The following is a 72089-nucleotide window of genomic DNA, read 5'->3' as shown; positions in this document are numbered from 1 at the left end:
CACTGTGAACGTCGTCTGGGTGGGGCTGATCGACACCTGACAGGAGAGAGCCGATACCGTCCTCCAACTCATTCCAGTCCTCGTCGAGGTCGAAACCTCTCAGGAGGACCGAAGGAGTATTCAAATACGGTGTCCGAAGACACTAGAAACGCCGCTGTCGCAGTAGAGGAGTGGAAGTAGCTTGATCGACCGGCCAGAACTGAGAGAGAGCCTTCTTGTCCCGGAGACCAAGAGAGACTCTGGTTCGAGACAGAATCGGCAAGTTCCGATCGCGGCAGACCCACCGTCGGTTTGGGTCCCTCTCGGCCCCAAAACAAAACGACTCGAGCAGAGACGTGGGCTCTGCTGGTGGGAGCGGCAATCCTTCCGCAAGGTCATTATGCTGACGAATCAGCTTAATGACTTCTGCAAATTCCTCTGTATCTCGGGAGTAACCGTGTCTTGCGGAGTAGGACCGTCCAGTCCCTCCAACAAGAACAGATCCCGAGATACTCCTCCTTCAGAAGGAGGAACAGCGGCAGACCCCTGACGGTCGCCTCCAGCTACTTGCGCGTATGTCCTGGTCGGTCCTGGACCGTGCCTGGTCCATACGGCGTCATAGCAGGGTCACGAGCGGCGCACCTCTCGTGATCGCTCCTCGGTACCTCGCTCCTCCCGGTATAGCCCGAGGAGGTTGAAGGTACGGGAGAGGCAGACCTGACGCTCCCCCCCGTCGCTCGCTGGCAGGACCAGCGTGCGTGGAGGGCTGCTGCTGATCGTCAAACCCGCGGTGACGGTCGAGCAGCAGGCCTAGCCTTACCGCTCGCCTGGGGCGATTGCTCGGCTGAGACGTCGAGACCGATCTCTAGCGTCAGGCGAGCTGCCGCTGGTCACCGTCTCCGCCCGGTCCCATCGGAGCGGCGGACGGGTGACCTGCTAGGCTCTCTGTCGCGTCGAGACCGGCCAGCGTCCTCTCGGCGCGTCGAGTCGCTGGTACCCAGCCGTGGCTGGTACCGGGCGGCCGCGGGGACTCCTTCCTCGCCTATCAACCCGTGGCTGATCAGCGACCGTCACGTCAGCCCGAGCAGCCAGTTGATCGCTGCGAGAGCGTCCACTGGCCTGGCGAGAGTCGTGTGCACGACTCTCGCCAGTCTTCTGCTCCGCGCCGCTGTCTTGACGGCGAGCGAGCTCGGGCGTCAAAACTTTTGGCTGGACGGTCTTCTTTGGAAGAGCGTCCACTCGGTGCTTCTCGCGAACGAGAAGCGGCCTGAGACGGAACCTGGTTTAGCGCAGAACCGCTAGCACCAGGTGAGGACGCACCGCCGAGGCTGGTGCACCTCTGGTCCCCGTCGACTTCTTCTTTGCAGAAGAAGCGCGGGACGGGCCCCGTTCCCGAAGGAACAGGAGGACCCGCAGAAGAGCTCCCAGCTCGCCTGAGCGAGCCGGGCCCTTAGAAGATCCCGAAGGAGTCTTCTTAGGGGGGGAGGAGGCAACCTTCTTCTTCTTCGGCTGTTTTGGTCTTAGAAGTCGAAGGGGAAGGAGAGGCAGCAGACGACGAAGAAGACGACGAAGACGACGACGACACCTTCGTCCTCTTCCTCTTCTTCTTCGCCAGGCTCCGCAGGACAGACGTCGGTCTTCCATCCAGGAGGGAGCCGGGGCAGTTGCCGAAGCAACAGGGCCCGTCCCACTGCACCTGTCCGAAAGACCTGAGACTGTGACAGCATCACCAACAGCAGGAACACCAGGAACAGGTCCAGGAACAGCAGGAACATCTGAAAGTGAATTGAGCAGCAGGCACCTGATCTGAAAAGGGAATATGAGCGGCTGGGACAGCAACAGGTACGGCAGGCACGGCAGGTACCACAGGAGAGCCAGGCGTCCTGTCGGCAGCTACCGTCATCCTCGGCACTGGCGGCAGGTCCAGGGGGGTACTCTTTGGGCAGCGGAAGTCGGGGTCGGCAATACAAAGAACCCAGGTGGCGTGGCACCGTCCTCTTGGCACGGCAGGAATTGGTTCTGGATTGCAGCCGTGGGTGTTTACCGACATGACATTGTGGTGTGTACACCAGGGCTGCGGTGGCATCTCATATGCGGTGTCGAGATTGTGGTTGTTGTAGTGGTTACCGTACCATGAGTGACCACTGCCGACCCCGCCAACCGCTGAATCAAGCCCTGTATGCTCGGCACTCCCTGCAGTCCAGCGACTCCCACACCTGTCCCAGGTCGTCCTTCGCTGATGGCACACCTGCGGAAGCAACAGTCGGTTAGTTGAGAGGGGCTTCCTCGCGCCTGGGGGGTGAGAAGAACCCCACCCAGAGCGGACGGAAGACCCCGAGTACAACTGGACGTCCGGGTAGCGGGCGCCCTCCTCCACACACTCGACGGATCGAGAGAGAGGAAGACTCCGCTACCCCCCGCAGGGGAAGGCGCGAAATGTGGGGGCTGGCCGGGGGGCAGGAAAGAGGACGAAGGTCCGTTACCAAAGGAGTCACTGGACTTTCCGATGACTTCTTGTGCCCAGCTGTACAGCACCCACTGCGCCTCTGACCAATGCATACACGTTACACAGGGATCGTTGCGGGAGCACTCTCGCCCCCGACAACGAGTACAAACCTCGTGAGGATCTACATCTACATCCAAGGTCGTCTCCCACGGATGTAGCACCTGCGGTAACATAGATAGATTAGTAAGAGGGGGGGGTTCCCTCACGCACGGGGGGAAGACATGCCCCACCCGAACGCAAGGAAGACCCCAAATACAAAATACAATGAAGAAGCTGAGCGGGGGGCAGGAAGGAAGACGAAGAATCGGCTACCAAGGGAGTTCGCGAGAGCTTTCCGACGACTTCCTGGCAGCAGACCTTCGCTTCTCCCCTACCCCGCACAGCAGTGAAAACAGTAATATGAAAATGAAAACAGAATACTGCACCCTTGCGATTCACTTCATAGAACTTAAAGGAGAAAAGATCAATTCCCGGGTAAGAACGGAAACTTTGATCCAATAATATTGATGCTATCATAAAATATATATGAAATGAAACAGAATACTGCAACTTGCGATTTCATTTTCACATAAAAAAATCGTAAGGATCAATTCCCGGGTAAGAACGAAAATTGATCCAATTTAAAGATTTCATGCAATAAATAAATGAAAATGAAAAGAATATTGCAATTGCGAATCCACTTTCATTGCATTCTATTATACAAAATTAAAAGGCTCGTGCCAAGCGCAATCACACTCTCAGTAACGAACGCACAGGGCAAAATATAATGACAAGAGTACTTAACATTTTTCAATTACACACTTTCGCCCAAATACCATGACTCGGCGCCGAGCGCGCGCCCGCCCTCGCGGCACCGAGACATAATTCAAGGGTTCAATTCATGAAAAGAGAGGAAATCGCCGCATCTACGGCGATAACTCCATGTTTGGTTCATAATTAAGTAATGAAAATGAAAACAGTGTACTTACAGTTTCATTTCAAGTCAAACAAACCATTAGTAGAAAACACAATATAAACAAAGCAAACGACGATGAAGCGGGCAGAGAGCGATGACGAACACGTCCTTCACACCCGCGGCCGAAAGCAAAAGTGATTTGTTTACCTCCCAGTCGCGCGGCGCGCGACGATCGGACAAGCAGTTAACTCCCGTTCTCATTGTTCGAAGCTTACGACGTTCCAGCTGCCGCTAGCTACTTCCTATTGTTAAAGGACCGAGGGTTTGTATTACGTATCGGAACAAATCCGTTTTCAGCGAAAACTGACGTATTAGCTATTACACAGTTCACGTTGCTAGATCGTCATTTTTATGCTGTCAGTGATATGCCAGAGGCGGTAAACAAGGATTTGTGCATGCGCAATTCACAGCCGTACCAATGTCTATCGCAATCAGGGATACGGATGCCGTACCAATATCCAGTTCGTAGGTAATAAAAAATACAAAGAAGTTTCAACTTGTAGGTAGGTAAATCAGTTTGTGGTAAAACATCCTACCTCGACCACAGTAAGAATTCACCGATTAGGATAGGTAGGTAGGCTATGGCAGGGGAACCTAAACTCCCTCGCCCACTTCCAATAACAAGTAACAAGCTTCAACAAACATTTCCAGCTCGTGATGATTAGCATCTAATACTCCTACACATGTAAGGCTCTGGTTTGCGATTTCGTAAGAGCAAATGATAAAAGAATACCTAGCCTAAAATTGGGCTAAACAAGGGACTGGGATAACTCAGCGATTGCCTACCTTTACTTGCCACTAGTAACAATTTAGCTATCACTAGGCTTGGCAATGTTTTGCAATGACGAAGGTACGGCCAAGTCTCAGTAGGAGGTCCACCCTGGAAGATGCATGTATGATCAAGGGTACGGTTGGGGCATAGGCTACGTTAGCCGAGGGTTTCGTCACTTCTGCTGGATGACGTCTGTTTTTCCTAGTAAGAAAAGGGATAGGCTAGGCCATGTTTGACTTGAAAAAAATCCCGCTTCAGTTGTACCACTAAAATGATTTTGATAGCACAGTTTCTAAATATTGTTCTTGTGCGATCTGGAGAGATTCGTAACTTATTGTTGTCCATAAAATTGAGATAATTTCCTTCGTCAAACAGGTTCTCTTATAGGAACTTGTTGTTGGTGATCAGTTGTCTCACAGTAATAAAATTGTCGTAGGCAGACGTCTATGCAACGGCTCCCTCATTCGTTTGGATTTACTTGTGCGTGTTCAATAGGCGGGTGCGTGAAAATTGTTTCTTTTCTTGCAGTTCCAAACTTATCTCTGAAATAGTGCCATTATTCAGTTTCTTATTTATTCCTTTCTCAAAAGAAAAGGAAAAGCCTGTAGTCCGTGAGTCTGTATTCCCGGTAGAGTTCGTAAATAATTCTACTTTAGCTTTCTATTTCCATATGATTTACATGTGAATTGGAAAGTGTGAGAAATATCAATTATCACCATTGCATAGTGAACATTTGTTTAAACTTCGTTCCATCATTCACAATAATTAAGCTTGAATGTATTAAATCCAGTTGCGCTATTTTTCCTTTTTGTTTTTGCAGCTTAGAGCGACTCGTTCGAAAATTAGTTACTGCGACTAAATGAAGCAATGATGGAAATTTGGATCTAATGTATTATTGGTGACCTGCGGTACAAGGAAAACTGTGATACAAGTGCAAATTGGATAATTAAAATGTTGCTAAAGAATTAAACAAATTTGTCGGTTTGTTTCCTTGTAAATGACGGAACCTCTACAGGACTCTATGCCGCTAAAACAAATCATATGAATAACAGAATACCCGAGTTCATTAAAATGAAAAGAACACATGAACATAAAAATACAAATAAAAGAGAATAAATCCCAAATCAGACATGATTGGTGGGGGAAATTTTACTCAAAACAGTCCCTCAATTAACGTCTGCGTTGCCATAGTTTCTCGTGTTCACCCATTGCCTAGTGTAGGTTATATTAGATCTTATTTGCTTGTATTATGATGTTGTTGGTCTATCGAATTAATCATCATTTAGTAACAGATATAAGAACTATATTTACTGTATTTATGATTTAAATTATTTTTTCCAATGTCATCAACACGTTCTGATATGTTTATGACTATCATGCATTGAGATGTATGTATATACATAAATTTGTGTATACACACACACACACACACACAGATATATATATATATATATATATATATATATATATATATATATATATCTGACCAACCTCGCACTGCCCATAAAAAACCGGAATGATATCTGATAAATCTCTCTCCCCTCCTCTCCCCTCCCCTCCCCTCCCCAAGTGGCGGATTTAAGTGGGCCACCTGTTCACGTGTCCTCCCCCCCCCCCCCCTCCCATGGATAGATTCATGAGTAAATCTCAAAAACTATAATTAAATTTTGATAATGTGTACCCCCTGCACACAAGTAAAATAATGATAGAAATACTGAAAACCAAATTATATAATTTGTTTTTTTATGCGTGTATTTAATGCTTGTATTTGCCAAAGAAACTTCCCCTGCTGCCTCTTTGTAAACTACGGGTGTTGCAAAAAATGTAACAATCTTCATAGTTATACTCTCTCTCTCTCTCTCTCTCTCTCTCTCTCTCTCTCTCTCTCTCTCTCACGCACACACACATTGTTAGAGCACGGTCCCAGACAGAGTTTTGTCATAACATGCTTGGTATTTTCGACAGTAGTAGAGTAACAGATATACTCTACTTAGATTTCTAAAAGACCTTTGACAAAGTTCCACACGAGAAACTAATGACAAAAGTTAGAGCGTTAGGAACTGTAGGAGAGTAGCAGACTAGATCGAAGACTGTCCTTACTAATAGAAAAACACATCGCAATAAATGAGAATGAATCAGAAAAATGGGCAGATGTGACAAGCGGAGTTCCTCAGGGTTCTGTCCTTGGTCCCGCTCTTGCTTTTGATTTAAATTAATGACATTGATGTAAGCTTAACTAGCAGGATAGCCAAATTTGCAGATAACACCAAAGTTTAAGTTTAAGAAATGATCTAAGGAAAATAGAATAGTAAAAAATATGGCAAATGCCTCCTTAACCTGGATAAATGCAAAGTGTTACAAATAGGAACAAACAGCCCTCATGCCAACTACATGCTGCTTGGGAATGACGTAGTGTATAGAACAAGAAGGGGACCTTGGAGTTAATATTACAAAGGACTTAAAATCCACAAAACAATGCATAAAAGCTGAAAAGAAGGCACAGAAGCTAGTGGAATACATAAAGAGGCAGTTCAGATACAGAAATAAGGAAATTGCTGCAGTTCTACACATCAATAGCTAGACCACATCTTGAATAAGCAGTACAGTTTTGGTCACCAACACCAAGAAAAGACATAAATAGACTAGAAGTGGTACTAAAAAGAGCCACAAAATTAGGCAAATATGTTACCAAAGCAACTAGAGAGACCTGAACATTTATGACCTGAGAAACGACGATTGCGAGGACAACTAAGAGAGACATTTAAAATACTGAAAGGCATAACAAAAGTAGATGGTAATCTCTTCACATAAAACGGAAGCCAGACAAGAAATAATGGATGGAAACTAGAACTGAAGTGATACAACACATTGCATTGTGGGACCTCCTTCACACACGAGATATATGACACATGGAATAAACTGTCACTAGAAGTTGTAAACAGCAACAATGTGGAAGAGTGAAAAGAAAGCTAGACCGAATCATCAGGTCAATGTGATTGAACATTAAAACTACTCCTAAAGTTAAGTGACTACATGATGTCTGCTCAGATGGAATACCAAGTCTTTGAGACATCCTAATCCTTGTAACTCCTTTTAATTCAGTACATACAATATATATGTAAAATATGATGTAAATGATGTCTGTAAATATAGTGTGTGCATACATATATGAATATTGATAAATGTACCGTATGTGTACACATACACACACGTATATATATATATATATATATATATATATATATATATATATATATGTGTGTGTGTGTGTGTGTGTGTGTGTGTGTGTGTGTGTGTGTGTGTGTGTGTGTGTTTGATGTTCCAGCATAACTCTGGAACACATAGAGCAATACCAACCAAATTGCCGTTATACATGTAACTTACTATCTAGATACTGTAATGTAAGACATCACTATAGCTGGTTCACTTAAGGGTCCTATATATATATATATATATATATATATATATATATATATATATATATATCTATATTATATATATAGACCCTTCAGTCAGCAAGATAACAATACATCTAGTAGAAATCTCGGTGCATCATCAGTCTATGAACAATAAAAGTAATTACATTATAAAAGGAATTCCCAAAATTACGAGCATATTAAAAAATTAATGGTTTAAAAAGCAAAGTAGAAGTTAAAAGTTCAAAATTTTTGAACACTGTAAGAAGAGAGAGAACAAGACAAAGACACCAACTATCCAAGGCTAAAGACGAAGAAGGAATGGCAAAACTTGACGTCCCAAACAAATGGAGGTGCATGTGTATGTATGTGTATGTTCTAGCATAACCTTTGAAATGCATTGAGCAATTTCAACCAAACTTGGTTTGTATATATATATATATATATATGTATATATATATATATATATATATATATATATATATATATTCTATATATATATTTGTAAGTGATTAGACATAAATAAAAATATGGAATGTTATTCCATATATAATAAAAGACTAAAACTAAAGAAGGTCTGTCCAGCCAGTTGCTTGCATGGAATGTGATCAGACCAGAGACGATAAAGTATGTAGGCTGAGATGACGTGCCGTCATTCCTGTGTACATTCATTTGTTTTGAAACATTAGTCCAAGCTCCCTGCTTGAGACAACTACCGCGACCTATAATTCAAATGGCCTACGTGATTAGTAATGTGTCTCATTTGGTATGTATGTTCGTATGTTCGAGCTACTGTCTGCTTCCTTTATGATTTGTAACCAAGATGGTAGTCAGAATAGAGTTAGCCATCATCATTGGCAGACCTGTACCTCTTTACCTAAGCTTTATCATGTAGAACAGAATAGAATTAGCCATCATCGTTGGCAGAAGCAATCAAGCTATCGTCATTAGAAGACCTGTACAATCCTACTTGATCTTCACCATGTAATCTCAGAGAATATAAGTATTTTTTTGTACTTCGTGGTTTCTACTAGAACCTCACATCATTGCCGAATCATCATGAGTTTAACACATCGTCGTCATAACCAAAGAAGATAATACCGACTTCGTAAGTGATCTACAAACCCCAAGACAATCCAATGAATATGGAAGTGCAATACCAACCGACTTAGCGTAGGATTATCGCAAGTCTAACATTACCTCATAGGGCACCTTATTATACGAGGCAACAGCCCTAATATTGGTGGCAGACTACCAGAAGAACTCTACAACGTCTTCCAAAGAAAAACCAGAATAATGAATAAATGTATCATCAGAATTCAACGACGACGAAAGCAAGTGATTCTTCAAGCAAACTTATTATCAATCGTTTAGTGAGCAATTTCAGTAGTGAATAACTTCAAGAAACAAACCCGACGTGTCTTTTCCTACGGCAACGGAAGCTTCGTCTCTCATTAGAATAATTCAAAAAAACATCATTATTGAGCGTTTCCGGCATTTCAAGAAACAAACCGAACGCGTCTGCAGCATCGGATCTTCAAGGGCTCGAATCATCCAAACAACGCGCACGGGGAAAACTGAAGCCAAACCAGGTCATCCGCTAAAAACAGAAGGAGGACCAAGGCCGTGTGTCGTTATCGGAACACCGTGACTTCCCACAAAAGCAAGCTAAGTACAATTTTGTATTCATTTGGAGTAACTGAGTGTTTCCTTTGCAGGTCGAATTTCGTTATTCCTGTGGCTGAAGTTACGAGACATTCTTAATCTTACTTTTTACAGAAATTATCTACATCATTGGGATGTCGCTACTGCGAGTTTTTATCTTTGAGTTTCTGTTTCCAGAAGTTCTCCTGAAATATCATAATCATATACTGTGTTAATTTTATCATTTTGGGTGATTATTAATCCCTTACGTAACAAATCATATTAAACAGTGAATATGCGTTTACGCAGTGGACGTCTTTACTTATATAGAGATGGATAGGGTCGTTAGGCACCGCAGTGATTAGAAAACAAAACACAAAAACAAGTGGAAACACCCGTACAAATCTAGATAAATTAGAGGTAACACTATTTCGGGTCATGACAATAAATGCTCCTTTGCAAAGTCCCGATCGCAGTTTCAGCTTTTAGTTATGCGTAAAATATCGAACCTCAGTGACTCAACTTAACTTTTAAAATACGGCTGGATTGCAAGGAATAACATGTCTATAAAAAACTTTCATTAGGCTAAATGCGCTGACCAGGATCCCTCACTATTTCAAATTTTAGCAAAGAATGAAGTAAACAACAGCAAGTACAAACAGTTAATATTGAATGCAGTAGAGATAACTTGTCTTAATAGTAATTGCTCAATTTCCTAATAGTTCGTCATTCATACGTTCGTTGCTTTATACGTAACCAACAACAGAATGCTAAAAAACACACAATACGTTGCTGATGGTAATAAAGAGAAGAATCCTAATTATTATACCAAGAAATAGGTAAACAGTAGCCCTAAAATACAGAAACAAACAAATTGTGCTTGAGCAAACGTGGTTACTGTGTCATCTAGTCAGACGGTCAGGGTCAGGTAAATCTGCCGAGTTTTCAAAGCAAAGCACATTCCACACAATAAGCGACTCTAGCAGAGCGGGAAAAGCGATGTTGGATCATTCATGCCAATATCTTTTTGAATTAAAAAGGATTTTTCCTATGAATCACACGACCGTATCAAGTAATCAGAGCAGGTTCTCGTTTTTTTTTAATACATCAGTTTATTATAAGTAGTGGGGTGGATTAGCCCTACTTGTAAACCGCCGTGTAAAAACTTAGAATATCTTGTTTTTATTCCTTTAGTACACGTAATATCCTGTGTTTACGGACTCACCGTCTGTTGTTCGAACTTCCCTAATGAGAAGTCCGGATAAGCGAGCGCTTACAGATACCTCTATAGTTATAAAAAAACATTGATCTGTATCTAGTGTAATTGTAAGATATCCAATCTAGGGTGGGTATACAAAATATTATCTTACCTCCTGCAAAATAAGGCGTGTTTATCAAAGGAAAATTCTATAAACCTTCAAACATATTAAAATCCGTTTTGAACAAAAAAAGAGACAGTTAATCAAATAATAACTTATATAGAGGAACTACACATTTGTCTCATAAATCGTAACATCGTTCAAATGACCCAACAGAATTCTCCCACAACCGCAGTCGCAGTTTGCACGCAAAATCTCGAGACGCATGCACCCTCGAATGTCTTAGTGCGTGTAAAAAGACTTTGCTGGGAAATGAAATTTTAATCCTTCCCGACACTCTGAAATATAACGATTTCTGCGAACAAAGTCCTATACACAGTTGACTCGCAGCAACAAGTTAATCTAGTAATCCACAAAACCTATACATATAAGTATCGCATTTTTTTATTGTTGCTAATTTTTAATCCCGCCCAACCGGTCGTAGATGAATCTCTCTTATACTCTATCTAAAGTAATATCAGTAAAGTCATTCAAGCAGAGATGATTCAGCAGAAATTTTTTTTTTTTACTTTTAATCTGCTATCAGGAAGTTTCTCCACTAGCGAGACTGATCTCTGGGAGAAAAACGGATGTCATTGAAAACAAAATACGGTCTAAGGACAAACATAAAGCTATATATGTACCTTCGCATAGACTCCAATGAAATTTCAAAATAGAGATAAAGGACGAAGTTGAAAAATGTTAGTAATAGGAGTCATTAGGAAATCAAATAAGCCCATATAATTTTTCCCTCAAACGTCATGCCATAAAAGATCGGACTTGGCGTATCTGCATAGATTTCTGTCGCTTAAACAAGGAAACGACTCCCGATAGTTTCCAGTGCAGTACCGACGACATCTTATCTCTGTTAGGGTTAGAATAAATTTTTCCAACCAGCTTGGACTTACTTAAAGGCTTTTACCAGATACAATTACCAAAGTGATTGTATCTCATACACCACGTTTTCAGCACACTCAGGGGGACATTATCAATTTTTACGTATGCCTCCGGCTTACGTTGCACCCAATTACAAATATAGTGTTTGGAGACTTTTGGGGGATACCCAACATGCCTATTGGTTGGTCTTGTAATCTTTTCTAATACCTTAGAAGTACATTCACATAAACTAGAGTTAGTGCTACAGAGACAAAGACAAATAATCTCAGAGCAAAATATCTAAATGTGAGTTTTTAAAAACCGAACATGTTTATCTAGGTTTTATGTGTCTAGTCAAGGTCTTAAAGTAGTCCATGGTAAGGTGTCGGCTATTCATAACTTCCGGTACCTATTAACGTAAAAAGGGGATACAGCACTTTTACGCTGTAGTGAGTATTACAATCGTATGTAAATATGTAACTCTTCAATCATGACAGCTCCTTTAACAGATCTTACGAAGAAGGGCGTAGATTTATTATGGTCTAAAAAGCATCAACAGGCGTTCGATATCTTAAAAGCGGAATAATGCAGCTCACCTAACTTAAAAAATCCCTGATTTAAATAAGGAATTTTTTTTTATTGCAACAGACGCCTCAGACCAAGGGGTAAGAGGGGTACTACGTCAGCAATATGATAAACAGTTCTTCCCTACAGTTTTTTTATTCATGTAAACTAAAGCCCTCTGAAAGTAAATATGCAGTAATAGGCAAGGAAGGGCTAGGTATCATTAACTCACTAGTGCATTTTAAGTTCATAATCTACGGCTATCCTATTAAAGTCCTTACTGACCATAAGTCACTTACCGAGTTTTTTCAAAGGCTTTAATCACAGTCCCAAAGGAACTCGTTGGCATATGATCATTCAGGTCTTTGGAGCCAAGTTAAGATATCTACCTGGGAAAGCAAATATCATAGCTGACGCATTATCCCGCAATCCCGCACCATACTGCAAAGAACCATTAATTGGACTAAAAGATATAGAAACATCCGTGCCTATTGTTAAAACCGTATCTAAAAAAAAAATTAATTAACCCAAGAGATCGCGAACATTGAATATCTGGGTCGGAGCGTAGAACTGTTACAAACTGAACAAAGCAAGAGTCAACAGCAATAAGCAAAACAATAAACACTTCGAACGGAAACAGGGTCAGCGGCTAAGCAAAACAATAAACACTTCGAGCAGAAACCCTAAAGCAAAAGTATATTTAAAATAATCTCTTCTATACCAATCGTCCTAAATTGGTTGCATTCCGTCATCCAGGGTTCTCTATTATGTCACAGAAAGCCAAATCACTGTTTTACTGGCCTACAATGCTTACAGATATAAAAAGCACATAACTGATTGTAACACGTGTCATGAAAACAAGGGACACCTGTCAGTTTAAGGGCCTATCACGTGCCAAATCAGTCCTTGAAAGAATACATGTAGAATCATTAACAGAGTTACGAGTCTGACAGAGGAAATAAACACCTCTTAGTGTTAATAGTCGCCTTGACACGTTATATAGAATTAATAGCACTAAAAAAAAAAAAAAAAAAAAACCTCACGCAATTGAGTGCGCTAGGAATATTTATGAGTGCTAAATCAGTAAACATGGAATTCAACACATGATAATCTGACTCGGGTGGTGTAAATCAATAATCTCCTTAACTCGTTGTGTGAATTCCTTTCCATTAAGAAAAACAATAATATATTTTATCACCCAGAGTCAATCGGTTTGGTAGAATAAGAGATAAATAAGAAAGTGTCAATGTCTTACGAGTTACAACTCGTGATATTGGATCCGAACTGGATTATAGCGGTTCTCGCGGTTTTAAATACCTTTATCATTCATATCTTGTATCTATAGAAATGATACCGCAAGTAGCCTTATACGGTACGCCACTAGAACATTTTTCCACATATTTCAAAGCCAAACCATTAATCTATCAAATACTATTAATTTATCAAATATATATATAAAAAAATATATATATAATAAATATGGATACAAGTGGAGTCAAAATAATACACTCCGTAAGAAGTCGGAAGGGTTACAAATTATAACAAAAAAGGAATCATGAGAAAATCAATAAGCAAAACGTAACCATAGGTTAATTAAATATCCAAATATATATATGCATAAAGATTTGAACTCTAACTTAACGCTTTAGTAACGACAAATAAGCTAAAAGTTCAAACACATATCAAAACCTACTGACATATTGTCTGTCCCGGTGATTTATATTCGTAGTCAATGAAAAAAAAATAAATAAATAAAATAAAGTAAAATAAAAGAGATTTTAAAGTCAGGAAGTCTAGAAGTGAAAATGTATATCTATGCGAATAATCTTATACAGGGCAAATAGTATATATAAAATTTGTATGGAAACCCTTTTCATTAATTTGAATAAGGAATATCTAATTTAACATAATTACATTTATTTACAATCATGCAGATTTCCAACATGAAACTAATATTATATTGTTCAATTTTGGTACTGTTTTTTTTTTCAGACATTCTTCTCATGTGGGTGGAGAATTAAAACAAAAAAAATATCATTTGAAAATACTAAAGTCGTATCTTTTACAGCAAGTAACGTAACTCTGAAGCTGGTGACGACGTCATCAGTTCTAGAAGGTCTGTCGCGTTTGCCGTATCAGCATTGTTCCCTTTATACCGCAAATATCTGCTTACACAGGCTTCATCTGTGTGTGTCGTCTCGCGCTTGCAAAGCAGGTTGACTGGAGAGAGGAATGCTTAGCTCGTGAACTTCACATGGTGTTCATGGGTCACGATGACATACATAGCCATAACCTATTCTTATCCGCATTGCAATGCAAGCTTGGTTAAAGAATCGAAATCGTTTTAAAATTAATAAACAAAATAAGCAAATAGAATTTCTATAACAACAAAATGAATTAATTTTTTTCTGAACCTCATAGACAATTAGAGTCAACAAATCAAGTTTATGATATTGGTAAACGGATATTTAGAAGTATCAGGTCATGTATATGAAATATTTACTTGCAACATTAGCCTATTACAATTCAGGTAAAACATTCATGGGAAAATGTCACATTTTCTTGAAAAACCCAAAGTTTATATAAAAATTAGTTACATAGTGGGTTCTTGCGTTGCATCTCCTACCTATTAATAAAGTTTTAAAAAATTAACCTCAGAGGATGCGCGCGAGAAATTTGAATATGAAACCTTTGTTAGGGGCACATAGGATTGGATTGTATCACAGCTTAATTTCAGTTAGCATAGAGAAATACAGAATCATGATTAATATTCTCTTTGACTCTTATGTTGCCTGACAATCTTAAAAACAGTTCCGTTTTCCACTTCTTTGTCTAGTAACTTACTACCAGTAATATCGAATTTTCTTTGGGATTCGTATTGATATCTGTTTATTTTTTATAATTATGGGTATTTTTACGGTCATCATAGACCTGGATAGGTTCACTCATTGTTAATGCCATGGATAAAAAAGTTTGTACAGCTGACTCTTTTGAATTCCATAAAATATCAGCGAATTCATGTGGGTTAAGTCTGGTCTTAATGGCTCTCTCCCTCCCGTATTTGATGTCTGAATTCACTTTGCCCTTGTGACAAGTATAATTTCACTTGCAGGCTGATTAATGGAACCTGGTTACAGTATCCTGCAGTACGAGAGTTCCACATCGCAACTTCAAAAAAATCGTTCGTCGCTGCGGACGACTGCAGTCAAGTAACAACCTCCTACAATGTGAAAGGAATAAGCACCATCATAAGTGAACAACCTTATTTCTTGGACTTCTTCGACCGACACCCATATCCCGTCGTTAATCTCGTTTTAATGTGGAACGCTCCAGCGGCTGTCGGAAATCGACTACAAAAGGGACAAACTTCCGACAATTACGACCAGAAGGATATTCAACTCTACGTTGCTGGTGAAGGACTCGTGCTGGGGATGATTTTATTCATCGCGAATGTATTCGTGTGGCTTAGGATGCAGAGAACAAGTATGAGCGCAAAATAGAACGTTGGACCCCGCCCAGGCAAATTTTTCCCTTGTTTTAACCATTTGGAATTGGCCATTTCATTTGGCTATAGGTGGTTGTCTGGAACTGTGTATGGACGAAAAGTTGTTCGAACGCTAGTTAAATGTGTAGTAGTATAACCTCGGTCATGTATCCTATATATAAAGCATCATGTATCCTATATATAAATGATCATAAATAACAGAGTCGAAATATATCTTTGCGTGTACGCACTAGGAATCTATTTAAAGTGCACATATATTAATCATAGTTATATGAATCCATATACATATGTATAAATAAATCAGGTAGCCTATAATCAATCTGTTACCTTTTATCTTACCAATAACTGCAGATATATAACAGTTAGCATAAAAATCAACGAATCAATCAGCATAAACATTGATAATTTTTATCAATTCATATATGAAATTTTTATCAGTTAAAATATGATTTTTATCATGTTAATCTTTATTTTATGCGATTATCAGAGTACATTAGTATTTTCTGTAGCATATGTATCTTAAAGAGATGAAGTGAAAAACTGTATCAGTATATATCACGTGATCACTATTATTTACCAATATCATTATGTTTTATATCTTATTACTTGAATCTGTATTTGTGTACACCATGAATTTTTTTTTTTACTTATAAGTATTTTCTATATATCTATATATATTCACATAGTGTCTGTATCACACTCCTATAAGTCAAATGCAAGTCAAGCTTGAGTAATATTCTGTGGTTGGTTTTGGTAGCTGACCGAGCTTTTATGTAAGTGATTACATAATAAAAATATGGAATGTTATTCCATATATATAAAAGACTAAAACTAAAGAGGTCAACCAGATTGCTTGCAGGAATGTGATCAGACCAGAGACGATAAAGTATGTAGGCTAAGATGACGTGCCGTCACCCTGTGTTCATTCATTTGTTTTGAAACATTAGTCCAAGCTCCCTGCTTGAGACAACTACCGCGACCTATAATTCAAATGGCCTACGTGATTAGTAATGTGTCTCATTTGGTATGTATGTTCGTATGTTCGAGCTACTGTCTGCTTCCTTTATGATTTGTAACCAAGATGGTAGTCAGAATAGAGTTAGCCATCATCATTGGCAGACCTGTACCTCTTTACCTAAGCTTTATCATGTAGAACAGAATAGAATTAGCCATCATCGTTGGCAGAAGCGATCAAGCTATCGTCATTAGAAGACCTGTACAGTCCTACTTGATCTTCACCATGTAATCTCAGAGAATATAAGTATTTTTTGTACTTCGTGGTTTCTACTAGAACCTCACATCATTGCCGAATCATCATGAGTTTAACACATCGTCGTCATAACCAAAGAAGATAATACCGACTTCGTAAGTGATCTACAAACCCCAAGATACTCCAATGAGTATGGAAGTGCATAACCAACCGACTTAGCGTAAGATTATCGCAAGTCTAACATTACCTCATAGGGCGCCTTATTATACGAGGCAACAGCCCTAATATATATATATATATATATATATATATATATATATATATAAAATATATATATATATATATATATATATATATATATATATATATTATATATATATATATATATATATATATCACAAGGTGGAGAGGTAAAGGCATGTCTCAGCGTAGTACATAATTTATTGCCGACGTTTCACATCACTTCGATGCATTTTCAAGGCTGGGAATGATAAAAAAATATAAACAAATACAAGACTCGTCACTGATAAAACACCGTATAATATTTAAAATTTAAAATTGAACACTAAAACATTTAAAATGTAAAAATTATTGTACAACAACACTAGGTTGGAGAGACAACCTACCAGAGTAAAAAATAGAAGGTGACTGAAGGACAGAGTGGGGAGAAAAAAAATAATAAAGTAAAAAAAACACCCACACACTTTATTATTTTTTTTTCTCCCCACTCTGTCCTTCAGTCACCTTCTATTTTTTACTCTGGTAGGTTGTCTCTCCAACCTAGTGTTGTTTGTACAATAATTTTTACATTTTAAATGTTTTAGTGTTCAATTTTAAATTTTAAATATTAATACGGTGTTTTATCAGTGACGAGTCTTGTATGTTTATATTTTTTTATCATTCCCAGCCTTGAAAATGCATCGAAGTGATGTGAAACGTCGGCAATAAATTATGTACTACGCTGAGACATGCCTTTACACTCCCACCTTGTGGATAGTCTGTAGGGCTTGAGCCTCCTTACTTAGTCTTCTATATATATATATATATATATATATATATTATATATATATATATATATATACATATATATATATATATATATATATATATATAAATATATATATATATATATCTATATATATAGATATATATATATATATATATAATATATTATATATATAATATGACTCTCTATCTTGAAAAGAATACTGTGGAGTGTGGGGGTAAGACATCACTAACACCAAAGGGGATGGGGCTGGGAGGGGCTTCCTTGAAATCGGGCTGATTCTGTCTATAGACTTAGTAACTAAATAAACTTTACAGGTTTGTCATACCTCGTTTGGTATGCATTGGAAAAGAATGCGGTTGGGTGGGTAAGACATCAGTGGCACCAAAGAGGGTGGGGGTGAGAAGGGGTGGAATGTAAAAATAACCAAAAATGACTGATAGTGTCTAATCCAGTTCTCAAAGTCACTAAGATGAATAGTGACGCTTCCAATGCCCTTCAAGTCCAAGTTCAGCCCTGATACGATTCGGGGTTGAGAAAGGGTGAAAAATAAATTGTCAAAAATGACAGATATTAGTGTCTAATCTGTAGTTTTCGAGATTGTTGAGATGAGCAGTGAGTCTCCTGATGCCCTTTAAGTTCAAGTTCAGCCCCATAGGAATGGGGGTCGAGAGGGGGTGGAATATAAAATGTCAAAAATTTTGGACAATGTAATTCAAGCAACTACATATCTTAACAGGAATGGACAGAGTAAGAGAGAGAGAGCAGAGGAATTGTTTGGGAGGAGAGAGAGAGAGAGAGAGAGAGAGAGAGGAGAATAGAGGGGGTGTTAGGGAGGAGGGAGAGACACAGAGACAGAGAGTTTACAGGTTGTCATTCAGCTTTCCCGGGCAGCAGTGGGTTGGTAGCTAGTATATATAATAAAAACTACCGTCCCCTCATTAAACAACCAGACAGCCTTCACATATCTATCCATAGCATGATTAGTCGTTTGTCATTCTTTTGTATAAGTTTTTATTTATAGCTTGCTCTTTTCTTTTTTTTCCCCGTTTGTCTGGGTCAAATATTGATTAATCAATCCAAGTGACAATGCAACCTTACGATATCAGTAGGTCCGTTGTAATTGCTGTCAAAACTAAAAAGTATAAAAAAAAATTTAAACGCCGTTTTATCAAAATGCATTAAAAAAAATTGAGACACCAAGATTTTCTTACAATCAGTCTTGTCTACAAAAATAAAAGCGTGGGCGCCAAACATGGAAGGAAATGCCATAAGAAATAAGAAAAAAAATATATGTATAATTTCTTTTCTTGTAACATTTAGCTCCATGTTTAGCGCCCACTTTTTTATTTTTATTTCTATAGACATGATTAATTGTAAGAAAATCCTGGTGTACCAAAAAACTTATCTTTTTTTACTTTTTGTACATTTAATTAAAAGCTTGTTTCAGATTTTTTATACATATTTTTTATGTTTTAGTTTCTTTTTGTACGACTCACTTTAAGAAGTTATTCTTTGTAATGATTTTTACAGTGTTATTTTACCTTTTCAAGCTTTTCTTTTATAAGATTTTAAGTGATTTTTTAAATTGCAGCCTTGAAGATGTAATGAGATATTGCGAAATGCAGTCGGAAAACTAAATTGTTGGTTTAATATACGTACGGCCTTTTCCTGGGTGCCCCCTTGATAGCTACAGACGTATGATCTCTTTATATATATATAATATATATATATATTATATATATATATATATATATATATATATATAAGGATAGAGGAAGACGTCCACAGTAACGACATTTCTTTATTGCTGACGTTTCAAGACATCTGTCTCATTATCAAAGCTGGAATAATACATTAAAATATAATCATAAAAAAACAGACTCATAACTAAAATTACAACCAAAATGTGAAACAAAGAGGAAAAAATGTACAAAAACGTTACCAGTTGGACGAAGTACGAAAGCATATTGACATAAACAAAGAATTCCAGGCAGAGTAAACTCATGTCAGATAAAGAGTTGTTGAGGTAGTTTGGTTATTCAATCTTGGTACTGGTAGTTCAATAAAAAAAAAAAAAAGTGATTCAACGATAGGAGGCAAAGAATTGGGAACTTTGAAAAGTATTTTCAAATCTTTATAAACAACTTCAGTCTCACACCTTTTGACATGTTCTCTAATATTTGGGAAGTCCGGATTAGACCATTTGAATCCAGCTCTATAACTGACCACCATAGGACAATCGATTCGAACTTTCAGCTGCGGTGTGAGGCGCCAACGTATATCCCTTGACTACATCGGGGGTAAGAAAATAAATAGACGATGCTAGACGTCATCAGAGGGCTAATTTTGTCTTTGTACTGGAATAGCGATTAACTGGAATCAATTTACAGTTTATGGCAGGTGCATTCTGTGGAATTAAGTTATTCAAGGTGCTGTAAAAAAAACTTATCACGAATCTCAGGGAGTCTGGCAAAAAACGTCATCCTAGGAACAGTGGTTATCTGTAATTTGGGTATATATTTATTATTCAGAAATTTGTTTATACATGTATAAAAAAAATCTGGAAGGGTAACGGTTTTCTAAAAAGTACTTGTATACAAAAGTTATTTCATTATTGAATCCAAACCAGCCGGAAGTTACAATAGAAGTCCTGTGGAAGTCGGTAACCAATGAGTTTAATTTAAAGTTGAGACAACAATGACTATCAAAATTCAAACCTTGACCGGCAAAAGTCTTTTTTCTAAATACTGAAGAATTAAAACTGTCGTTTCTCGAGTGACTAAAAGGTTTAGAAAGGGCACCTTAACGTTTTCTTGCTCCAGAGTGAACTTAATATTTGGATGTGCTGTGTTAGCATACTGGAGAAACATATCAGTCATTTCTTTGTATCTAAAAAGCGCAAAAGTGTCATCTGCATATCTACAGTAAAGAGGGGAAGGAAAGCCGACGGACAATTGTCCACCAATTGCTCCTCTACTGAACACATAAGAATATTGACAAAGGGCGGGCCGAGTGGAGACCCCATTGCCGTTCCTTCAACTTGGCAGTATGAAACTCCATTGAAAATAAAGGCAGCATCCCACACTACCTATTGTAAGAGTTTCTACGAATTATTTCGGTTTAAACCCCTAAATACAGGGTTCGTTTCAGTGAAGATTTTTTTTTTTTATGATCTCAATTGTCTCTTTCACAGGGATATTTGTGAATAAAGATTACACATCCAGACTAACCATGTACAAATCAGAGACTTGTATTAAAATTCTCTCCCTAAATTGCTCTGTATTCTGTATAGAGTAATTATCATTGGTTAAATTAGATAATAGAAGAACCACAAATTATGCCGGTCAATAATCTGGAGTATCGTATGAAGCCAAAATGTGTCGTACAGGTAAGCCAACTTTACGTACTTCAGGTAAGCCAGATTTTATTTGGTCTTGATTTCTGTTTAGCTTCTTTTCAACCTTCGTACTAGAGCTTTTTCGGTTCTTTGAAATGGTTGCTTTATAGGCTTGCAAACTCAGCTGGTTTCCAAAATAGAAGAATCTCGTTCTCACCTTTATCAACTTGCACATAAAACGTTTAATAATATTAATACAGGTTGGACTCCATTCTTTAAGAAAGAGGATTTGCTAATTCTGGAAAATCTGAGTAAAATTGAAACTATGATTATAACGAAACCTGGCAGGGTGAAGGTGTGATGTCGATGAACAGAAATGAGTACATACAAAAGGTTGAAACTATTCAAAGTGATGAATCTAAATTTAAGAAATTGTGTGACCCTAATTTCTCCACAGTCTTTCGAAGTGAGGATCAGGTTAATAGATTCTTAAAATAATTAGCTGATCAGAAGGGTATTGATAATGATACTAGCCAATCTTTAACCTGATCCTCACCTCGAAAGACTGTGGAGAAATTAGGGTCACACAATTTCTTAAATTTAGATTCATCACTTTGAATAGTTTCAACCTTTTGTATGTACTCAGTTCTGTTCATCGACATCACACCTTTACCCTGCCAGGTTTCGTTATAATCATAGTTTCAATTTTACTCAGATTTTCCAGAATTAGCAAATCCTCTTTCTTAAAGAATGGAGTCCAACCTGTATTAATATTATTAAACGTTTTATGTGCAAGTTGATATAAGAGAGAACGAGATTCTTCTATTTTGGAAACCAGCTGAGTTTGCAAGCCTATAAAACAACCATTTCAAAGAACCGAAAAAGCTGTAGTACGAAGGTTTAAAAGAAGCTAAACAGAAATCAAGACCAAATAAAATCTTGATAGGTTCATTTTTATTGAACAGTTTAACCAGGCTATTCAAGATTTTTACCGAAACGCTAAACAGACACCATAGGAAACTATCTAATTTAGGTATTATTTTAACCAAATTCTGTAAAAAGCGTAAGACTGTTTTTAACTTTTCCAATTATGTGCTTTCCGAACGTGAAGAGTTTCCCCTGTCCCTTGGGTTGAATTTCTCTCTCCCAAATTACAAACCTAATTACTGTCAGTTTTTTCTCTCTTGAGAGTATTTTTCAGCGATTAAAAAGTATTCCATTGGACGGCAATGTCAGCCGTTTACAAAATGAGCTAGCAGGTTTAACGAGTGCTTTCCTTGAAACTCAGAACTCAATGGGCACTTTTTTTAAAGAAAGCAGATCTTGATCTCCTAAAAACTCTCTCAAAAAGAGGAGATATTATTATTTTCAGGCCAGATAAGGGAAGGGGAACTGTTATCCTCAATAGAAAAGACTATGTTAATAAAATGGAAGAGATTGTAAATGATCATACTAAAATCTCTTCCATTTTATTAACATAGTCTTTTCTATTCAGGATGACAGGTCCCCTTCTTTTATCTGGTCATACTAAATTTCATAGCTCCTCAGTGGCGTGGTTGGTATGCTGTTGGCAGCGACGTCGATTCTCGGGCATTTCACTAGGGGCTGATAGATGTGTATTTCTGGTGATAGAAGTTGACTCTCGACGTGGTTCGGAAGTCACGTAAAGCCGTTGGTTTCGTTGCTGAATAACCACTGGTTCCGTGCAACGTAAAAACACCATACAAACAAACAAAAACAAACGCTAAATTTCATGAGATAGGTACTCGTGATTACCAGAATATCTTCAAGACTGAGGATAAGATAAATAGGTTTCTTCGTAACCTAAAGAACGATTGCGTCTTCAGTGAAGACACTTTTATTAATAAATTACGAAGAGCTGTATTGCTCAGGGTCGTCTGATGGTATTCTGTATGGGCTTCCAAAAATTCATAAGCCCAATGTTCCCCTTCGGCTTATCTTGGCTTCATATAAAACTCCTAATTACAAACTAGCTAAGTACCTTCTCCCATTATTGGAACCTCTCACAAAGACTCAATATACTCTGCTAAACTCTATAACAAATTTAAAGATTTAATATTACCTCAAGACTCCGAGTTATTCATGGCCAGCCTTGATGTTGAGTCCCCATTCACTAACGTAGCTGTTAAAGAAACTATTGATATAATTTTGAATAAGTTAGTTCCTGATCCCGAATCTAAGTTTTGTCATTTCAATCGTGTTTCTTTTAACGGGAAATTGTATAAGCAAGTAGAAGGGATGGCCATGGGTTCCCCTCTTGGGCCAACAATCGCTAATAGCTTCATGTGCTTCCTGGAGGAATCCATGTTTGATGATTGTCCATTATCTTTCCACCCTTTATTTTATGCTCGATACGTGGACGACACTTTTGCCCTTTCCGGGAGAGAGTTCCACACTGATTCTTCCCTTGAATTTGCTAACTCACGCCACCCTAATATAACGTTTACTATTGAAAAGGAGCAGAAGTGTCGTTTGCCATTTTTAGACGTTTTGGTATCTAGGGATAATAGCTGTCTCAACGCCACTGTTTTTAGGAAAAAAAACATTTACAGGTTTGGGCTCCAATTTTTATAATTTTTGTTTTTATAACTTCAAGTTGAATTCTGTTTATACCCTTATCCATCGGACACTACTACTCACTTCAGACTGGCAACTTTTTCACAACGAAATGACCTTCCTATACAAATATTTTAATGATAACTGTTTCCCTACCAAGATCATTAACAAGGTCATACAGAAATTACTCAGCAAAAAAATTTCTAACATCCCTTTGTATTTTAACGTTCCAAAGAAAAATTTCTGTTTCTTTTCTGTACATAAACTCTGACAACTTCCGTACAGGCTTTACTAAAATAATCAATGAATATTTCAATGCCCTTGATGTCAATTTGATTCCGAAGAACCCCCTCACAATTGACTCCCTTTTCAGAGTAAAGGACCGACTCTGCCCTTTGATGACGTCTAATGTGGTTTATAAGTATACTTGTCCTAGATGTGATATGGGAAATGATGTGGGATCCACGAAGAAGCGTCTTCTTAGGGTAAGAGTCGATTCTCATAGGGGGGATAGTCACAGAACGAAATGTCGCCTGTCCAACCCAGAAGCATCTAATATAAGAAGTCATTCTTTAAAATGTAAAACTCGCATCGAATAGAAAGATTTCTCTATAATTGGATAGGTGAACAACTCTAAAGACTTATTTATTTTAGAAACTTTGAAAATAAAAACAACTTGTTCCTGTTTGAAATACCCAGTCCTCAGCTGTTCATTTTTTTTTTTATCTTGACTTTGTTGCTGTTCTCAACGCTTGTTATTGTTTACTTTTAGTTTCTGCTTTTAGTTTTACTCTAGTCCTCGCTCTGGCAGGGCAGCCCCTTTCTTCCTTGAGTTAGTTATTTTTTTAAATAAAGCCTTGTCAATAATCCTTGCTTAGTGTAGATTAATGTTCAGTTTTATTATATGTTTATTTTGTGTATCTTGTATTTTAACGTAACTTGCTGTGTGTTTTAAGTATGGTCTCCTATTAAGTTGACTTGTAGATAACTATTAATTTTAATTTTATATTTTAAAAGCGGTTAAATATTATTTTATTTATATCTATTGTAGAGTTTCTTGAGGATGCTAAAATGTATTGCTAAACGTCGGAATAAATCTGTCATAATGTCAAATTCCTGTGTGTTCCTACTTGCATTCATCTACTTAGTGTATATATATATATATAATATATTATATATAAAATATATATATATATAGATATATATATATATAATATCCTTAAATCAATCCACGGTAGAAAGGTGAGTGAAAAACTGGGGAAGTGGAACAGGTACTTTCGCAGTTTATTCTACATTTTCTAGTTCATACTGAAAATAATAGAAGTTGACAGACCTTTATATACAAAAACTGAAAGGGGGTTGGGGAGCGGGTTACAGTTTGTTAATCTGGGTGGCGTGTTCTTTAAGCCAAAGAGACAAAGAAAGAGTATCAAGGGACAATCCTATTTACCAGAGATAAATAAGAACATGATCTAACAAATTCATACATTTGTTGCCGTATGTAAGGTATCATCAGCATCACACACACACACATGCACATGGATGAGTTCACATGTGTTAATTATCATTTTGGTTTATCTTAAGGCTAAACCTTCCGACGATTTGACAGTGAGCATTTTCGAACGTCACAGCTGAGGCTAATCAAAAAATCAAAGTGACATTGGTAACGACGCAGGACTTACGGCGTTTAACTAGATGAAATGCGCTAGTTCCTCTAGAAAACTCACTCTTGAGGAAGAAAGAGATTCAATTTCACTCATTTTAGGTGTAAGTGTGCATAGACACGGTTAACAGATTTAAATTTCCAGTTTTTAGGAAACCTACAAATGTACGTATGTTCTTACATTCACTTTTACTCCATTTATCATATGAGTTGAATTCTGATTTCTTCAGTGTTTTTAAGAGCATCAAGAACTTGTTGTCCCGAACTTTTAGAAGAGAATATCAAGATCCGTGATATTGCTTTCAAACTGAAGTAAGCAACATTTTCAGTTGACGTTGCTTAAAAAAACAAAAAAACAAAAAAAATTGTATGCACATGACCGTGTACAAACTTTTGATCTGTGTCATTTGCTAGTTTTACCTTTTGACTGCAGGTTTCTTTCTTTGATAAGGAACTCTCCCCACTGACAAACAGGTTGCATAAACGGAATTCAGTGTAGAGATTACAATAAAGAAATATATTGGTCAAAGCGGTTAACTGTTGACATCAAAATTAAATCAATGTTATTTCGTGTAGGAAATACACTTCTGTTTACATATGAACAATTTTGATCGTACAATTGACTGGAAAATTCGAAGGAAAATTGATATTGTAGAGATATCACTAAAAGAAACATTATAGAATCTAGCATAATAAGACATGTCAAATATAGTGTTTTGAATATTAGCGACGGACAATATTAAACTAGATAACTGCCTTACGAAGTGTATTGTTGCCAACTTAGTAATTGTGTAATAGACTGCTTAGTGGTTTCATATCCCTTTGCAATATTGATTTTTTAAGTGCAATTCTTGGCTGTGGACCATTTGTTTCTTAGTAAGGCTGTTTGGTTGTTCTATATTCTACTTTTCTTTCCGTTTTTAGGTGTATCAAGAAATCACGAAAGCGCTAGGTATTGCTGCGTTTACTTATGTCCTGCTGGCTCTTATATACATACATACAAACATACATATATATATATATATATATATATATATATATATATATATATATATACATACATACATACATACTACATACATACATACATACATACATACATACATACATATATATGTATATAGATATATATATATATATATATATATATATATATATTATAGTTATACATGCGGTTTTTTTCATGAAAATACTAACCCTCTTTTCATATATTCAGTGTCTACTGCCTAGTAATAGCTATTGTCCACTGATAACCTAATGAACTTTTAAAACAAGTTTTCACTTACCTTTATAAATTACTGGACGATTATTTTAATTCTATTTTAATAGACCAGAAATTTGTTTTAATCAAGAATATCTTGTGCAGTATTTCATCTCAACATGATAAGTAATTCTCATGTTATGTAATTGGCAATTTAAAGGTGCCTGTTTTACGTGGGAAAACACATGTGAATTCTAATTATAACCCACAGCCGCTATGAGGCGCCACTGTCCACGATCCGAAATGATTTACAATGGCAGCCTTGTGAAGTGCACAGTCTCGGTGTATGAGGTCTATGGTTTTATGAAATATGGCATATTTCAATCTTCAAAGCTCTGGTGTTCCTAGTAAATGTCTAGTAGCTGTGGATAAAGCCCTTTGTCAGACACTATGACTAGGGTGTGAGAGAGAGAGATTACATAATTGCGGCTTGATATGAGATTTATTCTTCAAAAAATTTCATATTTTATATGTATATATAATAATAATAATAATATAATAATAATAATAATAATAATAATAAAATGAGCCCATAAAAGCACCAAAATATAGTGAGAAAAGTACTATATTTCAGAGACTGCTGTCTCCCTCTTCAGGTAGATGAATGAGAAAAGTTTACAGAAAAGGTGGTATTTATACCAAGAGGTCCATCCACAGGCAAGCCAGCTTAGGTCACCCCTGCTGATAATCTTCCTTTAATCTTCTTAAGCGTTGGTTCAATGAAAACCTTGTCGATCGTATCTGAATCCCATGCTCCTTTTGAGATGTTCATTACCTGCCTCTCTTTTATTAAGGCCGATTCCATCATTTGACTCTTGTACCGGCAGTTGCTGCTATAAATTATACGTGACAAATTCCAGTTTATTCTATGGTTATGGGATTCAGATACGATCGACAAGATTTTCATTCAACCAACGCTTAAGAAGATTTAAGGAAGATTATCAGCGGGGGTGACCTAAACTGGCTTGCCTGTGGATGGACCTCTTGGTATAAATACCACCTTTTCTGTAAACTTTTCTCATTCATCTACCTGAAGAGGGAGACAGCAGTCTCTGAAATATAGTACTTTTCTCTCTATATTTTGGTGTTTTTATGGGCTCCTTTTATTAGATGGAATTCTGCTGTAACAGAACATTTTTACCAGTCATATATATATATATATATATATATATATATATATATATATATATATATATATATATATATATATAGAAAGAGTATGATTCACTCAGCATTTATTCAGAGTGGCACTTTCAATAGTGAAATATATGCTTTGATAGGATAAAAGGGAAACTTCTAGACATGATTCTATGAAAAGTAAAAGAAAACAAAAATATTTTTACATTGACCAATACTCGTAAGTGTATTTCTGGCATGATTTTACTTTCCTAAAGAGTGAGGGTTGAGTTTTAAGGTAATCATAAAAGTCAGTGCAACACAAGTCGAAATTGCATTTCACTATTAGTGCAGAGCTCAGTGTACGATTTGTATAATGCAATGGTGGGCACATAAGCGGCATATTCCGAAGGTAGTGATTTTTTGGGGGACAGAGATTCGAAATGGGGGACTGTACTCCACAAAGGGGAACGTCTGGTCACCCTAACTATGACCTAAGCAGAGTTTTTTTTCTTTTTTTATGGGGAGGGGTTCGTTTTTCCCAAAACTGGACCTTTTCTTCTATAAATGTCATTGCATATATAGGTATATACAAGATGAAATACTTGAAAATGTTATTTTAGTTATTAAGAAGAAAAATTGGGTATGTGGTCCATGGACATCTATTAGATGTTATTTAAAGTACTGACTTTCGTTAACAGAAAATATGGACTTCCAGAATTTTGTATGGTGGGTGGTTGTCGTTCGACCCCCGAAGCCCCCATCCCTCGGTAAAGGCCTTCTAAGCACACTAGAACAAGCTTTTAGAAAAGATAATACTTGCATGGTATCCTCTTATGTGCTGCAGAAATGACAGCTACTAGACTAATGCTACAAATTATGGTTTTAAATCGTTGATACCTAATTATATCTGATACATGCCAATTGCGGTGGCTATCTAGATCACAGAAAGAAACTATTTGTGGCCTAAATGTGGCCACATGCACCTAGCAGATGCAAAACTTCCCAGCTACTAGACGTTCATTAGCTGATAATGTGATCGTTAACAAAAAAAAAAAAAGGAATTCTTTTTTGCTATGCCATGCCGTCTTACTCTATAGTAGAAAAAATATATGTAACGTTTTGGTCTGCATCATATTCATTATTCTTCCTACGTGCTGCATAATCATCAGGCTATTAGAATTTTCTGACAAAAGTAATATTTTATAGCGAAATATATAGTTATTGTAATGCATTATATCATGTTGTAAACCAATCAATTATTTTGGTGTCTGTCTGTTTCAGTTGACAATAATCATTGCTTGATGTAACTTAAATGAAGAGACTAAGCAAAAGAACCACGGTTTTATTTATATTTTGGGTATAATATATTGAGGGGCATGCTGTTCAGTGTAGGCTACATACCACAGAGACCTTAGGTGAACCTCAAGTTATTTGCCGATAACACCTAACTCATCTAATAACATTTAAATGCTGATGAAAAAACTGAACAAAGTTCTTACGAGTGTTAAGGCGTAGATGGCATTCAAGTAGCTAAAACTAAAAATAAAACTGAATTTACGCTAGTTACAGTCAAGTGAGTACTAGCAGTGGTTTAGTACTCACCAGATGATTTTTGCAAACTGGATTGGGATTTGTCCCAGGGGCGTTAATGGCGGGGGGGAGGGGAGGGGGGGGGGGTGGCAGTGAGGGGCGCTCGCCCCCCAAGCTTTCTAGAGGGCCTCCAAATCAACGACACGAAATAATCTCTCTCTCTCTCTCTCTCTCTCTCTCTCTCTCTCTTCTTCTCTCTCTCTCTCTCTTATATATATATATATATATATATATATATATATATATATATATTATAAATATATGGTTGAAGTGTAGAGAGGGATTAATTTAAATTAGCTATTTTTAACATGTTCGGAACAATATAAATAATACATAACATATAATAGTTGCATATTCATAAATAACAGTAATAAAAGGTACCAACTTTTCATAGAGGCACAGAAAGCAGAAGACCTGCAAGTTTTGACAGAAACACCTGCCATAACAAGATGGTCATACTATTATGGTAAGTTTGTTAGCAGTGCTTCACAAAGTTGAAGAGAGCTCTGATTCAGAAGATGAGATGTGGCAAGTCGACTCCACAAGCAGTTGCTGTCTTTGAAATTTGAATTGAATCTTCTTCATGTTGCAGAACAAGTCTTGAAAGATACCAACAGCTTGACAGACCAGATACAAGCAAAGGAATTATTGCTATCTGAAGCTTGCTCTCTCATACAGTCAGCTATTAAAGAACTATGGGTCTTGAGAACAGATGAAAGTTTCTCTGATATCTTTGACAAGGTTAAGATTTGTTTTGCTGCAGATGAGATTGATGCAAACTTGAAAGACTCCAATCAAGTAGACAGACCCAAGAGGATCCAGAAGATCTCATCCAAGTTAAAAGACTTTTTAACTGATTCAACTGTAGAAATGAGTGAGGACAATACAAGTCTTGCTCCTGAGATATCATTCAAAAGAATCTATCTTGACATATTAGACAGATTTCTCTCTGAGATGGATCATAGATTCACTCAAAATGTGCCACTGATAGCAGAGATGAATGCACGTCACTGTAATCCTAACGACTTTTTAAATAATAAGAAACTGTCCACCATAGTGCAGTTTTATAAGGATATACGCAGAGATAAAATCCTTCTAAATGCCCAAATTTCTGTAGCAATGAGTCACTTTCTGACTAAGCATGAAAAGCATAAGAATTTGTTTGAATTGTTTGATGAACTCAACCATTAGGATGTTCCTACTCAGAAATGGTTAAAATCGTTAAAATTCCCATCACCCTTCCAGTTACTACTGCCACCAATGAACGACTGTTTTCAGAGCTTAGTTTAGTGAAAACCTATCTACGGACTACTATAAAAAAATGAGCACTTGAATGACTTGCTTCTCATGGCCTCAGAAAAGGAGCTTGTTAGAAATCTTAATTATGACCTACTGGTTAATAATTTCGCAAAATTAAGATCAAGGAGGTATCCAATAATGCAGTAGATAATATTTGAAATACACGAAGCATATGTTTATTTTGAAATTTCCTTAGAGATGAACCTTGTCAAAAGTACGTGCCTTTTTACCTCTACACATTTTACCAAGCTTAAGATATTCCTGTTCACACCAACTTTTCTTGTTTTCCTGAATGACCCTTGTGTAGGTAGTGAGCTACATTTAATGCAACATGTTAAATTGCAGATATTCTAGGAACAATACTATAGTTCATAGCTTGGTTTAGAAATTTTCACTACCTTTTCATCTTCATTTATTATCCTTCACACTTCCTTTACAAGTGGCTTCAAATTGTTCCTATTTTGTTGATGTTTTTTTTCTCGGGGGGCCTTCCAGAAGTAACCCCCCCACGATCCCCCCAGCTGGTTAGGCTCGCTTCGCTCGCCACGCCAACCCTCCTTTCAAGAGGGGGCGTCTCAAAGAAACCTTTGTCTCCCAAGGAAAAATGAAATGACGTCCCTGATTTGTCCCTCAGTACGTAAATCAATAATGTTCTCAGGGCTACTAAATATGTATAATTTTAGAAATTTTGTTATTGTTGAAAGACGCCTTGATGAATTTCCTGTTAAGACATATTTGTGGTAAACTGGAATATTCATAAAGTGGACTACTCACTACTGCAACTCTTCTGTCATGATTTACCTATGATGCGATTTACACGGACATCATTCTGTATTGTCTGAACTGCACTGGTTATCTATGACACCATGGTGGGGTTTGACCAAGGAGGTTAGATCATTATCTAACCTCCTTGGGTGTGACCCATCAGTCTATCCAAAATATTTGAGAGGTCTCCAATACACTTCGTCGCCGTTAGATTAAGCCAGCCTTATGCTGGCACGGGCCCTTGCTTCACAGCAGCCCGTAAATGCAATACACGACACAATCAACGAATGGTGGCGACACTTGGTAGAGTGTTTGCAGAGGGTTTCAGCTTTCGAGTTGTCTGAGCCAAGATGCACTTCGAGTGTTCGTTGTTGAGCCTTCAAAATGCAAGCCCAATATAGTAGCTTACAATCTGTTCCCACTTGATATTAGAAGGATTAAAAATACCAGATTTTTCAATAAAAAAGGGAAGATTTATTTTCTGATGATATGGTAGTGTCGATTTGCTATTTTGTGCAAAAAAGGATATTTAGGACGCGTAAATGTCGCGAGTCCAGCAAAAAATGTACCTTACGTACTGCTCCCGAAGTGAATTTACAGCAGATGAATATGTTTTAGACCTTTCTGTAAATTTATAATTCTTAGAATTAATCGTAAGAAAATATGCTGAATCACTCGTTTAACTGGATTTTGTTTCTTCGTATCATTTCCATATGTTTTGAGCTAACTCTTACACAAAAGTGACGCTGTTACCTTAAGAGAAAAAAAAAAAAAAAAAAAAAAAAAAAAACGAAAACAAAACGGTTTCTCACCAACAGCCATTGCGTGTAAATGTAAAACTGTCGCCAAAAATAATTCAGTCAGCCCACATTCCTGGGCTTTATTTCACTTACGATATTCAGCTGTCACATTCAGCTCTGTGAAGTTACTGTTTAGAACAGTGCCACATAGTCTCACTGTCCAATGCCACAAGTATGTCATCATTCATTATTTTTACCATATAGATGTGGACAAGCATTCATGAGTATGATATGTACCTATAAATGTATAATGATGTTCGCAGATTTAAGTGCATCTGTAATGCTACTTTAAAGCTCATTACTTATTCATCATTCATTTCTCAACCGTTATCAATTTATCAATGAATCTGTACTTAATTATAATTATTTTCAACTGCTTCTCACCCTACGTACCTACGTCAGACGTCTTTTGGCACATTTGCTGTACAACACGACAAGTCTATTACGTGTAAACTATGAAGAGAGAGAGAAAAAAACTGATGGACAACAGGTTCGTTCTTTACATACGTGTACACATCACACATTAACTTTCATGTGTCAAAGTTTGTATACGATCGATAATTCATCGACTAACATAAAGAAATTACATTAATGAAAGTCTAACTCTGAAGAAGAAACTGCCATATAGATGTACAAAATAAAGTCGTATTATCAGAATATACAATGGGATAATGAAGACTTAATGGAATAGCAGGAAAATGCAGGCCATTTAAATAACCCGCACATGGACTTTACGATGACGACATCACCTCCATATTGGGATTGCGTAAAGAAAGTAGTTCTAGTTTAATATTGTCTTTTTATATGAAAATTTATTTGTATTATACAAATTTCTATCATTTTGTGTATATGTAAATAATTATATAATGTTTGAATGATCAGCGTCAGTCTAATTTAGCCCAAAACCTCAGCGCAGCAATACTTTGGTGTCGGGAACACATGGACCGTCCTTTGAAAGGACTCTCTTTCGCTCAAAGATGTCTGATAAGTACGATCAACAAAAGTGAGTGCCATTAGTCCTGTTTCAGTGAATAGGGGTTCCATGTTGAATTATTTTATTGAACGTAAGTAGTGTGCCGTGCTAATAATGCAAAAAGAGTACGCCAAGTGGCCCAGCTGAAGCGGAATTCTATAAATGAAACTAGGTGGGCAGTGGCCGTATATAATGGCGGCCTGTAGTAGGTCAGTAGTAGCCGAATGCCAAACGAGGAATGTTCGGCGATGGTTAGATTTGGAAAAGTACGCCCTCCGCAGTCTCCACGAACGGGCAAATGGAAGTGTAGCCGCAAATCTCGAAAAATTCGTTGTTTATATTGGAGTTTCATTGTTCGACATCACCCAAGAGGTCTGCTGCTGTCGTAGTCTTTCTGGCCGAGGCCTACCGTATCATGTCTCTTTTCCAAGTCCCGTAGCCTTGACCTAGCTTCGTGGATGCACGTCGCTTTTACTAACCGCTGACCTTATTTTTCCTAGCCGAAGTTCATTTATTCACTTTTAAAACGTTACGGCACATTTTTTTCCTAGGAACGAGGCCTGGACGAAGCGCATCTCTCTGAGGGGAGGGAGACTCGTGCAGAGGCAAATGATCGGTAATCTTTCAGTTTAGAGGTCCAAAATCATGCTCCCCTTTGTGCTTTTAGGTTTTTTTCCCTATTTTAATTTCTGATTTCGTCAGATTTGCAAAAAAGTATAGTATTTGCTTCAAAAAGACTACCTTTATCTGCTTACGGAAGCGGCTAGATTATAAAATAAACAAAAGGAATAAATTTCTTCACCTCACGCGGAAACCAGCAGGTTATCTACTTGAAAAATAAGGGTTTTAGTATTGGATTTACAATTTTCGCGAAAGTGTATGGGTCCATTTCCTGTTAAGACACGTTTGTTTATTTATGGTCCCCACCTTTGTTCCCATTGTGTTTTTGTACAATCTTTGTTCGGTAATTAGATTAACTGCTAATTTTTGCATGGTTTTTCACGATTCAATTCATAGTCAGTGAATGTGTGTGATCTTGATTAAACGTAATGCAGTGAATTTGGACCCCTAAACTGTAGAATTACTAAAAGTTCTGACCCGGGCCGTAATAGCTAGGCCTTAGGTGACGTCACCGGAGGCAGGCAAGCATGAGTGGTGGTTTATTTTTTGTTATTTTTTTGTTTTGTTTAGCTTGGCTACACGAAATGTCAGAAGATTCTGTGGAATAACCACAAGCACTGTGAATCCCTTGACTATTGGTTTTCCTTCTTTCCTTGTGGTGCCTTTGAGTGAGGGAATTACAAAGAAAGGGGTAAAGAAAGTAGTAGGCTAGCTAGTGTACCATTAATATTGGCGAGGAGGCTTACTAGTTGAATTATGAAACTGGGTTATTTAGGCATAGCTTAGCCTGAGCATTACATGAACAAAGTGGACAAAAATATCCTATTAGGCTCGGCTGCCCTTACAGTACCCCATCCTTCACCCCAAACATAATCCAATAGCTTAGCCAGATGTCTGGGTGGGATAGCTATTAAAAAATGTTAATTACTCAGGTCCTAATTCCAAGGAAACTGCAGGAGATAGCCTAGTATATATTAATGAAATTTTTTGACCAAACAGTAAACTGTAGGCCTAGAAAAGGTGTAGTGTATGGTGATGCAGTACTGGTGGGACCCCCGAAGAAATTTGTGGAAATAATGTGACAAATTTTGATTTTCTTTTGTTTGTCTTTCATTCACTCCTTAGGGGCTGGTATAAAAACATTTTGTCCTTGGGACCACTTCTGCAAAAGAACCTAAGCCAAAGAAGGTAATTAGGCTGCTGACATTATATTGATAAATTTTCCAAGATCTCACCTGTGCGTACTGTTTTATTTATACCGTCTTATGTATTGATCAGAAAAAAAAAAAATTCGTAGGGGGGCTTCCTCAGAATTATGTAACGATGAATGATTAGCTTATACTTGTAAAAAGTAGGCTAGGGTAGTTCGCAGATCCGCGGACAGATCTGACAATTCCAGAACCATTACCCCAAATAACAAAATTCATAGAATAAAAGTTTTCCATAATTTCAGCTTGGAAGTGCACATTTTCCATTTCACTTCTAAAATGTAGTGTGGATGCTGTGTTTAGGGTAAAAAACCGCATTGTACAGGGGTGTACCATGTAGGATCAATGTGTACAACCCCAAGAAAAGTACATTATAACGCGTCCTGACACCGGAGTAGAGGTCTTTAGCTCCGTTTCTCACCAACAAGAAGTCGCGTCTAATGCCCATCTCCGATGTCAGGATGCGTTATAAATGTACTTTTTTCTGGGTTGTACACATTGATCGTACATGGTCCACCCCTGTACCATGCGGTTTTTTACCCTAGTAGCCTGCCAGCCCCACGGTTATAAACGAAGCATAAACCCAAGACGAAATAGCAGGTTTATGATAAATTTGTGTTAGTTAATATAGGAAATGGTATATTCCTATAGAATGCAGTACAGTGAGAAATTTACTAGAGTACAGAAATGTTACAATTTTTAGTTTAAACTTTTGCATTCATGCCCAAGAGGTTGGTGCCAAACATGGCATCCTGTGGAACTGCCATGCTCCATGCCAACCCCTTGGAATAAATGTAAATGGAAAAAAAGGTGAATTTTCCATAATATCCCACTTCTACCTTATTATATACAAAGTACAAATTTGTTAATTTTTTTTTAGTAAACAAATTAATAACCTGCTCATGGCTTTAGGTCTATTTGGCCTATGCTTTACCTCTGGTACACCCCATACCTAGCATGACTTGAAGTATAGGGCTATAGGGTAAAAAACTGCATGGTACAGGGGTGGACCATGCACGATCAATGTGTACAACCCCAAAAAAAAGTACATTATAACGCGTCCTGACATCGGAGATGGGCATCAGACGCTGCTTGTTGTTGGAAAGACCTCTACTCCGGTGTCGGGACGCGTTATACTGTACTTTTCTTGGGGTTGTACACATTGATCGTACATTGTCCACCCCTGTACCATGCGGTTTTTTACCCTATTCGAGTAAAATCCAAGGATGTATCCCCAGGGGCTTTGTCTGTGGACCCCCTTATTTATACCTGTTGTGCCAAAATACAGTGTTAGGATGATTCAGCCCCATTTAAGCATCAGAAAGTTATGTATCACCTTGATCAGTATATAACACAGGTCCAGTTGGTGATTGAGTTAATGGGAATTGAGTCATCAAAGCAGTTCCTTTTTAACTAGTAGGGTAAACAATTAAGAATGATCCATCGTCATCACGCTGGCCAGGCCTTATTCACTTTTTATTCCCGGGGTCATGGTTTGAACTGAATTCATTTTTACCTTGTAATCGGTGGTTTTATCCTTACTGCCATCACAACTGAAACTCCACAGTGCTTATTTGATTGTAATTATGCACAATTTGGTCTTAATACACTCCACATTGCACTTAAACCACGTTTCTGTTCCTGGTTCCTAAGCACTCACGCTGCAAACAGTTACGAGCAGCAGACGACAACACTGATTTATGGATGCAAAGCTTTATGCCCTTAATTGTGTACTTTACTTATTATTTAGTTTTAACTTTACCTCAAAATGTTAATTTAATTCATGTCTGTTATTCATTATTTAGTTTTAACTTTACCTCAAAATGTTAATTTAATTCATGTCTATTATTCCCTTTTGCAACCAAATTAACCCCGAAAAATTACAAATATTTCGGATGTATACTTACGAGCAGACGACGCGAGGAAAAATGACTCATCGTTTCCAATCTAGTGGAGCTTCACACACGCCGATGCATTTACAGATTGTTTCCATGAATTCTAGTTATCATAGTAATGCAGTAATGATAAAATTGCTGTAATATGTATATATACTACAACTAGATATTCTAATTTCACTTATTTCCCTGGTTTTTTGTAAGTCTCATACCCAGTTTGGAGGGTAAACACATACCAATTGACAACACTTATAAACAATTGAAGAGTGCAAAATGTCGCAAAGAACGCTGTAGTTCATAAACAATTGAAGAGTGCAAAATGTCGCAAAGAATCCTGTAGTCCCCTTCGATAAGTATGGTTAGAGGTCAGGTGTACGATTGTTGTGATGAAAGTGCCCCAGCGTCTATGGGTACAAGTGGTGTGTGGATCTAGCACAGGAAATGGGAAGTTTATTGACACAAGCAACTCCGCAAACATGGGCATGGAGTCAGTCTTCTAAATATTCCAAGTTGTAAGTAAAAATTTTGAAAGCATTTTGGTGGGGTGGGCACTGCGTTGGCCACCCTTTTCATTACCCTCTGTTTAAATTTTGAAATATGGCCTTAATTTATAACTTTGGAGAAAATACTTCGAAAGAAGAATAGAGGTCTTTAGCTCCTCCTCACCAACAACAACTCGTGACTGATGACCATCTCCGGGGTCAGGATGCGTTAAAAGTACTTTTACAGAGGGTAGCCTAACCGTGGTAGTCAGTGAGTTGGCCAGTCAACGCCATGTTTTTACCCTATTTCAATTGAAATGCAGTAGTATGAACTAACTGAAAAACTATATTTTTTAAATGCTAATTTCACGGAGTACATTATTTGTGAAATTTCGCTGACCCTATTATGTAATGTAACCTAAGCACATGGAGTTCTAAGTTATCCTGCAATAGGGAAAGTGTTAACATTAATTTCAGAAGCAAATACAGAGTAAGGGTCACAGATACTGTAGGCCTAGTTGGCATTTCAGAAGCAGTATAACCTAACCTGGCTGATGTGATTGGGCTATGCCTCCCAGGAAACCCCCTCCCCCCTCATATATTGTGATTCTGTGCTTTACATTATTTACTAATTTGATTTTTACTAGTATTATCTGGGCCTCAGTGGTCACTTGAATTCACGCACAACAATGGATTAACTTCAGTGATGAAAACTAAGTTTCACAAATTAAGTCAACAAGGGATTTTAAAGTTCAAGTCAGGTCAGGAAGGTAAGGTCTGTTCAAGTCATGATGCAGCATTCCAGAAAAGGTTGAGATTCTTTTTGGCAGTGGGGCTGGTATCCATTGTTCTTAACTGGCCCCTACCAGATTCAGTTCTGGTCCCAGCTTTTTGGTGAAGGCGAGTGCCTTTCGTAATTCTGGCTTTGTAATGCAAAATTTCACATGAAATTTTTTGTAGTTTTAAATATTTTAGATTAGTTCCATAGCAAATTAGCTAGTAGTTTTAAAAGATGCTGGATTACTTTATATTTCAAGTTTATGAGAACCGCAAAGGGAAACATGGTTATTAGATGGGGCAAATACAAAATAATTTAAATTAAGAGATATGTATCTTAAATTCCTCTTTGGTACTTTGCATTTAGGATTCTGGGGTAGTTTCAGTTAAGTTGGCCAGGCCGCGCAACTCATTATGTCTGAACGTCCACTTAGGCTAACAGCCCCATGTGTTCGAACTACGATTGTAAGGTAGGGGGACAGTTTTGTTGGCCAGGCTGTGCAACGCATGTCTGAACATCCACTTAGGCTAACAGCCCATGTGTTCGAACTACGAACGTAGAGTAGGGGGACAGTTTAGATAGCCAGGCCGCGCAACGCCTGTCCAAATGTCCACTTAGGCTAATAGCCCATATGTTTAAACTATGGACATAGAGTAGGGGATTTTATGAAAATTATGCCTGAAAAACCATTCCCATTTGCCCTCTATGTGTGTACCCCCCACCCAAAAACCCCGGTTCCCAATAAGGTCCCCCATACCATTTTTATAGGCTTTTGTATAATCTTTTACTGCAAGTTTTTGAAAATCAGGCCAAAACATACGCGCTAGCTTTGTCGAGTGTTACCAAAATAATATCTTCCATTCGGCTGCCATATTATTTGTATTTGTCCGCCAATTTTCTAGCAGACGATAGTCTTGGAAGTTATTAAAAATAACGTACTAGGTAAGTCGGACCTGTGAGTTATACCTTACATGGGTTGAGAGAGGTTGTAATGACAACACCCCCTCTTCCCCCTCCACCAGGTAGGAACTCGTGTGCCCTAAGTTAGGTTGGGTCAAGTTGCAACCCTATTTTCATTTATAATTACCTTGGTTAGGTTGGTAGGTAAGTTTAGGGTCACTTCCATGCCAAGTGGGCAAGGACCCTAGGTTATGTGTGGATGGATTAATTTGCAACTATTATTTCAGTTTCAGGTTGCGTAAGCTAGGTTAATTGGTGGTTGCTAGAGTGAGTGTGCCTCCCCCCTTCCACTAAAGGATATGACTAGGGTCCAGGATCTTGACAATTACTATTGGATGTTGGGTGTTTTTAGGGATGGATTTTCTTAAGAAGAGTAAACATTGTAGTGTGGAGCATGTGAGTGAGCATACCTGTTTTAGTGGTAGGATCTACCGTCCTGGTCTTCTCTGTGAGAAGTTTGCGAGTTGGTTTCCTTTGAAATGGAAGAGGTTTTGGAACAAAAGGTGGAAGACGTAAAGGCATAGTACGTACTGGTATAGCGATAATCTTTGTGCATGTGCTCATGCAGCACCTTGGGCAGTTCCTAGTTCTCCTTGAACCATAGAGGTGTATGAAAGTGATTGTGTCCGCTCTCTTGTGGCTTTAGCTAGTTCCTTTTGCTGATCTGAGTAGTCTGACAGGAGGGACAACTTCTGTTCAGACAACTTCTGTTCACAGATCGTTGATGAGTAGAGTGAGGCATCTCTTGGTTGGGGATCAGCAGTTGTAGGATCAGTTAGCCCGGGTTTTTCCTTGGACCACTTCTCAGTTTATATTGCTGGTATGAATTGCAGCATTGGGGGCTTGTCTGTGTTGTGTATATAATGTTTAGTGGTAGGCTAAGCCTCTGCTGCGGTCGGATAACCAACATAACATGGAAAGACTCACAATATCATATAAATTGACAGTAAAGGTAATAAAACCATTCTCGTCTTATATATTATTGGCTTCATAATAAATAGCCTGTTCAAGGTATGTGTATGACGCTTATCGGTAGGCAAAGCCTGGTCGCCGTGCAATAACTGCCGACATACATGAACAGATTCACATTTTGATGTTAGCTGACTGACAATAAAGGGAATCAAACCATTCTCACCTTATATATTAAAGGCATATTTTCATAATAAATAGCCTATTCAAGGAATAATTCCATATCTCTGAACTTAACTTATACTCCAAGTGGCCAACAACAAAATGTGAACATACGTGGAGTTACGTTGATGCATAACGTGCATTCACAGCAACCTTTATCGTTTGGTATCCTTTCAGGAATTTTAATACTAGTAGTGTAATTATGGTATTAATATCATTTAGGATAACATTAGTTTTTGATTTGAGCTTCATTATTAATTTGGTAGTACATAATTAACTTCTCCGAAAAATGCATTCATTCAAACGATAATTGTCATAGATTATCGTATTGTTTCTGATGGGCATCGAAGCATAAACATAATCAAACCATATTTTACTTTATATATTGTTGGCATATGTATATAATAAAACACCCATCTAATATATTTATTGGCATATCTTCATAATAAATCACCTAATTTTGATGATAAAATGCCTATCTTCTATATTAATGGCTTATCTTCATAATAAATCACCTATCTTATATATTATTGGCATATCTTTATAATAAAAAGGCTATTCAAGGAATAATTCCATGGAGAAAGCATTTTTCAAAAGACAAAAATACTCTTTACAAGGTTACAGTATTCTTTGATTACTTTATTTTGATGTGATTACATTAATATTACAGTATGGTACTGTAATCAGTACAGTAACTGATTTTTTTTATCATGAATGTATGAATCTGAATAGCAAAATATCGATAAAATGCTAGATTAAAACTTATTCACAAAATAGTTTTGTGCAGCACCAGTATGATGAAAATAAAGAGGAATTATAAGCGATTATACTTTTGTTTGCAGATGTGATGAAGGGGAATGATAATAGGAAAGAATTCATAAAAGATTTGTCATTATAGAGACATGAGACTTACACACAAACAAAGGAGGAATGAAACGAGCAAGGGAGCAGTTTCAAGGACAATTCCCTTCTACTACTACTACAACAACAACTACTAGTACTATTATGAGAAGGCCATGTGCTTGGGGTAGTTTTTAGTTGCACTAATTGCATGTGTATCAGGCTAGGCTAGATCAATAATTCAATAGTGAGTACCCATATGATAGTTTTAAGGTATGTTAGGTGTTTGAATTAGTATTACAATAGGCAGTTAGCCTATAAGAATTTATGTAGATAGGATATACTTGGTGTTTTAACAATCGAAATAAGCAGTTAGGTACTACAGCCTAGGTTTTTTTTGAGGGTAGTGATAACACCGTTGTTTGCTGATGAAAGGGTGCTTGAAATAGCTCAGAACAGCCTTCCCCATGCCTCCAAGGAATTTTACCAAAAACTTGGGAAAGATTTTTAATCTCATACCACCTCGTGTGTGTGTGTGTGTGTGTGTGGTTGGTTACTGCACAAGTGCATGGGAGTGGTAGTGTGTACCTTTTTGTTTTCCTTCTTGGCTTGGTGGCTATCGAGTTAGAAGAGGGGAGCATCAGTGTTTAAGGCTTAATTATTTTTAAATAATTGCTGGAGCTCTGGCCTTTTCTAGAGGCTTCAGTGGCGTGGTCTGTATGGTGTTGGCGTTCCACTTCGGCCACGAGTTTGATTCTTGGGTGTTCCACTTAGGGGTGAGAGATGTGTATTTCTGGTGATAGAAGTTCACTCTTGACGTGGTTCGGAAGTCACGTAAAGCGGTTGGTTTCGTTGCTGAATAACCACTGGTTCCATGCAACGTAAAAGCACCATACAAACAAAGACAAACAGCCAGAGGCTTGCCTGGTTTGTCTGAAGATTAGGAATGGGTGAGCAGAGAGCTGGTTTGACACTTTCTGCTTTGGGAGAGTGCAGCTCATGCTTCAGGGGATGTGGTGGGTTCAGTTTTTTTTTTTTTTTTTTTTTTAACTGCTGTCATAGTTGGGCCAGTACTTTTCAGGTAATTTTGCTCAGTCGCATGGTTATAGCCTTGGAGAGTTCGACGTTTGCTTTTTACGTATCTGCTGACAGCTGATCTCCAAATTTGTTCTCAGGAAATGATCTTGATTTTCTTTGGAAATGATCTTGGGGCACAACCTTTGGTCCGGTTTCCTTGATGAGTTGGCTTGTGGTGTTTTGTAGGAGGTGAACAATCTGGTCTGTAGATCAGGGAGTTGCCTGTGTATCCAGCAGATGAATCAAACTCTTCTCCCACTGCTTTTATGCCAGTGGAGGAACTACATACCAGAGACTTCGAACTCTACACCAAAGACTTCAGATGGACACCTGAAAAATGACCTTCCTCTGGAGAGAAGCTCAGTAGGGTTTTTCATTCTCTGCTTTAGTGATGAATGCTGTGGAGTCTCTCCATAACTTCTTTTCTTTACTGTCACTTTCTCACTATTGCTGGTACGAATGAACTTGTCTCTTCTATCCCACTAAAGCTGGCTCTAGTTCACAGACCCTCTGTTGTAGATAGAAAATAAGCCTAGGTAGCATGAGCCTAGAGTACTTGTGGGTTCAAATCTATCACAGGAACAATCTTATTTCAGATGACATTGAGTATTATTTAGATTTCATCTAACAATAAGCTGCTTCACAGTCACTAAGGATTGAGAAACTAAATAAACCAAGTCCGAAAATATTGCCGGAAGAAAGTCGCTCAGAGAGATTTGTGAAAATTTCTAAGTCTCATCTACACCAGGTGACGGGTCACTTTCCACACCTTTAACATGCCCCCTTGCCCAGTGTGCCACTACTGACATTGCTTTCATTTTCCTCTCTGTTTATAGTGTTTAGATAGAGATCACTCCTACCTCAGAATCACATCCCAGTTCACAAGGTGTGTCAACTACATCACTGTTCACCATCCGCAGTATTTAACATCATTCACCATTTAATCATCACCATTTTCATTCCTGCCGCAACAGGCAGTTGTGAAGTGTTTATTTTAACCTCTCACTTTTCCCTTTGTGTTCTAGACTGCTGAGGTTACTTGCAACCAACTGCCTCAAGACAGAGTGAATTTTTTTTGTCTTGAGCTTGTCATTTGATCAACACTGTTCATTTCCTCTTTCTCAAATATTCCGACTCATATTCATAAGACCATGTGTCTCACACTTGTGCTAGTCTCAATATTAGTTTCTATAATAATCTTTCTCTAACACATACAAACAGAACCAAAGAAAATAGTAACATCCTGATAGTATGCAAGGTAAGTATAAATTCTTATGCCTATTATAATATTTATGGCAGTTTTCAGCTGTGAAATAACTGAACTACTTGTATCTTAAATGTCCTGTTATTTCCAGAGATGAGGATTGGGGTTCCGGTGGAAACACCGGGAGTGGCAATGATAAGGACTACGATGGCCCAGCCGGCATGGATGTCGATGGAATCATCGAGTCGACCTGGACAGAGGTAGAGTAAATTGTTTATTTTGTTGTTTTTATTTCATAAGAACAAAACCATTTATGTATACTGTTAAAGTGTGCACCTTATAGGTGACTACATACATATATATATATGCTATATATGAGTATGTTAGCATTTTGCAGTAAGTTAAAAAGTTGCTTAAGTCTTAGTTAATGAAAGTTCATTCTGTATGCTAAGAGCAAATGGTTTCCATGATTTTTTTTCAAGTTATTTGCCAGCAGACCTGTATTAGGATGAAAGATCTGGTTACTGGACACTTCTGTTCTTCTGGCACCCGAGATGTAGTTTTTAGTTGGATGCTGTTTCTTTGGATATGTGTTACCTTGTTTGTCTTTGATTTATGATACTGTCTTACCATCTTAAGTTGTGTGGAAGCACCTTGGATGTAAGTAAACTACATCCCAGGCCAGTAATACCTCCCATTGAAAGATTCCTTTATATGCTGAGATAGCCATTTTGTGTAGTGGGAGCAGTATTTTGAGCTTTTAGGGGGGAGAGGTAGAACCTCAAGTTAAGAATTGAAGCTTAAAATTTGATGCCCATATCCAAAGACAGGATGGTAACTATGAAGAATGTGTGCTGAAAACTACAGTAAAAGTACCTCTGCTTAGTCTGTAGATCAAAGAAGATAGAAATAGGCTGCTTAAGCTAACCAATAGTGGGTATACTAGCATTTTTCTAATACTCTTAAATATGATATGTCTTTTAAGAGAGCAAAAAATGCTAAAGCAGTTGTAACTTACCGCTTAAGCTATTTATTTGTTATAAATTGGCTAACAGTAAGTGAAACAGTTGACTAGTTTTTTTCATTTACTCATTTTTTTATATATATTTTTTGTTAAAGTACTAATTTTTTAAGTTTGTTTGTGCAAAACTCTAAAAAATAAACTTTGTCCTTTCAGGTTGCAACTAGTTTCGATGATATGAACCTGAATGAGTCCTTACTGCGAGGTATTTATGCCTATGGCTTTGAAAAACCTTCAGCTATTCAGCAGAGGGCTATTATGCCATGCATCAAAGGGCATGATGCAATTGCTCAAGCTCAGTCTGGTACGGGCAAGACTGCTACTTTCTCTGTGGCTATTTTACAACGGATAGATACTAAATCTGCCGAAACTCAAGCCCTTATTCTTGCTCCAACTAGAGAATTAGCTCAGCAGGTAAAATGTTTATATTCTTTACAGAAGTCTCTTCACAATTAGGAAGTTATATTTTGGGCTTTTATAATGATATTGAGTATCGTGCTATGTTTGCATAAATTGCAAAGTCAAGGCAGTATGTATTGCCCATTAATGTGTTTCAAAGATAGCTTTTATTGTGCTTTTTGTGTATATATTTTGCTTTTTAACCCATTCGCTCATGACACTTATGAACAATTACATCTGTGGGAAGTGGCAGTGACTGGTACAGTAATCGTATAAATGTCCTTACCTTTTTTTGTTCAAATTGTGTCGCTCCAACAATTTACTAGATACTCTGCTCAGTATTTTTCCTGGCATAAAAATCCTCCAAATTAACTTAAGTAATATTTTTCATTTATTTATTTATTTTTTGTTTCCATCTTTCCCCTCATCTATGTGAAGTAATATTTTTTATTTATTTATTGTTTTTTTTTTTTTTTTTTTTTTTTGCATCTTTTTCCCTCATCTATGTGGGGTTGATGTATCTGACAGCTTTCCTCCACCTGGTTCACTCAGGCACATCATATTATGACAATCGTTTGTGTCCGAGATCATTAACTACATCCATCCACCTTCACTTTGGTTGTCTCCTCTCTCTCCTACCAGGCACCCTTATCTGCATCTCACTCCTCCCTACATGTCTCATCCTCTTTCATAACACAGCCATCTTGCCTGGGCCTTATTTGATAGCTAAACTTGAGTGTCTCCTCTTATTCTTTCCTTACTGGTCCTGTCAATATTTGTCACTCCTCACATCCACGGAAGGATTTTCATCTCTGCCACATTCAATTTCTTCTCGTTTCAGCTCCATATATCAAAGCTGGCCTCACTACTGTTTCACACACTCCCTTTCAGTTGGTCCTGCAGTCACACAAGACACCTAGTATCTTTTTCCAGTTTTTCCATCCAGAATGCACTGTGTCATTTCTACATCCAGATTGCCATCACCAGCTACTTTGGAACCAAGATAACCTAAATTTTTCTACTCTGTTCAACCTTGTCCCTTCCATACTTGATCTCAGAGTCCTGATCTTTAATCCTTTGTCTTCCAGTACCTTCTTCCATTGTTTTAGTTTTGAATCCAGTACCCCTCTCTCAGTGCTGTATATCATGATGTCATCAGAAGATTGATATCTTGTAATCAGGTCAAAGGATATAGATTTAGGTCCCTGGTACTCTCACTATTATCTATTCAATTAACCCAACACTGCTTCTAACCTGCATTCTTGCTCCTTCGTATGTATCTTGGATCAACCTTACATACTTCTCCAGTGTTCTCTTTGCTCACATATGCCCTTCAACCTCTTGGCTTGGTACTCTATCATATGCCTTTTTCAGAGTTATGAATACTATGTGCAGTCTTTTCTGCTTTTCCCGGTGTTTTACCATCTGTTGAAAGGCAAACACTGCATTTGTTGTTTCTTTTCCTGGCATGAAACCAAACTGGTCTTCACCTACAGGTGTTTCTTTCTTAATCCTTTGATCTGTTATTCTTTCTCAGATTTTCATGGTTTGAGACATTGGGTTTGTTCTGTAATTTGCACAATCCTGGATGTTATCCTTCTATTTATGGATAGGCACAATAAAGCTTTCCCTCCATTTTTTGATATCTAGACTATATTTTCTTTTCTAGGTACCACAGTATGTCTATTCTCTATCCCAGGCATTGCCACACCTTTGCATGAATTCTGTCTGGTCCTACTGTTTTACAACTTTACATCTTCTTCAATGCTGTTTAACCTCCCTCCAGTTAGTACGTAGTGTGTCATACCATGATTTTGGAATTCATCTTCAAAGATTTTTTAAGGATTTTCTTCATTTAACAGATGTTCATATTCTTTTTACCTCTTCTAGGTCTTATCCTCATTTTATAAAAGCACTCAATTTTAATTCTTAATCAGTTTTGTATGGGAGTAGTCTTTGGTGCTCTTGTCCCTCCATTTGGCAGTTCTGTGAATTTTTCTTTTTCTTTCAGGTGTTTCTCTTCCTTTTGGGTGTTTCCAGCCCTTCATACTTGTCATCTAATGCATTTGGCTTTTCTTGTGCAACTGCCTTCTTTACATGTTTCTTATGTAGCCCCTCTTATCTTGTTGTTGTCCATACTTTTCCCAGATCTTTTTGGGATCTTTTTTGGCTTTCACCACATCTTTCACTTCATTCTGCTGCCAGGTTTCCTTATCATCCGGAGTTTTCTTTCCAGATGTCTTTCTCAACACCTCTCCACCCACATTGTGGGCTGAATAACAAGATGAAATAACAAAATATGAAGACTTTTTGCTCTGCCCCCCAAAGATTTTACCAAAACAAAAAACTATTTGTGATAAAAGTCTCTTATCCATAACATCCCCAAGTAATTTGCTTAATTATTGCAATGGAAAAAGTTGTAGTTACAGTAAGAAAAATATGAAAAGATGAATGGCAAACCAGCATCACATTTTCCTTTTGAAAAATGTCGAAAAATGTCTCGCCACCTGATCCTTGCCAAAAAATGTTTATACCTCTTTTTGCTCAAAGACAGTTCTGACAATTTTCTAGGTGGGCTGCTCAATTTTGATTCATTTTGCAGCTGAATACAGTGCCTTAAAAAAATCCCACCAAAATAGATTTATGTTTGTGAAAAATGAGTAGGGATTATGAATTTCAATAGTGAGGCACATTTACTGCATATTGGGTGCTGCTGTTCAGTGGGTTTGGTTGCTCTGCAGGAAAAGGGGACCATTGATGAATTGTGAGTGTGAAAGATCTGTTAAAATACAACTTTATGAAAAGTTGACAAATGAGACTGTCTGTCGATAGTCCAAGTCATAACTGCTAATATTAGGAAACAGAAACCTACCACCATGAACCACTATCTAAAAGAGAAATCTCTGGCAGGGCAGACATCTACACGGGAGAACGGTATTTTATTAAAGGAATCAAATGACCTGAAACAGGTTGCGTCGATTATTTTATTGCTGTTATGAACAATACTCAACTTTGATGCAACATTTACTGAAACTCATTAGTTTTATACATTTAACTTACCTGTCAGATATATACTTAGCTATTTGACTCCGTCGTCCGACAGAAATTCGAATTTCGCGCACACGCTACCTGTAGGTCAGGTGATCTACTTACCTGCTAGCTGGGTGGCAAGGACTAGGAACCATCCCCATGTTCTATCATATTTTTTCTGTCGGCCATAACTGGCAACATCGTTGTGGTATCTCCGGCTGGATTCGTATTTTGCATCGCAATTGATCTTCGTTTGGACTTCTCAGTGACGTATTTGCATTGATTGTACTGGCATACGCGAATTGTGGACCGTTTTTGGAATTTGATTTGGATTGTTCAACATGATGTCTGATTCTGGAAGTGTGGTGAGAATGTGTGTGAATGTGGGCTGTAAAGTTAGGATGCCGAAGGCATCGATTGATCCTCATACTATTTGCAAGAAAATGCAGGATGTATGAATGTTCTTTTGGTTATACTTGTAATGAATGCAAGGATTTGAGTGCGGAAGAATGGAAATCTCTAACCTCATACGTGAAGAAGTTAGAAAGAAACAGGGTGAGGAGGTCTTCTTCCAAACCTTTATCTAGTTCTAGCGGGTTATCCAGTAAACATTTATTATACCCTCTTCTTTTTACTCTGCCCCATCTAATGTAACTGCTCCTTTATTAGAACACACAGATTCGGCATCTGAGATTGCGAATCTTAAAGCCGCCCTTCGAAAATGGAAACCAAAATGGCGGCCTATGAAGGTAAGCAGTGTGATTATAGTGCTGTGGATAGTGATATAAGTGTCCCCGGTGCAGTGGAGGGGGCGTCTGATTGTCTTCACAACGCTCCCAGGCTAGACCTCTTTCAAGCTCCCAAAGCCCAGAGGAGAAGGAATGTCGAAAGCCGTAAGGAGGTTGTGGAGGATCCCCCAACAGTCAGACGTCCCTTCGGCATTTTCTGTATCGCCACAGAATGCCAGAGAATGCTACAGAAAAAGCGTTCTGCGTGAGTGTTTCTTCCTCCTCGGAGAATTCCTCACCTAAAAGAGGTTGGAGATCGGCGGATCTTTCTCGCCCCCTTAAAAGACGTTTGGATGAACCCAGGATTACTTCTAGTCCTGAGCGTTTTCAAGAGGAGGACCATCCAGTAATTAAACAACCGAGGGTAGACGATAATGAAGAGACTAAAAGAATCCTTCGCACTATGCAGGATTCCATCACTTCTCTTGTGGGAGTTCTGAATAAAGACCCTCCCAGAAGGAAAGACGATTTCCCTGCCTATTAAGAAGTCTAGGCTATCGAGGGTTCAGACTCGCCATAGTATTTTGTCTTCCTCTGATTTGGAATCGGATTCATCAGCCTTGCATAGTGGCCGAGCAGGATCCGTTCTCCTGTCAAAACGCAGACACGAGACGCCAGACAAGAGCGTCGAGTTTGCTAGACGTGAAACGTCAGCCAGGCGCGAGCGTCAAGATAGGCGCGTCACGCCAACCAGAAGCAGGACGCCTCCCAGGAGCGAGGCGACAGGCAAGCGCCAGGACGCTACGAGGCGCGATCGTAAACAAAAAGCAGGAACCGCCTCTCAGGAGAGAGTCGTCAGGCAAGCGTCAGGACGCTCCAAGCGGTTGACGCCAGCCAGAAACATGACGCCTCCCAGGAGCGGAGGCACGAGGCAAGAGCCAGGATGCTTCGTTCAGGCGCGGACGTCAACAAGAAGCGGGACGCCTCTCAGGAGAGTCGTCAGGCAAGCGCGAGGACGCTCCAAAGCGGTTGACGCCAGCCAGAAGCAGGACCCGCCTCCACGGGAGCGGCTTCTCTGATAGAGAATCGGTCAGGAAAGAGCGATCTCCTTCTAACCTGGAACTGGAAGAGATTTCTGAGGAAGAAGTTTCAACTAACGAGGGACTTTCCAATTATAAAGTTTTAGCCTCGTTACTTCTAGAGGAGTTTGCGGATTCTCTTAGTCCTGCAGCTGCTCCTTCGCCGAGATCTCTGTTTTCGAGCACAAAAACCCCGAAATCCTCGGCTTTCTTAAAGATGAAACCGGCGATCTCAATGAAGAAAGCCCTCCAGTCTTTAGATTCGTGGCTTTTATCTAAAAAAGGAAACTATGAGAACGGTTTTATTGCTCTCCTCCTCCAAACTGACGGGGAAAAGAGGCGGATTTGGTATAAGACAGAAGAGGCGATGGGATTGATGCTCCCTTCGTCGGCAGATTCAGATTTCTCGAGTCTTGTAGAGTCTGTGAGAAGACAGGTTCTCTCAATTCAGCAAAGCGTCCTGAGTATGTCGGAGTTAGATCAGTACCTTAAGGGAATTTTTCACATCTTAGAAGTGTTCAACTTCTTGGATTGGTCTCTTGGGGTGCTGGCTAAGACGAGTGAGCCAGATTTTCTAGATCCAGAAACTTTGCAGTGTCCTATCCTGCATGGATAAGGCTGTGCAAGATGGTTCTGGTGAGTTGGCGGCTCTTTTTGGATCTGGAATGTTTAAAGAAAAGATTCTTTACAGTTCCTTTCTGACGAAAGGAGTTTCTCCTCTCAGAGGTCCGCTCTATTATTCGCACCTCGGTCAGAACATCTGTTTCCTTCATCTTTAGTGAAGGATGTTGCGAGATCCTTGTCGGAAAAGGCTACGCAGGACCTTCTTGTACAATCTACAAAGAAAAGTAGACCTGCAGTTAAGACTCAGAAGAAGGTGGCTCAGACTCCAGTGGTGCCCTTTCGTGGAGCCCCTTCAACTCGATCAACTTCGGAGAGAAGACCCTTCGACAAGCGAGGGAGGTCTTCCTTCCGCTCTTTTAAAAAGAGCAAATAGCAGCCATGTCCTCCAAGCACAGGTAGGGGCCAGACTTCAATACTTCTGGATGCCTGGTCCGTAAGAGAAGCAGATCCCTGGACTCTGTCTGTCCTACAGAAGGGGTGGGACATCATTCCCTTCGTAGACAGACCTCCTTTGGCAACATCTCCAAAGGATTTGTCGACGAGTTACAAGGACCCTGGACTGAATGAGACTCTCCTTCAGACGGTGGTGTCGATGAGGGACAAGAATGCAATAGAGCTAGTGCAAGATCCTTTCTCCCCGGGGTTTTACAACCGCCTTTTCTTGGTTCCAAAGGCTTCGGGGGGATGGAGACCCGTACTAGATGTAAGCGTCCTGAACAGGTACGTGGAGAAAAAGAAGTTCTCCATGGAGACTTCAGCTTCAGTTCTGTCTTCCCTACGTCAGGGAGATTGGATGGTATCCCTGGACCTTCAGGATGCTTACTTTCATGTTCCGATTCACCCATCGTCAAGAAATATCTAAGATTTGTTGTTCAAGGACAAATCTTCCAATTCAGGGCCTTGTGCTTCGGCCTATTCGACCGACCGGCCCCTCATGTATTGTCACGTATCTGATGCGGAACGTGGCCAAATGGCTTCATTTAGAGGGATAAACATCTCAATGTATCTCGACGATTGGCTAATCCGGGCCAAGTCAGAGAATCGGTGTTTGGAGGACCTACAGTCTACTTTGAACCTAGCAAAGACGTTAGGATTACTCGTGAACCTCGAGAAATCGCAGATGATCCCCAGTCAGAACTTAGTCTATTTGGGGATTCGATGGATTCTCGGGGTTTTCGGGCTTTTCCGTCCCAGGAGAGGATTGCTCGGGGATTACAAAAAACCAAAATCTCGAGCTTCCTAGAGAAAGAACGGAGTTCGGTGAGGGAGTGGTTAAGTCTTCTGGGAACCCTTTCCTCACTAGAACAGTTCATTTCGCTAGGAAGACTCCACCTTCGCCCTCTTCAATTCTTCCTAAGAAGAATTTGGAGTTGGAAGAACGGACAGCTTTCGGACACTTTCAGTATTCCTCTGGAAGTAAAGAATCATCTGAAGTGGTGGATTTTTCCCTTAGAAAAGAACGAGGGCTTGTCTCTAGAAGTTCGGAACCCAAACCTAATCTTGTTCTCAGACGCTTCAGAGAATGGATGGGGAATCGACTCTAGGGACAAAAGAAATATCAGGCCAATGGAGGAAGGATCAGCTAGACTGGCATATAAACTCCAAAGAACTTTATGCGTTCTTCTAGCTCTAAAAGCCTTCGACAGAGTAGGTGTTAGGTCAAGTGGTACAGGTCAACTCGGACAACACCACAGCGTTGGCCTATATCAAGAAACAAGGGGGAACTCACTCTCTTTCTCTGTTCCATATAACAAAAGAGCTGTTGTATTGGGCAAAAGAAAAGAAAGTGACTCTTCTCACAAGATTCGTGAAAGGAGAGAAGACATCAGAGCAGACAGGCTAAGCAGGTTAAACCAATTCTCCCCACAGAATGGACCCTTCACATTCAGGTGTGTCAAGCTCTGTGGTCCCTGTGGGGCAGTCCACCTATAGACCTATTCGCCACCTACCTATCCAGAAGGATGAGAACTTTTGCTCCTTAGTGGAAGACCCTGAGAGCGATAGCGGTGGACGCCATGCTGCTGGACTGGTCAGGGCCTAGATGCCTACGCCTTCCCCCCCCACCCCCTTCAAAATGTTAGGAGTGGTGTTAAGAAACAGTTTGCGGCCTCAAGAGTGCGAGACTACACTCTATCGCTCCCTTTTGGCCGTCTCAAGATTGGTTCACAGAGGTACAGGAATGGACAGTGGGATTCCCAAGATCTCTTCCACACAGGATAGATCTCTTCCACAACCCCATTTCGACGAGGTACCATCAAAACCTCCCCGCTCTCGCTCTGACTGCCTTTCGACTATCGAAAGACTTGTCAGAGCGAGAGGCTTTTCAAGCAAGCTTCAAAAGCAATTGAAGAGCCCGGAGATCTTTCAACTATTCGGGTCTACCAATCAAATGGTATGTTCTTTAGAAAGAATTGGTGTGAAGAAGAATAAACTGTCCCTCTTTCCGATACCTCTGTGACCAACATAGCTGATTTCTTGATTTTCCTTAGGGAAGAATCAAAATTATCAGTTTCTACCATTAAAGGTTATCGAAGTATGCTTTCGGCCGTATTTCGAAAACAGAGGTTTGAGAATTGCAGAAGATAAAGACCTCCACGATCTTATTAGATCTTTTGAAACCTCAAAAACCTTTTCTCCTCGCACTCCGAACTGGAACCTAGATGTAGTTTTGAGATTTCTATCATCTAGTAGATTTGAACCTCCTTGGAGATCTAACGAGAAAAGGTATTTTCTTGTTGTCGTTAGTGACTGCGAAGAGAATTAGTGAAATACACGCTCTAGATTCTCGAGTAGGAGATTTAAGAGTGATCGCGCAATTTGTTCTTTCCAGACTCTGTTTCTGGCCAAGAACGAGAACCCCTCTAAACCCTGGCCAAAGAGTTTTGAAGTTAAGGACTCAAATCTAGTAGGAGAGGAATTAGAAAGATCTTTATGTCCGGTTAGAGCTTTGAAGTTCTATTTAAAGAAGAAGAATGAACTAAACGGGTGTAAACAAAGCCTGTGGTGCGCAGTTCGGGATCCTAGTAGACCCATGTCAAAAAATGCATTAGCATTCTTTGTGAGGAGCATTATTACAGATGCTCATAATGACTGCACGGAAGACTCTTTCAGGACTCTCCGAGTGAAGGCTCATGAGGTTAGAGCGGTAGCCACTTCATTAGCATTTCAGAAGAACATGTCTAAAAGACATTGTGGATGCGACTTACTGGAGGTGTAATTCAGTGTTCGCATCGCACTATCTCATGGACGTTAAAGTAACATATGCAAAGTGTTTCTCTCTGGGTCCTTTTGTATCAGACCGATACAGTGCTGGGGCTAGGGAGCACATAACTATCCCTTAGAAAAATTTTGATTAGTTCAAAAATTTTGTTTTGATAGTACATAGATCTACCTTGTGAGACGAGTTGTTGGTTTTTTCTGCTGATTAGTATGCTTGCTGGCGCACGGACGTCCGAGCTTGGATCAGTGGGGGAATCAAGAGACGTCTTACTGACTAGATTGTACAAACATTTTTTTTTTTTTAATTTTATTTTATTTTTTTTTTTTATTTTTTGTACTTTACTGTACGAATGTTTGTGATTCGAGTTTGTGGTCGTTTGCAAGAGGTTAGGGGATAACTTCTTGCAATCTTAGAACTAACATGGATAGGTTGAGGTGATCGGGATCGATGTTGTGCTCCTTGTATAAGGTCTTGTCAAGTAAGTGGATAAGCACCCATTGACGTAGTCCTTCCAGGATCTACCAAGTAAGCGGGTAACGACCCCTTTGGCAGAACCACAAGGGAACTCTTAGCCATAGATCAATATCTCGCTGAGCCTCTTGAGACTGTCTAGACTCCTGGATTCTATTCATGAAGTCTTCAGTCTAAACAGGTAGGAACCAAGGTTTTATTTATTTATTAACCTACATCGATAGTTGTGATTCTGTTTGATTCTATATTTGAGCTGTCTCTTTCCCACCTCCAATGGTGTGAATCAGCTAAGTATATATCTGACAGGTAAGTTAAATGTATGTATAAAAATGATATTGTTATGATACAATAAAGTTTTTATACATACTTACCTGGCAGATATATACAAAATTATACCCACCGACCTCCCCTCAGGAGACAGGCGGTATAGAAAAAAATAAAAATAGATAGAACATGGGAATGGTTCCTAGTCCTGCCACCCAGCGGCAGGTAAGTAGATCACCTGACCTACAGGTAGCGTGTGCGCGAAATTCGAATTTCTGTCGGACGACGGAGTCAAATAGCTAAGTATATATCTGACCAGGTAAGTATGTATAAAACTTTATTGTATCATAACAATATCATATTTACCTCAATAGTAAGATTTTAGTCAAAAGTTACACCCAGAGGTAAGTTAAAGTTTCAGACTCATTCAACTAAGTCCCATACACACACCTGAAGGGGATGATTGGCATCTGTACAAGATCTGCTAATCAATATTGTTTTAGTTTTACTGGAGGTCAGCCACATTCCCCACCGACTACACCATTCACTGAGCAAGGCCATGTCTTGACTGAGGCTTAAGGGCAGTTACATTTCTCTTTATTGGAGACTTGACTACATCCACAAGTTTTGGATCAGTGGTGTAGTGAACACTAGTATTTCAGGCCAACAGCTAAATTGCTTATATACACCAAAAATAAACACTGGACCAAGAGAGCTATCCTGTGGAACTTCAGACACAAAAGGTCTTGGTTCACTAGCATCCCTTCAGCAGCAACAGGTTGCTTACCTACCTGCAAGGAAATCTTGATGTAATAGTAAAACTTATTCACCTACTTCAAGATTCTGAAATTTATAAATTAGTGCTTTGTGATTTACTAAATCAAAAACACCACCAACTCACTTTGAATTACTCTGTACTCAAAACCCTTATCAAGCTTTTCTTGCAAATGGCATCACTGGTACCTAACTGCTTTCTATAAGTATATTGATTGTCTGCTAACAATCCTTTAGATTGCACATATTTATATAGTGGCTGTAAAGTAAGGTTTTCATCCACTTTGGAGAGTACAAGGAGACTAAAAATTCACTTGTATTTACTGCAGTCTGCAGATATGCCACTATTGAGAACAGGCACTGTATCACCAAGGTTTCACTCATCCACAAACATAATGTGTATGTTGACATAAAAACTAGAGACCACACTAGAAACTTATTAAAAAACAAATGGTTGGAGACCAAACTAGAAACTTATTAAAAACCAGTAGAAGAAACCATCATTAACACCACCTGAAAATATCCTCATCTTGTTTACTAGGTTGTGGTGCGTGTGTGTGTGTTTTTTTTTTTTTTTTTTTTAAGTCATCAAAATGTAAAGGACCTAAGTTTGGATGAATTTTGACATTTATATCTGACATTGGTAATTTTTATAAATTAAATTAGTGAATGATTGTGTAGAGTATTATAAATTACAAAAAGTATGTATACTGATTGCTAACAGGAAAAACCAGAATGAGGGGGAATACTTACTGGAATAGGAAATCCAACAAATATATAGGTGTTGGAAGAGAATGAGTGTTTTTCTTTGTCTCATTTATTAATAAATGAAAGTAGGAGTTTGAAATTGGATATGGTAAAATTATTTTACAATTTGTTTGTCAACTCTGTTTTGTAAAAAATACAACATATATAGTGCAAATTAGGATTATGTCGGCTGACTTGTGTCCTATTTTTGTAAATTATTGCTGTGGCCATTATGGGGACTATATGTTAATATAAATTCCAAATAAAGTTTTTTTTTTATAATGTTATGTAATATAAATTCCAAATAAAGTATTTTTTTTATTTATGTTCCTATTAACATGGCTATTTTACAGTTGTAAATGTCTTTTATTTTATTATTTCATATGAAGATTATTTATTTCAGTGACTTTCCATTTACAGATCCAGAAGGTTGTTCTAGCTTTAGGGGATTACATGAATGTCTCATGCCATGCTTGCATTGGAGGCACAAATCTCCGTGAAGATATGCGACGTATTGAGATGGGTGTCCAGATTATTGTTGGTACTCCTGGCCGTGTATACGACATGATTAACCGTAGAGTCCTGAGTAAGTACACATCTTTTGATAATCAGTGTTTGTTCAAATACGAAACAAACCTTCGGTCTTAATATTAGGATAAATACTCGGTGTTTTTGTCAGATTGTTTGGTAATGGGGTTGGATATGAAATAAGTTTTTTGTTTTTTCAGCTTCAATTCCTGTTTTCTAAACAACTGTGTTTTTTTCTCAAGAAATACTCTTCCAATGAGTCAAGCTGCTGATCCTTGGGTAGTTAATTATCTTGTATGGCCCAGTTTAGAACAATGAAGTTTTGGTGTTTAAAATTCATCCTTTGTTTAATGAAGATTTAGGAAGGAAATCACTTGTAAATTATGCTAGTCCTCTTCATTTATTTGTTACATATATACAATTGTACAATTTTTATGGTGGTGTAGTTAATTACATGAGCTCTTAGAAGCAGTTAAGAATAATAATTTATTATTAATGAACCAAGTACAGTTGACGAGATGAGAAAATCTGAGACGATATTGTAAGAAAATTTTGTAAATGAAAAAATAGATATATAGGATATTGAAAGAACTTATTACTAAGGCCTTTTCTTTCTTTTTCAAATTTTTAGACCCCAAAAACATCAAGATGTTTGTACTAGATGAAGCTGATGAGATGCTTTCTCGAGGTTTCAAGGATCAAATCTATGATGTTTTTAGATTCTTACCTAATGATGTTCAAGTAGTGCTGTTGTCAGCTACCATGCCTGCTGATGTTATGGATGTTACCACCAAGTTCATGCGAGATCCCATTACCATCTTGGTAAAGAAGGAAGAACTTACTCTGGAAGGTATGTGTTTATGTTATTGTTAGTGCCTTCTTTTGGGTAGAATCTGTATTGCATGCCTGTAAGGTAGGTAATGTTATTTAGTTTGCAGTATTGCCTGAATTCAAGGTATATTACTAATGCTACATAGAAAGCTATCATAATTTTGGTAACTTAATTGTAAGGAAAACTAAAGAAAATTAGGTGTAGTTTTGGGTGGATGTAGCAAACCAGTACTTTGTCTTATTATCTAATTAAATTTTTTTATTAGATGGTGATGAGTGAAGGTTGCACTTATGATGATTATCTCTGTGATATGGTATTTGCATATAGGAAAAAAGTAAAGAATAGAAGTATTAATTTTTATTTTGGGTATGTGCAGCTGTTAAAAAAAAAAAAGTAAAATTATGTTCCATTAAGTAATTGACAATTCAGTTTGCCACTGTAGAGTTTTATTTAATTTTTTTATACATAGTCTGATGTTTGTTGTCATGCATACTTCACTGATTAAGCCAGCAATGCTTAGCGAGGTCGGTGTATTTACTGTAAAATTTGGTCAGATTTAGATATTTTGTTTCACAAACAAATGTAATCTACTTAGACTCCAGCAAACGTTACAAGCATTCATACCTTTGCAGAATTATTCTGTGTATATATGTGCAATTACATTATATCAAGATCAGTCAGAAGTATTTTCATTAATACTTTTAATTGCGGAATGAATCTTTCCAACTAGTTTAGCTTATCTTTCTGCCATTAGGTGCAGTGGCATTCAAAATAAACAAATTAAGGCTTGGCTGACCTGGTAGGACTGGTTCTGTAATTACCTGTTTCCCATCAAGTGCATTGAAATGTCTATGTTCTTGTCAGAATTCTTCATGCTGTGTCCTTGTGCAGGAGTGAGAGTCTGTGTTAGTAATAATTTTAACTCTGGTGGGGGAATCCCTGTACGGTATTGTACTTGTTTGCTTGTTTTCTGTTTTTGCATAATGTCATTTACAGCCAGGAGAAATAAAAGCATTAGGCTGTATGAGAATTTAGTGTAAACTAAGAGTTTCAGTAGTGTGCGATGCCCCCCTTGCTTGTAAGCCTAGCTGTTTAGGCACGAGTGTGAGGTTTACTTCTTTTGAAGAAAGTAGCTGTGATCTGATGAGAGGAGGAATAATTTTGTGAAGTACGTATCAGAGGATACAAAGAGGGCGATAAATTGAGTAAAATATTCTTGCTTCTCCTCCATTGTCTGGTAGGATAATTCCTGTCTCACTGGTGATGTGCCTTCATATGTTCTCTGTGTGGTTCAGGAGAAAAATAATAGATATTTCTAAAATATTCTTTTATTGGTTAGAAAATTACCATACATATTTGAGTGAAGATTTTGCCCCCCCCCCCCCCCCCCCCCCCCCCCCCCCCCCCCCCCCCCCCCCCCCCCCCCCCCCCCCATTAGGGATCAAAATTTTTCAGTTTCTCTTGTGAGAGTGTTTGTGTCTGTAGCCCTCCCTGTATATTTTGGTGTTGTGGACAGAGTACCATGGTTTTGTCCTGGGGCCAAGGTCTGTGCCCTTCACCATCTCAAAATCACCTGGTGGCTCATATTCAACAGATTCCCTGAAGGATATATTTGGTAGTTTAGTGTTTGCGCATATTTGCTCACATATCATCCTTTTTTGGAGAGTGATGATGTGTAAACTGGTGGAGAGTTCTCTGGAGATTATAGATTACTATTACATTTAATACTGTTATTTAAGCTGCATGCCAATCCTTCTATGGGTAGTCATTTACTCATCTTGTATAGTCCCTATTGTTTTGTGCATTAACATTCCCCTCTCTTAATCAGCTTCCTCTTGTCTCCTCATACCTGTCACCTTTTGACTAATGTTAGTATTGTATCAGCAGCTTTTGAGTAAAGTTCCTATTGTACCAGCAACTTATCGAGATTAAGCTAGCCCTGTGGTAGTATGAGCTCTAGCTTCTCAGCAATTGCATCTTAGTGTTTTGCAGATGGCTCCGGCCGTTGTCCATGTTCCATGCAGATGTCATGCGGGAACCTTCTTCCCCCACCCAGTACTGTCTCCCAGCTGTCGGGTACTTAGCAACACTTGCATTCTGTGATGACATTGCTGGCATTCCCTGTTATGCCTCCCTTTCTGGCATTTATTGCTATACCGATTTCATCCATAGATTTGGCATTTTCTACCATCTCTGGTCTACCTTTTGGCTCTGTTTGAGGAGCTTGTTGCTGACTTATATTAAAAACAATTGAGGCAATCTAGGAAGCATAACACTTTAGCTGATTCTCGGAATGCCACTGCATTTGTTTCCAGTTTTATGAAGCTGCTTTAAGTTGTATTATGACTTAAATAAGATATCAGGTTTTCACCTTCCTCGGTTCAATGTGCAAGTTTTAAGTTTTCAACATGCACGGGAACCTATGCTTTCATATATGGATTACTCTTGGTGTGCTATGGCTGTTACGGAATCTTCTAAGAAAATACAATATTCTAGTGCTAGTTCTCTGACCAGGGTCGACCGATCCTCCTCTACGGTTTACAGTGAAATTTGGATGTGGTCGTTAAGGATTTATCTCATTTTGAGCCTTTGGATAAGTTATCTCTTAAGAACTTTTGAAGACACTTTCTTCTAGCTCTTGCAACAGTGAAGTGTATTAGCGAGCATCAAGCCATTCCTTGTGTGATGTTCTAGTGGAGACTTCACTCTCCTCTTTCATTGGTTAGAGAGAAGTTGTAGAAGTTAAAGCCCTTCCCAGATTTGTAACTGCTTGATTGTAGTAGTTAGCATACTATACAAGATTCATTCCAAATAATAACAATTATGAATGAAATTTTTTGGGTACTTACCTACTGTTGAAGTGGAAACCCACCCAGCCTTCCCGTAACTTACTGGTTGGTCATGAATAATTTTGACAAGAACATAAACATTTTGATGCCACCTGGTGGGACATAGATGATCACAGAGACAGTTCCATTGGTTTAACCAAGTGTTATGTTTTTTTTTAATTTTTAATGTTGCTCCCACCTAATAATATCCTTGCAATGAGCACTGGATCTAGCTACCATATGGTTATCTATTCAGCATAATTATTTTTAATGTGAATTATATGTTTTGAAGAAGTTAGGTGATAGCACAAAGTCACATATCTTGATCATTGTAGGACTTCTAAAATATGAAAGCCTGCTAAGTATCTTAGTTTTTTGTAATTCTAGTATTTATGGTTTCATTTATGTTCATTTATCGTAAAGGCTCTTCCTGCCAATCGTAAGAAAAAGGCAAATTTAAAATAGAATATTTGTAAAGGATTATATCTCAATTTGGGAGTTTCAAATTTAACCTAGGTACCCACTGCCCAAAGATATTATTTGAATGTTACAAATTGGAAAAAATTTTGAATTCATGTATGTATTACGTATTTTGCTAAGTCTGAAAGAAAATACTCACTAGTACTAACTATGAAAGGTAATAAAACTGAGTCAAAAGTAAATTTCAAAGGACAGCATTGTCCAAAATTAAAATGCAGACTATGGGAATAGTTTTAGTATTTATCCTTTAATCTTTTTCTCATTTATTGGATGTTTTTAGAGTTATATTTATGCATGATTAATACAGCCAGTCAGTCAGTTTCAAATAAATTTTTATAAAATATGGAGGTCTTATTAGGATTTTTCTTTTAACTGACTTTTTCAGGTATTAAGCAGTTCTATGTTAATGTTGAGAAGGAAGATTGGAAGTTGGAAACACTTTGTGATCTGTATGAAACTCTTACAATTACTCAAGCAGTAATTTTCTGTAATACAAGGAGGAAAGTAGATTGGTTGACCGACAAAATGCATCAACGAGACTTCACTGTTTCTGCAATGGTAAGTAAGGCTACAAATTGAGCATAAAAAGGTATAAAGAGTATAGCTTGGTTTGGGGTCAATCTTACAGTGGTTATTTGCGGTGTCTTTACCTTGAAATTTACCCTTGAGAAGATTGATTGAATCATATTGGGTAATAATTGACAATGGAATGCACCATAGTTAAGGGGAACATAAAAGGTTGCAAACTGTCATCTTATGAGTTATTACAGGTAGTTAATCACTATATCTGGTTCCGTTACTCATTGTGAGAAAGTGAGTCATTATTAATATCGGCTAATTATCGGGGTTCAGCGCAGATTGACTTATGATAATTCAGTACATAGATAACTTGAATAACACTGACAAGAGTTAGCTTAGCATACACTATGGTATATCGTATATAGATATGGTAGCCCTGCCTACATTACAGTACTTTACACATATATGGTAATTATTATTATTTATAGTATAAAGGATTAGTTTATCCAGATAATTAAGTACAAAAAGAAATTTAATAATAAGAACAAGAATCAGACCGTAATGTAAGGGGTACTCTCCAAGATTCAGTCCGTTGTCGGGATATGTGAATGGTGTCAGGCTGTTCATGGCTATGTATAACTAAAAATCGGAAGACTAGGAGGATGATAAAGCCTCAGGATCATCAACTCGCTCTTCAAATAATTCTCCTTCTGTTAGTTCAGGCATTTCAAGGAAACAGCTATTACAGTCGTTCCCATAAAGAAGCAATCCAGTGTAGGTTACACTGTTTTTTTGTTCTTTATAAGTGACTTTATAACATGCAAGTGTAAGTGTGTCTTGATGTACTCTCTGAACTTGTTCCTTGTCCCCATCCATTTCACTTAAAGGTTTCAGTCCATGTTCAAATACGGCAAATGCTTCTGCCATTTTTGGGTGTAAACGTTTCCTCTAGCTTTTCAATTTCATCTTCCTCTTCTGCTCTCATTTTTTTTCTCTTCTGGATATCTTCCTCATCTATTTCCAAGGCTAAACTTTTCCCAAGTGTTAAGATCTTATTAATTTTAAAACTTCTTCATCCTTAACAAAACATTTAAATGAGTTCACATACACATTTAGCATTGTTTTTCCAAATCCCATTCATACACACTTTATACTTCCTTCCATGCCCTTCCAATGTTCATAATGGAGTTCAGAACACTGAACTCTTTCCAGAAAGGTCTGAGATCTTCCTCCTCATTATCCATAGCCTGAACAGCCTGAGCAAATGTGTTCTGAAGATAATACGCCTTGAACGGAGCCACAGCCCTGATGCATGGGTTGTATAAGAGAAGTTTTGTTTGGTTGCAGAAACACAACTTGAACATTCTTGTTAATATCTCCGATGTGCTTAGAGCATTGCAGTCATCCATGGTTTCTTATGACGGTAATGCACAGGAAGCGTATGCTTGTCAATGCTTTTTAATGCCCTTGGATTTTCTGAGTAATAAATCATGAATGGCTTTAGTTTATACCCAGCCACATTTCCCCCAAGCAGAAGAGTCAAGTCGATCTTTGAATGCCTTAAACCTAAACCCGGTTATCGTTGTTGTTCCTTTGTGGCTGTAGGACTGTTGAGGCATACGTTTCCAATACAGTCCTGTTTTGTTGACATTAAAGGTTTTGCTCTGGCAAGTACTCTTCATCAACGATGATCTTATGTAAAGCATCCTTAAATTTAGCAGCTCCTTCAGCATCAGTGCTTGCTGTTTCACAGCTCATTTTCACACTGAAAATTATGGTGATTTTTGAAACTATGAAACCATCCAGCACTTGCTACAAAACTTTTTCTTAGTTGCTCAAGAAGCATGTGAGCTGTTGTTTGAATGGTAAAGAGGCTGAGTGGCATGCGCTTTTGTATCTGGTCTTCCATCCATGTGACCAGTAACTGCTTCATCTCTTCCAGAGACCTTATCCTCTTCTTTGATATAAACGTCAAATGAATGGAAGCAGATGCCGTTATAATATCCTTTACATGTTTGTTTCGTCTTTTAGGATGGTGGGTATTGTTGACTGCAATAAACGCTCGTCACGGGCGACAACCATTATTGCCTTTCCTGCTTCATATTGGTTAATAATTTTTAATTTCTGTTCCAAAGTGGTGGAATGCCTCTTCTTTTTTAAAATGCCACCATGAAGCTTACTGGGTGGTTTTGCTGGCATGTTTATAGAGTTTACTTCCAAAAAAAACATGTAGAAATCACAAATGAACACTGACCTAATCTTCCTTGGTTCAGAGTGAGAGCAAGGGAGGTCGTTGGCTGTATCTATGCCAGCCTCTCGCTCTCATTCCAACAGATTGAACACTGTATGTTGCCTGATTGTATGCTGTTGCCTACGCTCGTTATGCACAAAATTTAAAATACGTATTTTATAAATTCTGTTGTGTTAATATTAATTGCTAACCCCATTGTAAAATCTTATTGTATCAGTATTAATTGCTAAGCCCATCGTAAAATCGGATTATTGTAAGACGAATTATCATAATTTGAACACCACCTGTACATGCATGGTTACCTTTATATGTGCTCTGGGTGTGTAATGGTAAACTGCATGATCAGCTGATGTAAAAATGTACCCAAAATCAGTAAAGAAACACATTTGATTTGATTTATGAAAAGCAATATCTGTACAACTACATACAGTCTGGTCCCGAGTTATGCATGTTCGAATTGTGTGATTCCCCTTTTATGTGGTCGCTAGTTCTCAAAAATAGATTTTCTGTATCTGCGAAGCTGTTCAAAGTCTGCAAGTCATGCACCGCAAAGCATATAAAATCTATTGTCTTCTCAAGTATTTTAAGGGTGGGGGTTTGCTGGTATCTGAGAGAAGGGGTGTGGGGAATGCTTGGAGGGAAAAAACTATTATTCCTCCAAGGGGAAATGCGAGAAAAAGATTTCTGGCTCGGCCATTAGCTAAGGCGGAAGGCTCTGCCTCACGCATTTGTGACGTCATAGCGCAGTATGTGTGAATGATCGGTATCATCACCATTGTCATACGTATTATTCAGATCTGCGAAGTGTATTCTGAATGATCAGTATCATCATCATCATCGTCATAGGTATTATTCAGATCTGCGAAGTTTATTCTGAAGGCTTCTGCTCAGCCATTAGCTAAGACGGAACCTATTTGTAACATCATAGCGCAATGTTTATGAATGATCAGTATCATTAAACCTTTTTAATGTTTTATTTATCCATTACAACAATTTCATAATAGGAAAGTTGCTGTTTGCCTTGGCCCTAATGGAATTATTCCCATAAGGGGTGTGTTTCGAAATCTGCGAATTTCCAATTCTGCGAGGCTATGGATCGACCAAATTCTCGCATAATTGGGGACCGTACTGTACATATGTTTTCAGTAGTAGTTAAGGATTGGTGGAGAGCCATCAGCTGCTGACAAAAGAAAGTGATCGAGCCAACAGTAGAGAAAGTGGAACTCACATGATATGTGGTCACTTTATTGCCAGTTCAGTGTTTATTCTGTGATCTTGCAATGTCAGTAGACTGGCAGCCTGCAGGTCCTAGCAATGCCAGAATAGTGATCAACTACCTGTAACTGATCTAGTTTGAAATGATATAATGGTTAATTTCATAGATCCCTCCCCCTGCTGTTGTCTTAAAGGCTCATTTACAATGAAGAGTTAAATTGTTACTATTAGTAGTTCCAATCTAATTTGAAATACTTGGAAGCTGAAAGTTAATGTTGATTAAATTTTTTTTGCAGCATGGTGATATGGACCAAAAGGAACGTGATGTTATCATGCGAGAATTCCGATCAGGATCCTCTCCGTGTACTTCATCCCACCAACTATCCTTTTCTTCCCATATGATACCAGATGTCTCTCCTAGCAGCTCCTTTTATATAAATAGTAATTACACAAAAATACAACATTTTAGTAACAGTGATACAGCTTAAATCTTCTGGAGTATTTTATTCCAGATTGTTTAACCAAACCACCAAGTCAGATTCTTGTTCTGGCCTGGAATCTTGAATCCTGAGTAAAATGAAATTTTATACAAAGTTTATACTAGTGGCTTAACTAAGTAATTACTTAGCTAACGATTGTCCTCGCACGGCATCCCAAGTTCAGAATTAGCAGTAACGTGTCTGTTACCAAGAGGGGGTTTGTTGTCAAGCCCTGTCCACTGCAACAGGAGCAGGGAAGTAACAGTAGCCATACAGTATTATTTTAGTTTTCAATGTAAGATTTTAGCGCCTTCAGTCTTCATTATTGTATTGAAAGTTGTAAGCCTAGACTAACTAACTTAAGCTTTGTGATGCACTTAACACATGCACTAAGTGTTGGGGACAGGTATGTTCGAGGGAGGTTAATTGTCCTGAGTTTAGTGAAAGGCATATCACTCTAAAGTCCCCAATTGGCTAAATTCCAGTTTTACAAAGAATCTTTCAGCATATTTGTTTTTAATATTGGTTTCATGTTAAAAAAAAAATGGAAATACACACACTTCAAAATGGTAATGTTCGACCCTGACACAAAAGGTCAATTGTTTTCAGTTGAAAGCTTTTATTGTTCCTGCAAGAAAACAAACCTACACCTTTTATGTAGGAGTGTCCTTTAGGGTAAGCTGCTTTTATGTAGGAGTCCTTTAGGGTAAGCTGGAATGGGTTGGGTAAACCTCAATTGCCTGCCATTGTGGAGGACTTTCTGTGTTCACTGTCATTTGAGGATGTTAATGTGCTTTTTCAACTCTCAACTTGAAATAGTTTCATTTTGGTTAGTTTTGAGTTTTCTGTGGAATTGGATGTCCGTATGTGCCTAAGAGTAAAGAGAGTTAATGTGAGATACTATATGAGTAGGAGTGAGCTTCGTGTCTGTCTGTAGATTCTACCAATAATGCTCCTCTTGAGAAGTGTGTTAGTAGGTTTCCTTTGCATTGGAACAATGAAAGTTTTTTGAACAAGTGGAGGCATGGTAAGATACGTTTGCTAGTGTTACTGTAAGGAAATAGTACCCCTTTCACACTACTGGCGCAACTTCTCCTTGTGCTTTCTGCGTGCATGCGGCTTGGTGTTCCTGTGTGTATGAGGTTTGGGGTGGGGGTTGGTGTCGACAAGCAGTAAGGTGGAAGACCAGCACCCACACTTGTCTAGTGGCAGATCAAGTAATCATACTGGGCTTTTCCCAAATTAGGCCCCTCCACATGTGCTTCACTACTGTTTACCCCTATCACGTAGGCTGCTCCATGGATGATGACTTCATTGAGTATGAGTGGAATATTTGGTCTTTTCATGGTATTCTGGCGAACTCATATTCAGTTGTGTTTCTTAACCACTAGCTTTGGCTAAGTCCCCCTTCTGTGTGGTAGTATTTGCTCACCTACTTTTGGGATGTTTGTTACAGGGAAAGTTGACCTTGCGATACAGTGAGTCTTCTTGGGCGGGAGGATTGCCCCATATTCTTACTTCTTTTCTACCAAGGTATTTGTGGTAGAGTCAGCACTTAGCTTCTCATTGACCTTGTGAACTCTCTTCATCATACACTTGCAAACAACGGGTTCATGTGTGACATCATACTGTTAAGATACATATGGTTATTGTGATGATTTTTGAGCCTGTGTTAGTGTTGCATCTTGACTAGATCCTGGAATTCCAGAGGTGCATTGTAGCACTCATACTTTATCTCCTGTGGCCTCTACTAGTTAGCCTTCTCCCAATCAGTCTTAGGAGGCATGGCTACCATTTCAAACCTCGTGACATTTTGGGTCATCCTCATTTTGTCAAGTTTGTTGATTTGATAGGACCAGAGGGTCCTCTTCCATCAAAACCCAAGCAGGCAAGACCTGAAGCAACACTGGTGAGATCTGAATCCAATCTCTGCAGTTGAGCTCATCCTTGAGTGTGATTTTGAAGTTAGGCAGTTATTGAGATTGTTGGTCACAGGAATCTCAATAACTGTCTCCCTTCAAAGACATACTCAAAGAGGAACTCAATTGTGAATATTGGGTTCAGAGGGGGAACTGGGGGTCATCTCCATCAGGTCTCAGTGCTCACGAATGCGACTGATGATCTCACTAGTGTTGTTTCAACTTATCCCTGCTTGGGTTCTGATGGAACAGGACCCTCTAGTCCTATCAAGTCAACAAATCACACAAGATTAGGATGACCCAAAATGTAATGAGATTTGAGATTGTAGTTATGGCCTTTCCAAAACTTATTGGGAAAAGCCTGACTAGTAGAGGCCACAGGAGAGAAAGTATGGGCACTACAGTACACCTCTGGCATTCCAGGATCTAGTTAAGATGCAACACTAACACAGGCACAAAGATTATCACAATAACCACATGCATCTTACAGTGTGGTCTGTCACACATGACCCCCCTGTTTGCAAGTGTATGATCAAGAGACAGTGCACATTCTCAATGAGAAGGTAAGTGCTGACTTCTACCACAAATACTTTGGTAAAACAGAAGTAAGAGGATGGGGCAATTCTCCTGCCTAAGAAGTCATAGGAAGACTCAAGGTATTGAACATATCCAACAACCTCCACGTCAGCTTACCCTTTAACAGACGTTCCAAATGTAGGTTAAAAGTCTGGTTTCAGGTTCAGAGGGTTCTTTGCTGTCTCCTTACTCTTGAGTGTCAGACCACCCACCCCCCTTGTACACAAGGGAGATTACCTATAAGTCCTTTGAGTACCCTCTCTTCCTTAACTCCCTCTTATGAGGCAGTAGATTGATTAGAGTACATACTGATTGGCTGTAGATACAGGTAGTATATACAAACATCCAGTCTTAGAGTTTTGGCTAATAAGCTAGATCTCTCTCCATTCTCCCCCTTTAATAATTGGGCTAGGGATGGGCAGTTAAGCTATTATCTGAACCCATCAATTTTATTGATCAGATTTTAGTGTTCCTATGACTTTTGGCACCACTAGAAAAAGTTACATTGTTCTGAGGTTTTGCTGTAAAGCTTGATTTAATTGATTTTCCGCTCAAACTTAAATGGTTATCATGATCATCCCTTGCTAGGCCAAATAAGAGTTTGCTTAATTAATCCTTCAACGCCGATTTGACATATTAAACGTCTATAAATTGTCTGTTGGGTGCCGATTGGACGTATGGTATGTCGATATAAAAAAGTTTTTTTGAAAGTTCGCCGAAAAATACTTATACGCCTACCAGGTGAAAAATTTTGAATCACGTGCCTTGGGTGATGCTGGGAGCTCACAGATCAAGGCGTTGTTTTGTTTACACTTGTTACCCAGGCGCGCAAGCGCGAATTTCTTTCTTCTTGCACTAAAAAACATCAGCGACACATCTCAAAAATTATTTTGTCACTTTGACATAATTTGTGCACCATTTTATATTAGCCGTTACATAGAGTATTATAAATGAAAATTTGCGCAATTTCTTGTAGAATACAACTAAAAACAACTCATGGTTGTAGCTTTTATCAGTTTTGAAATATTTTTATATAAACGTTAAGTGCCAAAATTTCAACCTTTGGTCAACTATGACTACCGAAATGGTTGAAAAACGCAATTGTAAGCTAAAACTTATATTCTAGTAATATTCAATCAATTACCTTCATTTTGCAATAAATTGGAAGTTTCTAGCACAATATTTCGATTTATGGTGAATTTATATATAAAAAAAAAAAAAATTTCCTTATGTCCGCGCGGTAACACTTCTGAAAAAAATCAGACATTTTTTCGTCTGATTGTCGTAATGTTTGCACCATTTTAAATTAGCTGTTACATAAAGTTTTAAATATGAAAATGTGTGCAATTTCATGTAGAATACAACAAAAAACAACCCATGGTTGTAGCTTTTATCAGTTTTGAAATATTTTCATATAACGATAAATAGAAAAAATTCGTCCTTCGGTCAATTTTAACCCGACCGAAATGGTCGAAAACTGCAATTGTAAGCTACAACACTTACAGTCTAGTATAATATGCAATCAATTACCTTCATTTTGCAACAAACGGGAAGTCTAGCACAATATTTCGAATTATGGTGAATTTTTGAAAACCTTTTCTTTTTCTTTTTTTTTTTCATGTCCGCTCGTTACGAATTCATGCATCATTTTATGATAATATTTTCTCTGTGTTGCCTTGATCATTTTACTATGTGTTATATACCAAAATGATCGCAATTTAGTGTAAAATACAATGAAAAAAAAATTAACTCGTTAGCTTTAACCGTTTTGCTCACAGCACGATTTTTATACAATTATATATGAAATTTTTTTTGCACTGTCATATATCCCAATATTTATATATGATAATGATATTTTTTTCATTTCTGATGGTTGCATACTAAACTTAAGGCAATGACAAAAAAAGGAGCCAAAAATGAACTCTTGATCTTGAAAACTAAGAGTACTGTGATTTTATGAACAAAACATTTTTTCCGCTTCGGTGCTCACTCATGAACGCCGCCGGCATATGGGAGACGATTTTTAAAATACCGCTTCGGCATTTAAGGGTTAAGGCTCCCATGTTTTATTATTGAGATGAACGTCATTTCTAGATTTAACTTGCTAGTCATTTTAGAGGCAACTTCTTACCTAGGTAGTGAAAATTTTATTACAAATTAAAAGCAGTGGTAAGTACAAGGAAAATTTTAAGAGCACATTTTTTTTTCTTAAGGTACACAAAGCAAAAATCATCCCACCTCAACCAGTCTTAGTTAATTGTTATGTGATTGTGAATAAGTTTCAATTGCCAGTCACAGCTCGTGCTCAGAGATACTCCTACATAAAAGGTTCTGGTTCTATATCTAAGCAAAACATATTACTTTGAAAAATTTATTTTTTACTGCTCCTAAAAACGTGCTTCTAATAACAGGCCCGAGTTATTTATGCTGAAAGGTACTCTGAAAATTATTTTTTTACTGCTCCATAAAACTTGTTTTTAATATCTAAATTATTTATGCAGAAAGATAGTCTTGGAATAAAAGTCTTTGCTTTTACCTAGGAAAAATAAAATAGTCTTAGCATAAAAGTCTTTGCTTTTACCTAGGAAAAATAAAATTCTATACCTTAGATTGTTATTTTATACTGCTTTGGTGATGCTTTGACAGTGAAAACAAAATATCATAGGAGAATGATACTGATACGAAAATTACCTTTACAGGATTGGACGTGGTGGACGTTTCGGTCGAAAAGGTGTAGCTATCAATTTTGTTACTGCTGAAGACACTAGAATTCTTCAGGATATTGAAGAGCACTACCGTACCTCTATTGAAGAAATGCCCATGAATGTGGCTGACTTAATTTAATCTAGGTGAGATTTTAGCAAACAGTGTTTTCAGATTGTTTGCTCCTCCGCAATTCCGTTAGAAGACGACTTTGCCTGTTGTGTGCGCTGCCTGCAGAAATTGAGTGCTGGCATCGTGATCAGAGCTTGGATTGCTGATCTTACATTGAACAGTATCTGAGCTCCTCAGCTGTGTCTCCTGGAATTTCCAAATCTGTTCTGAATATTAAGCTTGTGGTTCCGGGTGGACACTTAACCTGATTGTTGTTATAATACTGTATCAGGTTTCCATGATTTCCAGCAGTAGTTAGACTAGTTCTAAGGCTGTTAGAAGGGGCTTTTTGCCCTTTTATTTTTAATTTGTGGTTAAGATTTTCATACAGTGTGAAGGTAGTGAAATTAGAGGGTCTTGGCAGATCCGCCTTTAGGAAGAGGCGGCAACCTGTCCACCCCTCTGCCATCCTTCTAGCTTCCTTCTCTGCTTTTTCAATACCTTATCTCTTATGATTTTGTCATTCCTGATGATATCAGTCTTGTCTACAGTCCATTTCTTCCTGAGTAATTTTTCTGTCTTAATGATGAGGCATAATTTTTCTTTGAATGACAGTAGTCAAGAATTCACTAAAGAAATATGTTTTTTCAATGTAGTCATTGTGTTTAGAATAACATTTATTTGTCTAAGAAAGAATATATTAGGCCAATGGCATGGTTATTATATTCCAAAAAGACGTAGACGGAAACATTTGTTTAAATTTAAGTGATATTGGTGTATTTATTAATAAAATCTAAACACTAGTGGCTTCTCTTTCATTGGCTCATCACATTTATAATGGATAATAGAAAGTTGGCATATTTGCAGCCTTGTTAAACCTAAAGCACGTTTTTTGTATTTCCAGGTAATGATAGCTGTGAGTGCTGGTAAATAAAGCAACAAGTCACTAATTTTGTGTAATTATGAAATACCTTTTAAGTTATTCCAATAGTATGACCAATGAGCATTTTTGTATTATATAATGGGTGTCTATTTAATATAAATCTTACATTTGTAATTACCTTGCTACATTGTAATTACAGTAGAAGATGGACCTTTAGTTCTTAACCTCTTGCATTGTTAGGTACTTATCTGTGTATCCAGTTACACAGAAACAAGTGTACCATGTCTGAAAGATTTACTAGAGCTTGGGAAACCTTTATGTTTTCGCGACATTTTACACTGAACGTAGTATGTATAGTTGCAGTCTTTAATTTTTATTGAAGATCCTAGGTTACGCTGCAGACTACCGACTTTATAATATCCTTTTAAGTTATACTACAGTACTATTAAAAGTTATTTGTCAGCTGAATTGTTGGCAACTTTAAAACTTTGAGTAATGCTTTTTGTGAGATTTTCTTACTGGGAAAAGTTCTTAATCTAAATTGGCTGGCTGTCCTTGCTCAAAATTCCTAACTTGTTGACTACATAATTATATGTGAAGTCGCTTTGAAGACATTGTCAAGATCTGGTAAGATGTCTCGTTATATTCCTGTCAACTATTGCTTTGGTATATAAACAAAGGTAGATTATTCATGGTGCTCAGAAGAAACTTTACAGGTAAGTGTGGACTGGCCTTCAGTATTTCATGTTGTGTAATGTGCATCGGCTTATTATACCAATTTGTATGTTTTGTGAGGTCCCTTTGGTTGCCTTACTGCTATCAACATGTTTCTCTGTACTTGTACAAGATGACATCAGTTACCTTATAATTAAAGTGATTGTTTTCTGCATAAGATTTAATTGTAATGTTGTGCAATATAGCAATCACAGTGATATATGTATAATTGTATGCAATACTGTAGTTCTCAAGTTGGACAGTTCATCTTAATCCTAATTTTTACTTAAACTGCTACATTCCAGTCTAATTTTAAGACC

At 38.1% G+C, this 72089-nt stretch overlaps 2 protein-coding genes across 2 annotated transcripts in view; one reads left to right on the top strand and one right to left on the bottom strand.

Moving 5' to 3' along the window:
- Nucleotides 1-4588, bottom strand: part of LOC135224570 (ubiquitin-conjugating enzyme E2 J2-like) — a 113209-nt gene extending 108621 nt beyond the window's left edge. The window contains exon 1 of the mRNA XM_064263687.1: nucleotides 4227-4588. The gene's annotated coding sequence lies outside the window, so the exon portion shown is untranslated. The remainder of the gene's footprint in view (nucleotides 1-4226) is intronic.
- A 28464-nt stretch (nucleotides 4589-33052) lies between these two features.
- On the top strand, nucleotides 33053-70975 carry LOC135224829 (eukaryotic initiation factor 4A-I-like). The gene is made up of 8 exons (XM_064264151.1): nucleotides 33053-33208; nucleotides 43526-43634; nucleotides 44552-44809; nucleotides 56152-56317; nucleotides 56891-57109; nucleotides 60785-60957; nucleotides 64681-64825; nucleotides 70039-70975. Exons 1-8 carry the CDS (start codon nucleotides 33183-33185, stop codon nucleotides 70200-70202), a joined length of 1260 nt encoding a protein of 419 aa, XP_064120221.1. The 5' UTR covers nucleotides 33053-33182; the 3' UTR covers nucleotides 70203-70975.
- The last annotated feature ends 1114 nt before the right edge of the window (nucleotides 70976-72089 follow it).

This window comes from Macrobrachium nipponense, chromosome 12 (genome assembly GCF_015104395.2).
Source record: "Macrobrachium nipponense isolate FS-2020 chromosome 12, ASM1510439v2, whole genome shotgun sequence".
In the NCBI taxonomy this organism is placed as follows: Eukaryota; Metazoa; Arthropoda; class Malacostraca; order Decapoda; family Palaemonidae; genus Macrobrachium; species Macrobrachium nipponense.
The sequence above is the reverse complement of the archived record's forward strand: the minus strand, read 5'-3'. Positions and strand labels throughout refer to the sequence as shown.

Excerpts from the sequence above, each read along its gene's own strand:
- LOC135224829 (XM_064264151.1), top strand. The coding sequence starts at position 33,183 with ATGTCTGATAAGTACGATCAACAAAA. Across the intron at positions 43,635-44,551 it reads TCGAGTCGACCTGGACAGAG|GTTGCAACTAGTTTCGATGA; the intron begins GTAGAGTAAATT and ends TTGTCCTTTCAG. Across the intron at positions 60,958-64,680 it reads ACTTCACTGTTTCTGCAATG|CATGGTGATATGGACCAAAA; the intron begins GTAAGTAAGGCT and ends TTTTTTTTGCAG.